This window comes from Nomascus leucogenys, chromosome X, assembly GCF_006542625.1.
Source record: "Nomascus leucogenys isolate Asia chromosome X, Asia_NLE_v1, whole genome shotgun sequence".
NCBI classification, from domain to species: Eukaryota; Metazoa; Chordata; class Mammalia; order Primates; family Hylobatidae; genus Nomascus; species Nomascus leucogenys.
The window spans coordinates 122,378,899-122,450,987 of NC_044406.1; the positions used below are offsets into that span (position 1 = coordinate 122,378,899).

General features: G+C 42.1%; 1 protein-coding gene, 1 non-coding gene and 2 pseudogenes across 3 annotated transcripts in view; 1 reads left to right on the forward strand and 3 right to left on the reverse strand.

Annotated features, from left to right (window-relative positions):
• Nucleotides 1–1,033: 1,033 nt before the first annotated feature.
• On the reverse strand, nt 1,034–43,447 carry LOC115833246 (annotated as a pseudogene).
• LOC100581398 lies at nt 42,964–43,952 on the forward strand (annotated as a pseudogene). Its single transcript, XR_122393.3, has one exon. The product of XR_122393.3 is annotated as a ras-related protein Rab-28 pseudogene (transcript).
• Nucleotides 43,953–60,878: 16,926 nt separating this feature from the next.
• The window catches only part of RBMX (RNA binding motif protein X-linked), an 11,558-nt gene continuing 347 nt past the window's right edge, over nt 60,879–72,089 (reverse strand). The window contains exons 2-11 of the mRNA XM_030806628.1: nt 70,949–71,089; nt 70,648–70,754; nt 69,548–69,719; nt 68,165–68,317; nt 67,157–67,271; nt 66,944–67,069; nt 66,772–66,854; nt 64,930–66,136; nt 63,954–64,033; nt 60,879–62,114 (exon numbers count right to left, since the gene is read on the reverse strand). Of these exons, the coding sequence (XP_030662488.1) occupies nt 65,826–66,136; nt 66,772–66,854; nt 66,944–67,069; nt 67,157–67,271; nt 68,165–68,317; nt 69,548–69,719; nt 70,648–70,754; nt 70,949–71,057 (1,176 nt within the window). The 5' untranslated portion in view covers nt 71,058–71,089 and the 3' untranslated portion in view covers nt 60,879–62,114; nt 63,954–64,033; nt 64,930–65,825. The remainder of the gene's footprint in view (nt 62,115–63,953; nt 64,034–64,929; nt 66,137–66,771; nt 66,855–66,943; nt 67,070–67,156; nt 67,272–68,164; nt 68,318–69,547; nt 69,720–70,647; nt 70,755–70,948; nt 71,090–72,089) is intronic.
• Nucleotides 70,830–70,901, reverse strand: LOC115833441. Its single transcript, XR_004028872.1, has one exon. It is a non-coding gene; the product is annotated as a small nucleolar RNA SNORD61 (small nucleolar RNA).

Consider the following 72,089-nt stretch of genomic DNA (forward strand, 5'->3'; position numbering starts at 1 on the left):
AACATGTAAGAGAATATGTTTTTCACCTTGAGGTAAGGAATAGCTCTCTAAAAAGAACCAAAACAAACAAACAAAAAAGCAACCAAAATCATAAACAGTAGCCTTCCTTAAATTGCATCCCAGAATTAGGCAGATTTACTAAAGTGAACACTGCCAACCCTTTAATGATGAGTGCACCCACACTCCAGTTCCTGAGAGTGCTGCTGCTAACAGCTTATAACTGCAATCTTCTCCATAGAATTGCACTGAGCTGTTGGGAAATACCTTGTTCTATTAGTTTTCTATTGATGCAGTAACAAATTGCTACAATCTTAGTGACTTAAAAAAAAAAAACACACGTATTATCTTACAGTTCTGTAGAAGTCCAACATGGGTCTTTCTGGGCTAAAATTAAGACAGAGGATACAGCAACTAGGTGCCATCTTGGAAGCAGAGATCAAGCCCTCACCATGTCAGAGGCGTTTGAACCAGAGCAACTCCATCTTGAATAGGAGTAGGGTAAAATAAGGCTGAGACCTACTGGGCTGCATTCCCAAGAGGTTAAGGCATTCTTAGTCACAGGATGAGATAAGCGGTTGGCACAAGATACAGGTCATAAAGACCTTCCTGATAAAACAGTTTGCAGTAAAGAAGCTGGCTAAAACCCACCACAACCAAGATGGCAATGAAACTGACCTCCGGTCATCCTCACTGCTACACACCCACCAACACCATGACAGTTTACAAATGCCAAAGCAACAACGGGAAGTTACCCTTTATGGTCTAAAAAGGGGAGGCATGAATAATTTACCCCTTGTTTAGCATATAATCAAGAAATAACCATAAAAATGGGCAGTGCCCTCGGGGCTGCCCTGCCTATGGAGCAGCCATTCTTTTATTCCTTTACTTTCTTCATAAACTTGCTTTCACTTTGCTCTATGGACTCGCCTCGAATTCTTTCTTGCACGAGATCCAAGAACCCTCTCTTGGGGTCTGGATCGGGACTCATTTCCAGTAACAACCAGACACCAAACCTGTCCATTCCTTGATCTTGGATTTTCCAGATTCTGGAACCATGAGAAATAAATCTCTGTTGTTTATAAATTACCTAGTCTGTGGTATTTCATTATAACAGCACAGACTAAGACACCAGGTTACCATTACCATTGTGTTAGCTAATTGGCTTTATCCAAGGGAAAAATAAACTTCTCATATCTTTACGACAGGAGGTGATTCTGACACTTGGAGTAAGATGGCGACCAAAGTTAGGCTGCTACCCTCCCACAGGAACTGGGAAATGAGGGTGCTTTCTCCCTTGATATTTACATTTCAAAGAGATGACTTTTAGGTCCATTGTTGAGAAAGACATTTGTGCGTCACAAAGATGGCAAAAGACCTACTTAGTCTGCAAAAGGATTTATGTACATTTAAAAGAGAGGAGAAAGTACTTACAATTATAAGTTTTCTCAAGTAAATGTTCTGGAAAAAAAGGAGGGGAGAGAAATCTCATACCTTATTTTCAATGGGGGTAATTAAGCCTCTCATTGTTAATTTGTATCTGTCCTTACAATCTCCTGCCTGTGTTACTACAAAATAGTAACGTGCACATTTTTTTAGTTATCTTTATTCTGGTTTTTTTCCCTTTCTCTGGGCAGTTGTAGCCATCTAAAATCAGCAAATCTGTAGTAAAATACAAAGCAAAGCAATTATTAGAAGCATGATAGAACATCAGAATTACTAAATTTGTAGAAAGTGAATTTTTTAGAAATTTTTATCTGCCTTGGGGAAATAACCTTTGAATATATTATACTAATGCTGAATAGTTAAATCAGATTTTTAAAAGATATTTGAAATACACTTTTATTCTGATTCTAAACAAAAAGGAATGGCAATGATAGTAACAAACAAAATTTCCCCACTGAACAACACAAGGTTGTTTTACATACTCATACCAAATCTCTATGCCAGTTAGGCACAACTGAATATTGTGATGTGACAGTAGCAGCCTTACATTTGAAACTCAAGAAGAAATCAATTGCATTCCCAAACAGCTAAATATGCAGGTCCAAACAATGAAGGTATTTTTTAAACTGTCACATTCACTCCAAAGCCCATTCATCTCCTTCAGCATCCCACAGATGGAGCACATGTTGCCTTTAGCTAGATAATAAAGTGGCACACACAGTGCACCACTTGACATCACAGAACTGCTGCCTATAAAACTAAACTTTTGACACTGGGCTCCAGCTTCATTCTCACAGGTCATCATCCTCATCTGGGACAGCAGTTGTCTAAGCAACCTCTAAATCACGCTCATACTACCCTGCCAAATTTGGGTCCATGACAACCTCTGGTGAGGCAAGAGCAGGCATGGCAACACATTCCAAGTTAGGGTCTCCAATGAGCCGTCTAGCAAGCCAGAGGAAGGGCTTTTCAAAGTTGTAGTTACTTTTTGGCATTTATGGCAGAAATGTCATAATACTGAAGATTCTTCTTTCAGTAGAAGACAGTAGATTTTTCCTTCACTTTCCCATCCTTAATATCCATTCTGTTGCCATACAACATGAGGATGTTTTCACATATTCATACCAGATCTCTATGCCAGTTAGGCACATTCTTGTAAATAACTCAAGATGTTACATCAAACGTTATAATGGCACACTGGGCTTGAATATAATAGCCATTTCTCAGTATACCAAATTTCTCCTGGCCAGCTGTATCTCATACAGTGAACTTAATAAATCCTCTGTTGGTGTGGAATACAAGGTGATAAACCTCAACACCTAAGGTGGCTACACACTTCTCAAATTCACTGGTCAAATGACATTTCATGAATGCAGTTTTTCCAGTACCACCATCACCAACCAATACCAATTTGAACTGGACTTGGGGCTCTCCTTGGGCAGCCACCACCATTATGTTCCTTCCAGAAGTGTCTCTGTTTTTATCCAGCTGAGGCTGAAAAGATGGCAGAAGCCCAGAGTCTTGATTAGCAATGAAAAAATGTTTTAGTCATACATTAATTTTATAAATTGTTGTGATGTCTTTATTACTTGCACTTTCAAATAATTAACTATGGAGCATTATTTTGTAGTTCCTCATGAAGTCTTGCCCAATCCAGGCCTATAGAGTAGCTTAACTCAGGACCCTGCTAATTTCAAATTTTAATTAACAGTTTTTCTTTGATGCCCCAATAAATTTCTCCTGAGTTTCCATCAATTACATGAGTAACATCACATTTACATGGTAATTTAGGCCGTTCAGTGATTGCCTCATCTTCCTAAATAACTTTGTTTTAAGATGAGAAGTAGAAAGAAATCCATGGCTATCAACTAGTTAAAAGTCTTACGAGGCACTGACTTTAGAGTACGGATTGAACTCCTAGTGTTTAATGTGCACAACTTTAATTTGCTTTGTGTTTGGTTTTTGGTTTTTTGTTCGTTTTTTTTTTTTTGAGACAAGGTCTCACTCTGTCGCCCAGGCTGGAGTGCAGTGGCATGATCATAGCTCACTGAAACCTCAAACTCCTGGGTTCAAGCAATTCTCCCACCTCAACCTCCCAAGTAGCTGGGACTATAGGCACACACCACCACACCCAGCTAATTTTTGTATTTTTGTAGGGATGAGGCCTCGCTGTGTTGCCCAGGCTGGTCTTAAACTCCTGGGCTCAAGTGATCCACCTGCCTTGGCCTCCCAAAGGGCTGGCATTACAGGTTTGAGCCACCATGTCCAGCCAACTTTAGTGTTTTAAGCCTTAAGGAAAAATCCATCTTATGGGCCATTTTTTCCATTGGTCTAAATAGTTATATAATTAAAACAGTCAGCTAAATCTCTATAAATAACAGGCATCCACCTTTGTTTATCCACCCATACTGGAGAAAACCTGCCTCCCAATGTTAGTAGTGACACTATATCTGTCTTTTGTAGTTGCTAGTAATCTGTAGGTGCCAGATTTCTGTTCATCTGTTAATTAGATATTTTTCTTTTCTATGTCATTCTCTCAATCAAGCCAGTTAATAAAATACTGTTGTGTTAAAGTTAGAACTTGAGTACCTGGATGCATACTAATTACTTTAACTTTGTTATTATCAAAAATTACTAATGAGGATGATCTCAGTTGTACTCGGCCAGTAATCCAGAGCATATCCACAACGGGAGTACAATTTAGAGCTCATTGGAAATATGTGGTTGGAGGAACCATTACTGGGAATGCAGAAATTTGGTGTAATAATAATGTTTGCTTTCCGATAAATGTGATTCTTTATTGTGGTGATTCAAATAACCTCTGCCTGAGTAGTACTATGAAAATAGCAATCATTTTTTTAGAATACATCTTTTTGAGGCAAGAGAATCATTAGAATCTGGGAGGCGGAGGTTGCAGTGACCGAGATCATGCCATTGCACTCCAACACTCCAGTCTGGGGGACAGAGTGATACCGAGTCTCAAAAAAAATTTTTTAAAAATAAAGAATACCTCTTTTCAGTTGAGTTCAGTACCAATATCCATTACTCTAGCGAAGTTCTTTGTGGGAACAACTGTCTAGTCCTCCTGCGGTGCTGGCTTCACATAGAAAGCATGAATCCAGCTATGGTTCTCCTTCACTTTGATAGCAGTATGAGTGATCAGCAGCACCTGAAAGGGTCTCTCCCAATGGAGTGACAACCTGTCTTTCCTTTGAAATACCTTTATGTGGATGAAGTCTCCTATTCTATAAGGGTGGCAGACTGACTCAGGCAAGTCCTTATGACTGTAAGTCTCAGGGTTTCTAGGGAAAAGAGAAGGCCTTTTAACTATTGAACATGTTTATGAGAGGATTCAGTTAAATTGGGAACAGAACATGGTCTCAGACCCAAGTTCATAGGCCTGCCAACCATAAATTCAAAGGGAGAGATACTATGCTTGCCTGCTTGCAGGGGTCACTCTAATTTTTGATAAGGTTAGTGGCAAAGCTCTAAGCCATTTTAACATGTTAGATTACTAAATCTTGGCCAAGCAGTTTTTTAAGAGTTTGATTCATTCACTCTACTTGTCCAAAGGACTCAGGCTTATAGGAATCTGCATACATTTGGCATAATTCCTGGGCAACAGTAGAAGTAAAATGACTTCCTCCGTCCTACTCAATGTGCTCTGGTATCCCAGAAGTGGAAATTGTGAGTTTTTTTTTTTTTTTTTGAGACGGAGTCTCACTCTGTCGCCCAGGCTGGAGTGCAGTGGCGCAATCTCGGCTCACTGCAAGCTCCGCCTCCCGGGTTCACGCCATTCTCCTGCCTCAGCCTCTCCGAGTAGCTGGGACTACAGGCGCCCGCCACCACGCCCGGCTAATTTTTTGCATTTTTAGTAGAGACGGGGTTTCACCGTGGTCTCGATCTCCTGACCTCGTGATCCGCCCGCCTCGGCCTCCCAAAGTGCTGGGATTACAAGCGTGAGCCACCGAGCCCGGCCGAAATTGTGAGTTTTAAGAGAACCTTTACCACTGCCTGAACATCAGCTTTTTATTTTTATTTTATTTTAAGTTCTAGGATACATATGCAGAACGTGCATGTTTGTTACATAGGTATACACATGCCATGGTGGTTTGCTGTACCTATCAACCCATCATCTAGGTTTTAAGCCCTGAATGCATTAGGTATTTGTCCTAATGCTCTCTCTCCCCTTGCCCCCCACCCCCCAACAGATCCCACTGTGTGATGTTCCCCTCCCTGTGTCCACGTGTTCTCATTGTTCAACTCCCATTTACGAGTGAGAACATGTGGTGTTTGGTTTTCTGTTCCAAACATCGGCTTTTTAAATTTTATTTGATTGTGGTAAGAACATTTAACAAGAGATCTACCCTCTTAACAAATTTTTGAGAGTACAATATAGTATTACTGGTTATAGGCACAATGTTGTACAGTAGACTTTTAGAGTTTATTCATCTTGCTTAACTGAAGATCAGCTTTTGAAGACAGAAAGATTTCAGGCCATCCAAATGTCACACATACCAAAACTAGACAATATCTCTTACCGAAATCTAACTGCCACCACGTTCCTGGTAAAGCTGGTTAGAGATAACTTCCTGTGCTTATATTTGGAGTGGCCCGTAAAGAATAGCACATCAATAGCATACATTACATAGCATATCTCTTTAATATGTTGTGAATAACTTTATCTTTTTGGTAGGCCTAGTAGGGGTCTAATGCCTTTAAAATTCGTCTTTTGTTCAGATCATTTTGTCGATGACACAACACCACTAACCAAGCAAATTGGGACTGAAGTATAGGAATTACTGTTAGGTAATTCCCACAGTCCAATCAAATTTCTTTTAGCTCCTTTTTCAATTCATTTGCTCATTTATTTTTGTGAAGCACATTTTAAAAAATGAACAAAAGCTTCTTGTTGTATTAAAAATAGAGCTTCTAAGTTTGGAGCCAGCCATGTTTTAGAAGCAGCTTTTGGCAGGGCGCAGTGGCTCACGTCTATAATCCCAGCACTTTGGGAGGCTGAGGCAGGCGGATCACCTGAGGTCAGGAGTTCGAGACCAGCCTGGCCAACATGGCGAAACCCTGTCTCTACTAAAAGTACAAAAATTAGCTGGGTGTGATGGCACATGCCTGTAGTCCCAGCTACTCAGAAGGCTGAGGCGGAAGAATCGCTTGAACCCAGGAGGCGGAGGTTGCAGTGAGCCAAGATCGTGCCATTGCACTCCAGCCTGGGTGACACAGAAAGACTTCATCTAAAAAATAAAAATAAAAAATAAATAAAAGCAGCTTTTACAGCTCTATCAGCAAAATGAATTACTAGTATCTGAGAAAGCAGATGTAAAGTCCCTAACAAATCAGCTATCAATTTTCCGTGTGATTTTTTTAGTTGTTACTGAAGTCAAAAATCCTCTATTTAAAAAAATGTTCTCTGTTGCATGACAGACATCAAACATATGTTTATTATGTATATAGTTTTATGTTTATTTTTAGTCCAGAACTAATAATTGCAGTTCTACTAACTGGTATTAACTCATCTGCTTATGCAGACTTAATTGCAGATAAAGCATAAGCTTCCAAAGCTGCATGATAAGTCACTGCAGCTAGGAAGCTTTTTGAGTGGCCACTTTTAGCCATACTACATTACCAATTGATAAACATTATTATATCATCATTTTGAACAGGAATATTACATAAATCACATCAGATTTTTCAAACTTTGGACATTTCAAAGCTAAGAGAGAGGCTATCCCCAATTTCCGTTGTTCAAAAGCCTCTTCAGATTCTAGGGACCAAACCAGAAGATCTGAAGGATTATCATGTAGTTGCTCCGTCAGAGGTTTTGCCCACTCTGCAAAACCTGGAATCTACTCTCTTTAATACTGCATTAGTACCAAAACTGTGTCTAAGTCCATTTGGGCTGTTATAACAAAATGCCATAAACTGGGTAGCTTACAAACAACAGGCATTTATTAATCACTTTTTGGGAGGCTAGAAAGTACAAGATCAAGATGCTGGCAAATTCAGTGTCTGGTAAGGATTCACTTCCTCATGGACGGTGTCTTCTGGTTGCACCCTCACATGGTGGAAAGAGCCAGGAAGCTCTCTGAGGCCTCTTTTATAATGGCATTCATCCCATTCATTAGGGCAACACCCTAATCACCTCCAAAGGCCCCATTTCTAATACCATCACATTGGAGGTTAGAGTTCAACATACGAATTGGGGAGAGAATAAGACATAAACATTCTAACCATAGCACTACATTCGGCTGTTAGATCTGCAAAATGAGATGACTCCTAGATTGTACCACTCTAAGGCCCACAGCTGAACACAGATGCCTTAAATAGTTTACTCAGAAAAGCAATGTTGCAATTTATCTAGTGAGGCCTTATGCCCTTGTGAAGCAAAGAATTGTAACAAATCCAAAGTGTTAGTTTTGCATTGCTCTTTAGTTTCTGAGGCTACCAGCAAAATCATCCATATTTTGAAAAATTATAGATCCTTCTGGTAAAACAAATTTATCTGTTTCTGTAAATGACTAGAGAAAACATTAGGGGAGTCTCAAAACCCTTGAGGAATTGTCTGCCATAAGTATCAGACTGCTTTATGAGCAAGTAAGAATTTAGACTTGTCTACTTATAAGAAAAGAAAGAGGGGGAAGGAAAAAAATAAGGAAGGAAAAAAGGGAAGTGGGGAAGGAGGGAAGGAAGGAAAGAAGGGAGGAAGGGAGGAAGGGAGGAAGAGAGGAAGACAGGAAGGGAGGAAGGGAATGAGGGAGGGAGGGAGGGAGAGAGAGAGGAAGGGAGGGCAGAACATAGAACATAGAACAATAAAAAAATTTTTTTCAGACGATGATACTGAGATCAGAATAGTTGCAGGATTAGGAACTACAGGTGTTAATGGGACAACAAATTAATTTACTTCTCTAAAATCAGTACAAATCTATATAGAGCTTATCCATCTTTATGAAATTTACCTTTCTTCTTTACTGGAAATGTGTGGGATTACTACAGGGTAAGTGCCCCTTTTTAATTATCCTTTTTCCTTTTTTTTTTTTTTTTTTTAGAGACAGGGTCTCACTCTGTTACCCAGGCTTGAGTGCAGTGGTGTGATCACGGCTCACTGTAACCTCAAACTCCAGGGTTCAGGTGATCCTCCCATCTCAGCCTCCCAAGTAGCTAGGACCACAGGCACCTGCCATCACGCCCGGCTAATTTTTTTTAATTTTTTGTAGAGACGAGGTCTCACCATGTTGGCCAGACTGGTCTCAAACTCCTAACCTCAACTGATCCTCCTAACTTGGCCTTCCAAAGCATGGGGATTACATGTTTTTCTAATTCTTTTATAACTGGTTTTATTATGTTTAATTGAGCTCTCAAAAAAGGATATTGTTGACACATGGCCATGGCTCATCTTTTTGGTAAGCTATTTTTTATATCTCAAATTAATCCAGTATTGTCATTCCCTTTGATTAAATGCTCCTTCAAGTCTTTTGCTTACTTTTAAATTCAGTTGTCTGATTATTATTATCATTATTATGATTGAGTTGTAAGAGTTCTTAATGTATTCTGGATACAAGTCCTTTATCAGATATATGATTTGCAAATATTTTCTCCCAGTCTGTGGCTTGTCTTCTCATTTCCTCAATGGAATAATTTGAAATGCAAATTTTTTTTCATTTTTTATTAAGTTCAGTTTATTCATTTTTTCTATTATGGGTCATGCTTTTGGTGTTGTATCTAAGAATCTTTGCCTAACCCAAGGTCATGAATATTTTCTCCCATGTTTTATTCTAAAAGATTTATAGTTTTTTACTTCACATTTAAGTGACTTGTTTCAACTTGTGGGGACTTTTCCAGCACAGTGTGAGACCGCCACTCTCTGCAATACCCCTTTTCTTTCAGAAGTATATAGTATCCAAATCAGGTGCCTTTTCCCAAAAGGCTCCACAGACACTTCATCCACAGTACAGAATATAGTAGCTATTAAGTTGCACAGCAGGTCTCTCACCAGTAGGTTTATAGGAGATTCAGGAGAAATGAAGAACACATGTTCCTCAGTCAAAGGACCTATCTCTATGGGAATTACAGAGGAAAGGGGACAAGTAGAAGGCTGACCCAAAATATCCATAACCTGTATTAACCTGTCACCAGATGGGAAAAGTTACTGACACATTACAGTCCACTAGTTCTCACCTTTGTGATTCCCTCAATTTGTCAATTTTGAACCACTTGCCAAGTATTTCCTAGCTGAAAGTTTTGTTCTAGGCTCTCCTAATTCTCTTATCTTTGCAGTTTCTGCATCATCTAGAGTGTCCTTCTGCATTCCCTCTTCCAACACCCCGGCTTCTTGCAATAACAACATACAGCCTCCCATATTTCTTTCTTCCCTTTCTGGATTGGTCATTGTAGGATTATTCCCTTCAGTAAAGAGTTCTAACTAAGCAGAGAACACAGCAAACTTTAATCTCTTCTTTTCTTTTTTTGTTCTTAGATTATCCCAAAACTGAGTAGCTGCTGCTAAGATTTGAGTAATAGTTTGCCTTTGCCATCCTACTACCTTTTCCTTAGCTTGGGTTTGGATAGTCAGTGAGAGAGCTAAAATAAAGGTGGTTAGAGCCAGAGGGTAATTTTTATATGACCTTGGATCCATGCCAATAAACTTTTAGAATGCCTGAACAAGTCACTGATGGAAATCAATGAGGTACTCACCTGTCTTATGAGTAAACAGCTGCAATATCTTCCAGTTCCTCTTTACAAGAAAGGTTTCAAGGAACCTCTATCCTCAGATTATCCATATTTGTGAGGGATGGTGGATAGTCAGCTTCTCTTGACCACCATACCCCTGATGTGGTAATCTTCTGGACACCAACATCCTTGCTCCATCAAAGGATCAAAGTCTGCTCATTGCAAAATTCCATGCAGTAGCTGGTGCACATCTCCACACATGGGGCTGTAAACTGAAAACATGCTGCATAGTAGTACTGCAAATTTCTGGGGCACAGGGAAGAGAAGCCTTTAAATGAGTGAGAAAAGAATCTGAACCACCCAAGAGTCCTGGGTAGCTACTCAATGGCATCAGTTTTGCTGGCTATCCAAATAGGAAGGTCTGGTTTTCCTCACACTGAGACAATAAAAATGTAAATTACACAACACTTCAGTTCCAGTTTTGACATTCATAAGTTTTATACCTTGGTTGCCTGTCTTTTTCCAAGTGACAAGTGCAGCTACTCTCCATTCTGTTGCCTCATGGGAACACAGTCTGTCTTAGCCAATTTTTTGTTGCTATAATTGAATACCACAGACTGAGTAATCTATAAAGAACAGAGGTTTATTTCTGGAGTCTAGGAAGTACAATATCGAGGTGCCAGCATCTGGTGAGGGCCTTCTTGCTGTGACATAACGTGCTGGAAGGTATCACATGGCAAGAGAGTAAGAGCATGTCAGCTCAGGTCTCTCTTCCTCTTCTTATAAAGCCACCAGTCCCATCATGGGGGCCCCACCCTAATGAAATTATCTAATCCTAACTACCTCCCAAAGGCCCCACCTCCAAATACTATCAAACATGAATTTGGGGATTAAGTTTCCAACACATGAAATTTGGAGGACACATTCAAACCAAAGCACAGTCTTTTATCCAAGTTCTCAATCATCCCATGATCCTGTCTCTTTATTATTTCTGCCTTTCTAGTTGTGTGTTGTGTGGTGTGTAGATGATAAGACCTCCTGGAGGTGGAATCTGGTCTAAAACATAAAGTAGACTCAGGGCTAGGCCACCAGGCACACAAACTTGTATCCTCAAATAGAGCAGGTAGTTGTAGAAAGTTGTACCTTCATCTCCCTTTACAGGGAAATCTATTCATGAAGGGAGCCACCTCTAAAAGATCATCACTTCCCCCTTGCCTGGGAGCCACTACAGTCAGTTAGAAGCAAAGAAGGATAAGGACATGCAGGGGAAGCAGAGGGAGCAGGAACAGCAGAGAAAGGAGGAGAAGCTTTCCATGAAAGAGAAAGTGCCTTTAATTTTTGCATTTCCCCTCTTTTTTCTTTTCATCTGGCTATCCGAATCTTTTTTTTTTTTTTTTTTTTTTGGACGGAGTTTCGCTCTTGTTGCCCAGGCTGGAGTGCAATGGCACTATCTCGGCTCACCACAAGCTACAGGCATGCGCCACCATGCCTGGCTAATTTTGTATTTTTAGTAGAGACAGGGTTTCTCCATGTTGGTCAGGCTGGTCTCAAACTCTCACCCTCAGGTGAACTGCCTGCCTGGGCCTCACAAAATGCTGGGATTATAGGCGTGAGCCACCATGCCCAGCCTGTCTGAATCTTTTAGGCTAGTCAAGTAAAACAGTGGGAGTGGAGAAGACACAAAGAAATAGCCAGTTGTGATCAATTAGTTGTAAACACCACTGTACTTTGACCAGCCCTAAATCATTTTTAAGTCTCCTCTTAGAACAATATTTATCCCATAAATACCAGGAACTCATTCATTCAGGATGAAACCACTCCAAGGATGTGTTACTCTATCCAAATCAAAAGACCCATCCTCCCACCACTACAGAACTGGATTTTCATGTGCATAACCATCACAAACGTGACAGATATTAACTATTTAAGAGAGAGACTTGAAGGCAACATTCCTGTCTTCCCATATTTTCCAACCATATGATGACCCTGATTTAATTTTAGAGTCTACATTACCCATGTTTATTTAATAGTAACATATTGAATTTGGACAGGTTGGATTGTCTAGGTAGTAGTCCCAAAAAAGAGAGCACTAGAGGGAAGACTTTTTATAATTCCAGGTCTCCTACCTGATTGTTTTATGGTTACAGACTGTCAGTTGTCTGCTCATGTCAGGAGCTACCATGTATTTCCATGTTCTCATCACCAAAATTGTTGGGGAAATATAATTAAAAACAAAATCTTCTCCTAACCCAGAATTCCTCTCCACAATGGTAGTAGAGAAAGAACGTTTTATTATTGAGTCAGCATTAAACCAGAGCATGATGCACATTCCAAGTAACTCACTAAGAGATTGCAAAAACAGAAAGGAATCTCACCCCCTAATATAGCCAAGCAGATACCATTATTTACATGTTTTCAAGTAAATAAATAATGACTAGTCCTCAAGTAAGAAGACTTGGCAGCATTGTTTGTCACACATATTTCACCCAAACTTTACCTAGTAATTGAAGTGACCATCTGTGCTAGTTAATTGGTTTTATCTAGAGGAAAAAATTATCATATCTTTATAACAGGAAATAGTTTTGCAATTTGGAGCAACGTGCCCACCAAAGTTAGGTTTCTACACTCCCACAAAAACTGGGAAATGGGGTGCTACCTCACTTGATGTTTACATTTTTAAAAAATGGCTCCCAGGTCCTTGAGAAAGACATTTCTGGGTCATGAAGCTGATAAAAGGTCTATGTAGTCTTCAAAAGTCTTCATTGAAATTTTGATGAAATATATATACATATATGAAGAAAATATAGTTGACCCTTGAACAATGTGGGGGCTAGAGGCGCTCCCTGTGCAGTTGAAAATCTGCATATAACTTTTGACTCTTCAAAAACATAATCACTAGTAGCCTACTGTTGACCAGAAGCCTTACTGATAACTCAGTCGATTAACACATATTTTGTATGTTAAATGGTATTATATACTGTATTCTTACAACAAAGTAAGCTGGAGAAAAGAAAATGTTATGAAGAAAATCAAGATAAAAAATGTATTTGCTATTGATTAAGTGGATCATCATAAAAGTCTTTGGCCAGGCACGGTGGCTCATGCCTGTAATCCTAGCACTTTGGGAGGCCGAGGCAGGTGGATCACCTGAGGTCAAGAGTTCAAGACTAGCCTGGCCAACATGGCGAAACCCCGTCTCTACTAAAAATACAAAAATTAGCTGGGCATAGTGGCACGTGCCTGTAATCCCAGCTACTCGGGAGGCTGAGGAAAGAGAATCACTTGAACCAGGTGGTGGAGGTTGCAGTGAGCCGAGATCGTGCCTCTGCACTCCAGCCTGTGCAACGGGAACGAGACTCCATCTCCAAAACAAACAAACAAATAAATAAATAAATAAATGAAATAAAATAAAAGTCTGTCCTCGTCTTCAGGTTGAGTAGGCTAAAGAGGAGAGGTTGGTCTTGCTGTCTCGGGGTGGCTGAGGTGGAAGAGGTGGAAGAGTAGTCAGGAGACACAGGCACACTTAGTGTAACTTTATGGAGATTAAATACATGATAATTTCTGTCTTTTTTGCTATTTAATTTCTCTAAAAATGTGCCTATACAGTACCAATTCTTCCACAGTTTGCTTTAGTTTCAGTGCATGCATCTTAGAAGGGTACATGTCATAAAAGAAGTCAAAAGCAATCTCGAATAATCAGAACCCTTCTGCTAAATTGCCTAATGCCAATTTGTTTTCTCGCACCGCTTCCTCTACATCTTCTTCTTCATTGTCTGGCACAGGTTCAGAAACGCTCATCTCTATCAGGTTGTCTTCTGTTCATTCCTCTGGTGTGGTGCTGATTAGCTCTTTAATTTCTCCAAGATCCATATCTTGAAACCCTTCCCCCCCCACCACCACCATCTTTTTTTTCCACCTCCAAAATCTCTTTCATCATTTCCTTGATTGGCTCTGTTGTAAATCCTGTGAAGTCATGCACACCTGGACACAGTTTTCTCCAGCAGGAATTTATTGTTTTGGGCTTGAGGGTTTTCATGGCTTTTTCCATAACAACAATGGCTTCTTCAATGATGTAATCCTTCCAGACTTTCATGACATTCTGTCTATCAGAGTTCTCTTCCATAGCACTGACAATCTTTTCCACAGTGTACCATGTGTAATGAGCCTTAAAGGTCCTTATGGCTACCTGATCTAGAGGCTGGATTAGAGACATTGTGTTTGAGAACAAGGAGACCAATTCAAGGCCTTTGGTGTTGAACTCATAGGGATCTGGATGGCCAGGGGCATCATTCAATAAAAGGCAGTCCCTTACTGGCAAGGTACTTCCTGACTTCAGGGACAGAGCATCTATGGAACCAATCCAGAAACAGGGTTCTTGTTGTCCAAGCCTTCTAGTTATACAACCGGAAGACTGACAGCTGGTGTTTATGTTTTCTCTTCAAGGCTCAGGGGTTAGCTGTTTTATAGATAAGAGCAGTTCTTATCATAAAACCAACTGCATTTGCACAAAACAGTAGAATTAGCCTGTCCCTTCCTGCTTAAAATCTTGGTGCTTGCTTCTCTTCCTTACTAACAAATGTCCTTTCTGGCATTCTTTTCCAGAATAGGGCACTTTAATCTGCATTAAAAACCTGTTCAGGCAGATATCTTTTCTCCACAATGATTGTCTTAATGACATCTAGAAACTTGTCTGCTGCCTCTTGATCAGCGGAAGCTGCTTCACCTGTTATCTTGACTTTTTTTTTTTTTTTTTGAGATGGAGTCTTGCTCTGTCGCCCAAGCTGGAGTGCAGTGGCGTGATGTCAGCTCACTGCAACCTCCACCTCCTGGGTTCAAGCAATTCTCCTGTCTCAGCCTCCTGAGTAGCTGGGATTACAGGCATACACCACCAGGCCCAGATAATTTTTGTATCTGTAGTAGAGATGGGGTTTCACCATGTTGGCCAGGCTGGTCTCAAACTCCTGGCCTCAAGTGATCCGCCTGCCTCAGCCTCCCAAAATGCTGGGATTACAGGCATGAGCCACCGTGCCTGGCCTATCTTGGCTTTTTTTTTTTTTTGGGATGGAGTCTCGCTCTGTTACCCAGGCTGGAATGCAGTGACGAGATCTCGGCTCACTGCAACCTCCACCTCCCAAGTTCAACTTCAGCCTCCTGACTAACTAGGAGTACAGGCATGCACCATCACGCCTAGCTAATTTTTGTATTTTTAGTAAAGACAGGGTTTCGCCATGTTGGCCAGGCTGGTCTCAAACTCCTGACCTCAAGTGATCCACCCGCCTCAGCCTCCCAAAGTGCTGTGAGCCACTGCACCTGGCCAAAAGCTGCATTTTCAATACAACATAAAAAGGTATTTTGCAAAATGTTCAAGGTTTTCATACCTACTGGCACAGCTGCAGCAACAACTTCATTAATTTAATTTCCTTTTCTTTTTTATAATAGTCCTTACACTGGATTTATTTATCTTGAAATGGTGGGCAACTAAATGTCGGGCGTGGTGGCTCACACCTGTAATCCCAGCACTTTGGGAGGCCAAGGCAGGCAGATCATGAGGTCAGGAGATCGAGACCATCCTGGCTAACACGGTGAAATCCCATCTCTACTAAAAACACAAAAAATTAGCCAGGCGCAGTGGTGGGCACCTGTTGTCCCAGCTACTTGGGAGGCTGAAGCAGGAGACTGGCATGAACCTGGGAGGCGGAGCTTTCAGTGAGCCGAGATTGCACCACTGCACTCCAGCCTGGGCGACAGAGCGAGACTCCATCTCAAAAAAGAGAAAGAAAAAGAAAAAGAAATAGTGGGAAACCACAGGTGCAAATCTCAATCTATGGTACATATCAAGCAATTCACCTTTTTTCTTCTAATGTCATGATTTTTATCTGCTTCTTAGGAGCACTTCCAGCATCACCAGTGGCACTTCATCCCATGGCGTTATTCAAGGTTTGTCCCACCATAGGTCCCATGGTGTTATTCAAGGTTGATGGTATTGCACTGAACACAATGAAAAACACATGAAAATTATAAGAGATCACTTTTTATTGTGATATGCAATTTACTGGAGAGACAAACTACTCATGCAGAGATGATTAGTGTCCCATGCAGTTCTAAGCAGATGCCCACAACACCTGGGCTCACAACAATAGCAACAGAAGGTGGCTACAAAATTGTTACAGTAGTACAGTATATACTACAGTTAATTTCGTGCAGTTATGACTTAACATTGCATCTCTACTGTTGTTTATATTTATTTTGGACTGCAAATGTTGCTATATATGGTATATGTTTGTGTGTACATGTGAGATGCCACACTTTTAAACAACCAGATCTTGAGAGCACTCATTCGCTATTGTGAGAACAGTACCAGGGGGATGGTACTAAACCATTCATGAGAAATTCAACTCCATAATCTAGTCCCCTGCCACAGGGCCCCATCTCCAACATTGGGGATAACAACTGAACATGAGATTTGGTTGGGGACACAAATACAAACCATATCACCAGGCTCAGGAGCAAATCATAAGATAAGCTAAAATTCAGAGAAGGTTGAATTCTTCAGTTCCAGTGAGTCTCCTACACCAAAATCAGGGTCCCAGTAAAGAGTGGGACCCTAAGACTTGGAAGAAAGATTACTGAGTAGATGCATTTGGGAACCTTGAACCCCAAGATCCTCCCGAAACTTCTGGACATGCAGAAGTGCTGCAATCCTCCTTTTATAGGACAGCAGTCCCCCCGCCACCCCGCCCCAATTGAAGATCATGAAAGGAATTCAAATGAGGCATTGTCTGGGACAATGCCTGCCCTTCTCAGGATCTGCCCCCCTCCCTTCCCAGCAATTAGAACATAACTATGGTCAAATTTCAACATAGGATAACGGGAGAAGTGCTGGACCTGCTGAGGGAGGAGAGGAATTATACACAAAAAGAGAGTCATTATATACACAAAAGGAGCTGCAGAACTTGGCTGACGTTTACCAGCAAAAGCTGGAAGAGTATATCTGAGGATGCTGGATCTACAGGACAGATTACAAAACTGAATAGAGAAAAGTGTGTTAATATGGAGGTACTCTCCTGTGACACAGGATTCAGCACACTGGCAAGGGCCCCAGAGGCCAGTTTTGAAATGGTTTTAGGAAGGTAGAATAAAGCAGTGGTCCACACTAAATGAAGCAGCAATACTAGAACTTAGTGGTAGACTATAGAGGAATAGATCAAAAAGCTTAGAGAAGTGAACATGTTAGGATGGATTTATTACATGAGAGAAGAAGACCGACCAGTTGACTATGTTCATTGGAGGGGCCCAGAGTATAGTTCACTTACCAAAACAATAAGGAATGTGATAGTGAGGGGACACCAGCATTATGAAAAGCTTCAGCCGGGCGCGGTGGCTCAAGCCTGTAATCCCAGCACTTTAGAAGGCCAAGGAAGGCAGATTATTTGAAGTCAGGAGTTCGAGACCAGCCTGGCCAACATGGTGAAACCCTGTCTCTACAACAAATACAAAAATTAGCCAGGCATGGTGGCACATGCCTATAGTCCCAGCTACTTGTGAGGCTGAGGCAGGAGAATCACTTGAACCTGGGAGGCAGAGGTTGCAGGGAGCCGAGATTGCACCACTGCACTCCAGCCTGGGCAACAGTGAGACGCCGTCATAAATAAATAAATAAAAGCTTCATAGTCGGCTGGGAATGTTGACTCATGCTTGTAATCCCAGCACTTTGAGAGGCCAAGATGGGTGGATCCTTTGAGCCCAGGAGTTCAAGACCAGCCTGGGAAACATAGGGAGATCCCATCTCTACAAAAAGAAGAAAAAAAGAAAAAAGAAAAAAAAAGAAAAGCTCCATAGTAGTAGCTGTCCTCTGTAAACCAGGGCTGATGATAGGAGATGCTCGTACAGAACTGGGCTCCCTAGTGCTAATGGAGGTGACAGGATTCTGAAATAGGGGAAACTAGGTGACAACACTTAGCCATCAAAAGTGAATTGGTTATAAGCATATGCAGCAAGGTTGGAATGACACCAAGGGATGCCTCCTGACTCACAGGGATTTAATGAGATGGCCCATAGAACATTGTGTTCCTAGGGGCAATTCAGAAAAACAGCCAGCAAGGGTATTACTATATATAAATATATAGATAAGCAGAAGTCTGAAGTCAGTTGCCCCAATGGAAAGTCACAGCTCTTTTTCTAACTTCCAGACCTAAGCCAGTTCTCAGACCCCAAGCCCATAAAATGAAGAAGAGGTCAGGTTCCCATGAGAAAGGGCCCTATAACAACATGGTAAGTATATTTAGCAGTGTTCTCCAGGCCTTCTCCAAAAGTGTCTATGACCATTTACTCAGATAGCTGGGGAAAGGGGAATACAGAGACTCTTTCAAGTCTACTGGACCCAGGAAATAAATAGACACTGATACCCAGGAGCCAAAGTGTTACTGTGGCCCACTTGTTAGGGAGAGGCTTATGGGGGTCAGGAAATAATTGGGATTTTGGCCCAGGTTTGTCTCACAGTGAGTCCAATAGTCATCTCCATGACTCCCAAATGAATCATCGGAATGAATACATTAGCAGTTCGCAGAATCCTTACCTCAGTTCTTTGCTCTATAGAGTGAGAGCTACTGTAATAGGAAAAGGCCTACGAAAGCCCCTGAAAGTCACCACCACCCCCAAAGAAAAACCTTTCAACGGCCAAAACAGTAAATAAAAACCAGTATTACATCTGGGGGAAGGGAGAAATAGCAAAGATTAGTGTCACCCTCAAAATATTAAATAATGCAGGAGGCATGGTCCTCATCATATCTTTCTTTAATTAATCAGTCTGGGGGCCGGGCACAGTGGCTCACACCTGTAATCCCAGCATTTTGGCAGCCCAAGGTGGGCCAATCACTTGAGGCCAAGAGTTTGAGACCAGTCTGGCCAACATGATGAAATCCTGCCTCTACTAAAAATACAAAAATTAGCTGGGCATGGTGGTGCACGCCTGTAGTTCCAGCTAGTCAGGAGGCTGAGGCAGTAGAATCACTTGAACTTGGGAGGTGGAGGTTGCAGCAAGCCAAGATCACACCGCTGCACTCCAGCCTAGGCAACAGAGCAAGACTCTGTCTCAAAAAAAAAAAAAAAAAATCAGTCTGCCACCTGCCCAGTAAACATAATAGTCCCAATTGTATCTACTGAACATGAGTAGTATCTTTACTAAAGCAAATTAACACACCTCTGGTAGATGGTATATGGCTATTGATTTGGACCAATCCATTTCTTTCATACGTGTCAGGAAGGAAAATCAGAAACTGGTTCTATTCACATGGAACAGACAGAAGTATATATTCCCTGTCTTACCCCAAGGCTGTTATTTTTCCTGCTCTCTCTTATAACTTAACGGGACCTGAAGCAACTAAATACTTTAGAGAATATCATATCGGTCCACTCTATTGATGGTATCATGTTAGCCGGACCTGATGAGCAAGAAGCAGAAGTACCCTGGGTGTCCTAATAAGATGTACATTCTAGAAAGTAAAAGATAAACACTGCAAAGATTCAGGGATGAGCTACATGAGTGAAGTTTTTAGGGATCCAGTGGTCTAGGGTCTAGGGAATGCTGAGACATTCACTCCAAAGTGATGGACAAATTATTGCACCTTTAACCTCCCACCTTTAAGAAAGAGTCCAAAGGTGGGACTCTGGATAGGTAAGCAATATGTTCTATACTTAGAAATACTGTAAAAACCCATTTATTGAATGACATAGAAGGCTACTAGTTGTGAGTGGAGCCCTGGACAAGAAAGGCCTCTGTACCAAGTCCAAGCTGCAGTAAATGCAATCGCACCACTTGGGTTATATGCTCCAAAAGATTCCTTGATATGAGTCGTATCTGTGGTAGAAGAAAAATGTGGACTCCCTAAGAAGCCCAAATAGGAACTGTGCAGTGCAGACCCTTAAGGTTCTGGAGCAAGGCCATGCCATCTAGATGCAGAAAGCTATATACCATTTGAAAGGAGCTCCTGGTATGCTCCTGGGCCCTGGTAGAGATTGAGCACTTGCTCTTCAGATTTTTTTTTTTTTTTTTGAACCTGAGTCTCACTCTGTCACCCAGGCTGAAGTGCAATGGTACGATCTCGGCTCACTGCAACCTCCGCCTCCCGGGTTCCAGTGATTCTCCTGCTTCAGCCTCCCCAGTAGCTGGGATTACAGGCATGGGCCACCACACCCGGCTAATTTTTGTATTTTTAGTAGAGACGGGGTTTTGCCATGTTGGCCAGGCTGTTCTCAAACTCCTGACCTCAGGTGATACCCCCACCTCAGCCTCCCAAAGTGCTAGGGTTGCAGGCGTGAGCCACTGCACCTGGCCCAGATTTTTTTTTTTTTTTTTGAGTACTTGCCCTTTGGATATCAAGTAACCGTGTTCCCAGTATTGCTCATCATAAGCTTGGGTCTGTCAGACCCACCCCGTCATAAGGTTGGGCAGGCCCCAGCAGCAACTTATTGTAAGATAAAGTGGTACATCCAGCAGGATTGGGTGCTAGCAGGCCAAAAGACCCAAGTAAGCTACAGAAACAGGTGGTCCAGACACCTATGTCACCCACAACTGATGCACTGGTGCTTCTTCCTTAACTGACACCAATGGGCACATGGAAGGGGAAGTATTCCTTATGATCAGCTGGCATAAAAGGAAAAATCTCAAATTTAGCTCATGGATAGATCGGCTCAGTATTTGTGTACCAGCTGAAAATATATAGCTACTGCCCTACAACCCCACTCAAGGGTGTCTCTGAAAGACAGTGAGCAGAGCTTTTGGTGGTACACTTGGTCATTCACTTTGTGTGGAAGAAGTGGCCCAAACTTATTATATTGATTCATGGGAAACAGTGAATGGTTTGGCTGGTTGGTCAGGGGATTGGAAGGGAAAGACGGAAAGATTGGGATCAAGGAGGTCTGGGCAAAATGCATATGGATGGAACTATGGGAATGGGTACAAAGTGTGAAGGGTTTTGTCTCTTCATTTTAACATTAATCAGAAGGCATTCGCTGCAGAAGAAGCACTAAATGACCAAGAGGACAGGATGATCTGGCCAGTAGATGTCAGCCAGTCTGTCCTCTGCCATCCCAGTGCTTGCACAACAGAGTAGCTACAGTGGCAAAGATGGAGGTTACACACACCCAACAACATTGGCTTCCTCTCACCAAGACTAATGTAGAGATGGCTGTGGCTGAATGTCTAATCTTCTAGCAACAAAAACCACACCAAGTCCCCAATATGGCACCATCCCTTGAGGATATCAACCAGTCATGTGGTGTCAAAATGATTACATTCAACCCCTTCCCTCTAAAAAGGTCAGTGGTTCATTATGACAGAGATTACCACATATGCTACATACAAATTTTGCCTTCACTGCCTGCAAGGACTCAGTCAGCACCACTACCTGAGATCATGATGTATCTGATCTACCAACATAGGATCTCTCCTAATGTCACCTCAGACCAAGAGATCCACTTTATGAAAACTGTGATGCAGCAGTGAACACACGACAATGAAATTCATTGGCCCTACAACATTGAGCACCACTCAGAGGCTGCTGGTGTAATAGAGTGATAGGCACTTTAAGGCCGGTTGTGGTGGCTCACACCTGTAATCAATCCCAGCACCTTGGGAGGCCGAGGCCGGCGGATCACATGAGGTCAGGAGTTCGAGACCAGCCTGGCCAACATGGTGAAACCCTGTCTCCACTAAAAATATAAAAATTAGCCGGGCATGGTGGCGGGCGTCTGTATTCCCAGCTACTCAGGAGGTTGAGGGAGGAGAATCTCTTGAACCCAGGAGGTGGAGGTTGCAGTGAGCCAAGATCGTGCCATTACACTCCAGCCTGGGCTACAAGAGCAAAACTCTGTCTCAAAAAAAAAAGGCACTTTAATGGCACAGATGAAACACCAGCTTTGAAACTATCCCTGTGAGGATGGGGCACTATCCTTCAAGATGCAGTATATGCAGACAGTCCCTGACTTGTGATGGCTCCACTTAGAATTTTTTGACTTTATAATGGTGCAAAAGTGATACACATTCAGTAGAAACTACATTTTGAATATTGAATTTTGATCTTTTCCTGGGGAAGTGATATGTAATATGATACTCTCTTGTGATGTTGGGCAGGGGCAGCAAGCTGCAGCTCCCACTCAGCCAGGCAATCACGAGGGTAAACAACCAATCCTCTACGGTGTACAATGTTGCCAGATGAGTTTGCACAACTGTAAGCTAATATAAGTGTTCTGAGCATGCTTAAGATAGGCTAGGCTGCCGGGCGCGGTGGCTCACGCCTATAATCCCAGCACTTTGGGAGGCTGAGGTGGGCGGATCACGAGGTCAGGAGATCAAGACCATCCTGGCTAACATGGTGAAACCCCGTCTCTACTAAAAATACAAAAAAATTAGCCGGGTGTGATGGCACATGCCTGTAATCCCAGCTACTCGGGAGGCTGAGGCAGGAGAATCGCTTGAACCCAGGAGGCGGAGGTTGTGGTGAGCCGAGATCGTGCCATTGCACTCCAGCCTGAGCAACAAGAGTGAAACTCCATCTCAAAAAAAAAAAAAAAAAAAAAAAAAAAGATAGGCTAGGCTAAGCGATAATGTTCACTAGGCTAGGTGTATTTAATGCATTTTTCACTAACAAAGTTGAGGAGCATCTGTACTCTAAAACCAGGGATCAGCAAATTATGGACAACGTGCCAAATCCAGCCCACTGCCTGTTTTGATAAATATGATTTTATTGGAACATAGCCATGCTCATTTGTTTACATACTGTCTTTGGCTGCTTTCATGTTACAACATCAGAGTTGAGTAGTAGCAACAGAGACCATATGGACTGCAAAGTCTAAAATATTTACTGTCTGGCCCTTTATAGAAAAAGCTTACTGACTCTAGCTCTAACTCAGAGATCATTATATAGTGCTCTGGCCCCAACAGGCAAAAATACATGGGTGTAAGAACCAAGACATGGAAGTAAGAGTGACCCTCTCATCATCACTCCTAATGAACTACTTGAGGGATTTATGCTTCCTGTCTCTACAATCTTAGGATCTATGCATCTAGAAGACCCAGTTCCCAGATGGGGATCACTTCCACAAAGAGACATAGTAAGAGTCCGACTAACACCTAAAGCTACACCTATTGGCTGGTCACTTGAGCTCCTTCTGCCAATAGATCAGCAGGTATGAAAAAGAGTTACCATATTGACAGTGGGAATTGGCCCTAGATTATCATGAGGACGTAAAGTTGCTGCTATATAATATGAGCAGGGAAGAGTATGTTTGGCATTCATGTGACCAACTGGGGCATCTCTTGCTACTGTAATGCCCAGTTTTAGCCATGAATGGGCAAGTGAAGCAACCACAGACTTGATAAGGGCATGAAAATGGGCTCAGACCCATGGCGATGAGGGTATAGGTCACCCCATCAGGAAAGCCACCTAGACCAGCAGAAGAACCAAACAAGTTAGGGAAATCTAGAATGGATGATGAAAGAAGGAAAAAAGAATATCAGTTAAAGTCTCAGGACCAATCAGAGCAGTCAAGGCTGTGGTTTGTTTAAATCTCCTCTTGCAAGTTTCCCAAAGGAATTCTCACCAACTAGAATTCTGGAAAAACCATGCCCAAATAGAGTGAATTTAATAGGAAGTAGCAAGTGGATCTGATTGGTCCAAGGAATGAACTATAGTAGACACTGTTGGTGCCTTACATTGATCACCTTCATTAACTGGTGCATCCATCCCCCAGCTACATTGAGTGCTGTGGCTAACAGTTTACACCTTTAAACATCTCCAAATAATTACCCTTTCTAAGGGGAGCCACCTCTTCTGAAGACAACTGGGAAATCCAAACACCTCCCACCCCCACCCCACACCACCACCGCCAGTAATGACCAATGACTGACTGATAGGCCTAACTCCCTTGCCTCCTAATGGAAGAACTCCTCAAGTTCCTCATTGCTACATGAAACAACTCCTGACACATGTTACAGGGCATGACCACACCCATTCCTCCCCCGTATCTTCCTACTCTCATTCTTTTACAGGTTTTTCCTAAAGAGCCCTCCCTCAATAAATCACATACACCTAAATGCCTGCCTCAGGCTCTGCTTCTGGGCCTTTCATGCAAAGGCAGAGCCATTTTCCTTAAGCTTACTGACCAGAGCACATGCTCCCTGCAGGCAGGAATGCCCCAAAGAAAGGGGATAAGTCACAGATGCCAAATTCTTAGTCCCAAATCACAATTTAGCATGTCACTCCTCCTCCCATGAGGAGCAGCGAAGGGCATAGAAAAGCCTGGAGTGTTACCTGAATATGTGTCCCTTCACCTGAAAACTGGGTAAATTAGGAATAAGTAATCCCCCTTATCTTGGGTTGGCTCCCCAGAAGCAGGCTCTGAGATGAGAATTCAAGTACATGCAGTTAATTTAAGGAAGTGCTCCCAGGAGACCTCGATAAGGAAATGGAGGAAGCAGGACAGGAAAGCAGAAGTAGCTAAGCAAATGTGTAATTTCAGGCAACATCCTATGGAGGGTTGCTTCCACATGACCCCACAGGAGAATGCCGAGTGTAAATTATGTCACAGGGTTTGTCCCTACTCAAGACAGAGGAATTAAACTTTCATACTTTCCCTCAATAACCTTCACTTGGTAAAGACTATCTAGAACTTGCAAGTGGAAAGGGATGGGGTTGCAAAAAGATGAATGTAAATTCTCAGGCATTGTCAGTTCTCTGCATATACAAGCAAAGCAGCTCCTTAAAACAGGCTTCCAAGAGAGCCAGAGAGGCAAAGGTGCAGGCCTTTAGAAGTAAATATACACAGCCGGGTGTGGGGGCTCATGCCTGTAATCCCAGCGCTTTGAGAGGCTAAGGCGTCCAGATCACCTGAGGTCAGGAGTTTGAGACCAGCCTGGCCAGCACAGAGTGAAAACCTGTCTCTACTAAAAACACAATAATTAGCCAGGCGTGGTGGCTTGTGCCTGTAATCCCAGCTACTTGAGAGGCTGAGGCAGGAGAATCACTTGAACCTGGAAGGCAGAGGTTGCAGTGAGCTGAGATTGTGTCACGGCACTCCAGCCTGGGTGACAAAGCAAGACTTTGTCTAAAAAAAAAAGGAAGTAAATAAACACAAAAGCCAGGGAAGGAGTTCAAGAAATTGTTAAAGGAATCTGAGAGGATCTGGGCAGCACAACAGTAATCAGTACAACCTCCTAACATTTAACAGTAGTTATTTTTTTTCAACTGTCTTTATACATATTTTACATATAATTCACCCATTTCAAGTGTACAATTCACTGATTTTTAGTAAATTTACCAGGTTGTGTAACTATAATCATAAATCCACTTTAGAATATTTTTATAACCCAAATAAAATCCCATTTATTGTTACTCCTTTTCCCCATCATGAGGACCAAGCAACTACTTTCTTGTCTCTACAGAATCATACCATTTGTAGAATTTTGTGACTGGCTTCTTTCACTTAATATTATGTTTTCAAGGTCCATCTAGGTTGAAGCATGTATCAGTACTTCCTTGCTTGTTATGGCTGAATAATATTCCATTGTTTGAATATACCACATTTTGTTTATCCAGCCCTTAGTTGATGGACATTTGGGTTGTTTCCACTTTTTGGCTATCATGAATAATTCTGCTCTGAAAATTCTTGCACTAGTCTTTGTGTGTACAAGTGCTTTCATTCCCTTTGGGTATACACCTTGAAGAGGAATTGCTGGGTCATATGGTAAATTTATATTTAACTTTTTAAGAAATTGCCAAACTGTTTTCCAAAGTGAGTATACCATGTACGTGCCCATCAGGAATTTATGAGGATTACCATTTCTCTGTATCTTTGTCAATAATTCTTTACTGTGTGCTTTTTTTTAATTTCTGCAATTCTAGTGGGTATGCAATGATATGTCATTGTAGTTTTAATTGCATTTCCATGATAACTAATGATATTGATCATAGTTTCATGTTCAATGTTTTAAAAACAGCTTTCTTGAGGCATAATTTACATACCTTAAAATTCACTGGTGTAATTGCTCAAATCAACAATTTTTAGTAAATTTCCAGGGTTGTACAACCATCACCACAATCCACCACAAAGTTTCTGTCAACCAGAGGAGATCCCTAATGTTCATTTGCAGTTAATCTCCACTCCCTTAAGCCTAAGGAACAACTAATCTATTTTCTATCTATACACATTTGTCTGTTCTGGACATTTAATATAATACTGGCCAGGCGTGGTGGCTCATGCCTATAATCCCAGCACTTTGGGAGGCCGAGGAGGGTGGATCACTTGCAGTCAGGAGTTCAAGACCAGCCTGGCCAACATGGTTAAACCCCATCTCTACTAAAAATACAAAAATTAGCCAGGCACGGTGGCGTGCACCTGTAGTCTCAGCTACTCGGGTGGCTAAAACAGGAGAATCGCTTGAGCTCGGGAAGTGGAGATTGCAGTGAGCTGAGATTGTGCCACTATACTCCAGCCTGGGTGACAAAGTGAGACTCTGAAAAAAAAACAAACAAAACAAAAACAAAATGTCAGTATATAGCATTGTTCAAGTCTTCAGAATGTTTGTTCTATCCATTACTGAGAGCAATAATGAAGTCTTGAACTGTTTCATTTCTGTCTTCAATTCTGTTTTTCTTCTTGTATTCTGGGGCCCTGTGGTGAGTATGTGTACATGTTTATAATTATCGTTACAATTCATGTCTCTAATGAATTGACCTTTAGTCATTATATAATGTTCTAATTGCTCTCTAGTTACATTTCCTTGTGTATTAGAGTCTACTTTATCTGATATTAATATAACCACACCAGTAGTCTTATGTTTACTGTTTGCATGGTACATCTTTTTTCTTGTTTTTTGTTGTTTGTTTGTTTTTTGAGACAGTCTCACTCTGTCACCCAGGCTGGAGTGCAACAGCGTGATCTTGGCTCACTGCAAGTTCTGCCTCCTGGGTTCAACTGATTCTCCTGCCTCAGCCTCCTGAGTAGCTGGTATTACAGGCACCTGCCACCACACCTGGCTAATTTTTGTATTTTTAGACGGGGTTTCACCATGTTGGTCAGGCTGGGCTCGAACTCCTGACCTCAAGTGATCTGCCTTCCTCCGCCTCCCAAAGTGCTGGGATTACAAGTATGAGCCAACAAGCCTGGCTATCATTTTTCATCCTCTTAATTTCAACCTACTTGTGTCTTTGAAATTAAAGTACATCTCATGTAGACAGCATATAGTTGGATCTTGGGATACTTTTCCTACTCTGACAATATCTTCCTTTGATTCAGTTGTTTAATCCATTCACATTTATTATTGGTATGATTGGATTTATGTTGGCCATTTTGATAATTGTTTCTATATGTCTCATCTTTTATGTTCATTTGTTCCTCTTTTACTTTCTTCTTTTGTATTAAACATATATTTTCTACTGTACCTTTTTAATTCCTTTGTTGAATGATTTCTCTATTTTGAGGGTTTTTTTTTTAGTGGTTACTCAATTCTTTTGTACTAATGTACATATTTACCATTTGTGGTACTCTTCAATTTTTTCTGTAATTTCAGATTCTTTTTGGTGTCATTTACTTACTGTAATGTAGTTTCATCCCTATCTCCTTCTTTATGCTATCATCATCATATACATCACATCTTGGCTGGGCACAGTGGCTCATGCATGTAATCCCAGTATTTTGGGAGGCCGAGGCAGGTGTCACTTGAGGTCAGGAGTTTGAGACCAGCCTGACCAACATGGTGAAACCCACCTCTACTAAAAATACAAAAATCAGCCGGGCATGATGGTGCACACCTGTAATCCCAGCTACTCAGCTACTCAGGAGGCTGAGGCAGGAGGATTGCTTGAATTCGGGAGGCAGAGGTTGCAGTCAGCTGAGATCATGCCACTGCACTCCAGCCTGGGCAACAGATTGAGACTCTGTCTCAAAAAGTAAAAAATTAAAAAATTTTAAAAATCGTATATATCACATCTTTATATGTTAAAAGTCTAAGAATATTTTATAATTGCAGTTTTATGGAATTATTTTAAACATATTAAGAGAAGATTAATTGTACACATACACATATAAGGGACTTCGAAAAGTTTGTGGGAAAAATGGAATTAAAAACAAAAATGTAAGGTCAGGCATGGAGGCTCATGCCTGTAATCCCAGCACTGTGGGAGGCCGAGGCAGATGCATCACCTGAGGTCAGGAGTTCGAAACCAACCTGGCCAACATGGTGAAACTCCATCTCTACTAAAAATATAAAAATTAGCTGGGTGTGGTGGCGGGCACCTGTAATCCCAGCTACTTGGGAGGCTGAGGCAGGAGAATCGCTTGAACCCGGGAGGCGGAGGTTGCGGTGAGCCAAGATTGTGCCATTGCACTCCAGCCTGGGCAGTAAGAGCGAAACTCCATCTCAAAAAAAAAAAAGAAGTAAATATAAACTTTATTTCTCAACATAAGCTCCATCAAGTTCAAGACACTTTGGTAAGGGATGATACCAGTCATTTAGTCCATCCCTAAAGAACTGAGGGTTCTGGGAATTTAACCATGTCTATGCTGTCTTTTTTATATTACTAGCTGAAGAAAAATGGGTGCCCTTTACAGATTCTTAAGATTAGGAAACAAAAAGAAGTCAGAAGGAACCAAATCAGGACTATAAGGCAGATGCCTAATTATTTTTCATCAAAATTCTCACAAAATTGTCCTTATTTGATGACAATGATGAGCAGGAACATTGTTATTGTAAAGAAGGACTCTCTGGTGAAGCTTTCCCAGGTGTTTTTCTGCTAAAACTTTGGCTAACATTCTCAAGACATTCTCATAATACGCAAATTTTATTGTTCTTTGGCCTTCCAGAAAGTCAACAAGCAAAATGCCTTGAGCATCTGTAAACACTGTTGCCATGACCTTTGTTCTTGACTACTGTGCTTTTGCTTTGACTGAACCACTCCAACTGTTGGTAGCCATTGCTTTGTGCTTTGCCTTCAGGATTGTACTGGTAAGGCAACGTTTCATATCCTGTTACAAGTCTTCAAAGAAGTGCTTCAAAATCTTGATCCCACTTAAGATTTCCTTTGAAGGCTCTGTTCTTGTCTGAAGCTGATCTGGCTACAATGGTTTTGGCATCCATCAAGTAGAAAATTTGCTCAACTTTAGTCTATTTTCAGTCAGAATTGGGTGAGCTGAACCAACTGAAGGCTCTATGATGTTGGCTATTGGTTCTGTCGTTGATCATTGGTGATTATTAGGTACTCCTTCAATTAGGGCATGAGCAAGATGAACTCATGCCTTAATTGAAAGAGCACCAACTGAAGGAGCAACTTTTCTCCTCACAAATTGATGCGGATGGTCTGCCACTGTGGGCTTCATCTTCAACATTGTCTCATCCCTTCTTAAAATGAGTTATCCATGCTGGGCACAGTGGCTGACGCCTGTAATCTCAACACTTTGGGAGGCCGAGGCGGGCAGATCATTGCAGAAGTTCAAGACCAGCCTGGGCATTATGGTGAAACCCTATCTCTACAAAAAATACAAAAATTAGCTGGGCATGGTGGTGCACACCTGTAGTCCCAGCTAATAGGGAGGCTGAGGTAGGATGATCACTTGAGCCTGGGAGGTTGAGGCTGCAGTGAGCCATGAACATGCCACTGTACTCCAGTCTAGGTGACAGAACAAGACCCTGTCCCAAAAAATGAAAAGGAAATGAGTTATCCATTTGTAAACTGCTGATTTCTTTGGAGCTTTGTCCCCATAAACTTTTCATAATGCATCAATGATTTCACCATTCTTCCACCCAAGCTTCACCATAAATTTAATGTTTGTTCTAACTTCAAATTTAGCATAAGTCACGTTGCTCTGATAGAGGCTATTTCCAAACTGATGTCTTATCCTTTTCATACCTCAAACTAGAGGTTAAGGTATGCTATAACAAGTTAGTACAAGTTTATTTGGATGCCAAAATTTTTGGAATCCATGTATAGTTTTTTCATAATATTACATTTCCATGAACTTTTAGAAAACTCCTTGTGTGTGTGTATCTGTGTGTGTGGAGAGACATACACCTTACACTGTTTATAATTGCCTACATAATTACTTTTACTTGTGGTTTTCATTTGTTTCTGTGGATTAGATTTAATCTCTAGTGTTAATTATTTTCTCCCTAAAGAACTTCTTTTGGCATTTCTTTTGGGTTTATTCTTCTAATTTCTTGTAAGGCAGTTATGCTAGCAATATATTTTATCATTCGTTTGGGAATTTATTTTGCCTTCAGTTTTAAAGAATACTTTTGCTGCATATAGATTCTTGCTTGAAAGATTTTTCTTTAAGCACTTGGAATATATCATCTTACTGTCTGCTGGCATCCATTGTTTCTGATGAGAGGCCAGGTGTTAATCTACATGTTTCTTACATGTGTAGATTCATGGAATCATCACCACAATCAAAATGTAGAATTGTTCCATCATGATAATGCTCCTTCATTCAGTCTCTATAGCCACATTCAGCCCCTCCATGCCCCACTCTTTGGCAACTATTGATCTGTTCCCCATCTCTATAATCTTGTTATTTTAAGAATGTTATTTAAATGAAATCATACATTATGCAACCTTTTGAGGTTGACTTTTTCACTCAGCATAATTCTCTGGAGATTTATCTAGGTATTTGCATGTATTGATAATACATTCTTTTTTGCTGTGTAGTATTTCATGATATGGATATGGCACATTTTGTTTAACCACTCATTGAAGTATGTTGGGGTTATTTGCAGTTTGGGCTAGTATAAAGAAAGCTGCTTTCAACCAGGCACAGAGGCTCATGCCTGTACTCCCAGCACTTTTGAAAGCCAAGGTGGGCAGATCGATTTGAGGTCAGGAGTGAGACCAGCCTGGCCAATATGGCAAAACTCTGTCTCTACAAAAAATACAAAAATTAGCCAGGGGTGGTGGCGGCAGAGGTTGCAGTGAGTCGAGATAGCGCCACTGCACTCCAGCCTCCTGGGTGACAGAGCTACGCTCTGTCAAGGGAAGGAGGGAAGGAGGGAGGGAGGGAGGGAGGGAGGGAGGGATGGAGGGAGGGAGGGAGGGAGGAAGGAAGGAAGAAAGGAAGGAAGGAAGGAAGGAAGGAAGGAAGCTGCTTGAGGGAGGGAGGGAGGGAGGGAGGAAGGAAGGAAGGAAGGAAGGAAGGAAGGAAGGAAGGAAGGAAGGAAGCTGCTTTCAACATTCACATACAGGTTTATGAACCTAAGTTTTCATTTCTCTAGGATAAGTGCCCAAGAGTGCACTTGCTGCATCATACAGTGAGGTATAATTTTTTAAGAAACTACAAAAATATTCTCCAGAGTGGCTATATCATTTTTACATTGTTATCAGCAATGTATGAGTGATCCAGCTTGGTAAGTCCTTACCAGCATATGGTGTTGATATGGTTTGGCTCTGTGTCCCACCCAAATCTCATCTCGAATTGTAATCCACATAATCCCCACGTGTTGAGGGAGGGACCTGGTGGGAGGTGATTGGATCATGGGGGCATTTCCCCCATGCTGTTCTCACAATAGTGAGCGAGTTCTCATGAGATCTGATGGTTTTATAAGTGTTTGACAGTTCCTCTTCACATACTGTCTCACCTGCCACCATGTAAAACGTGCCTGCTTCCCCTTACACCATGATTGTAAGTTTCCTGAGGCCTCTGGAGCCATGCAGAACTGTGAGTCAACTAAACCCTTTTCCTTTATAAATTACCCAGTCTCAGATAGCATCTTTATAGCAGTGTGAGAATGGAGTAATACAGGTTGTCACTATTTTTTTTAATGTTAGCCAACCTGATAGTTATATAGTGATATCTCACTACAGTTTTAATTTTCATTTCTGTAATGGCTAATGATTTTGACCATCTTATTATGTGCTTACTTACCATCCGTTGTCCTTTTCAGTGAATGTCTGTTCATATCTTTAGCTCAATTTCTTTTCTTTTCTCTTTCTTTTTTTTGAGACTAAGTCTCGCTCTGTCGCCTAGGCTGGAATGCAGTGGCAAGATCTTGGCTCACTGCAACCTCCACCTCCCAGGTTCAAGTGATTCTCCTGCCTCAGACTCCCGAGTAGCTGAGATTACAGGCACCTGCCACCATGTCCGGCTGATTTTTGTATTTTTAATAGAGACGGGGTTTCACCATGTTGGCCAGACTGGTCTTGAACTCCTGACCTCAGGTGATCCACCCACCTCGGCCTCCCAAAGTACTGGGATTACACGTGTGAGCCACCACACCTGGCCCTCTTTAGCTCAATTTCTAATTGAAATGCTTGTTTTTTTAACTGTTGAATTTTGAGAGCTCTTTATATATTATAGATTCAGGGCTTTTGTCAGATATGTGGTTTGCAAATATTTTCTCAGTCTTTGCCTAGTCTTTTTATTCTCTTAATGGGGTCTTTTGCAGATCAAAAGCTTTTTATTTTGATGAAGTTCAATTTATCCATTTTGTTTCCTTTGTGGATTGCACTTTGGTGTCAAATCCAAAAACTCTTCACCTGTCTTTAGGTCCAACAGATTTTGTCATACTTTTTTTCCTAAAAGTTTTATAATTCTACACTTAATATTTAAATATGAGATCCATTTGGAATTGATTTTGTATAAGTCATGAGGTTTAGGTTAAGATTAGCTTTTTTTATTTTTAACCTAGATGTCCAATTGTTCTAGCACTGTTTGTTAAAAATGCTACTCTTCCTCCCTTGAGTTATTTTTATGCCATTGTCAAAAATCTTTTAGGCAGCTAGGCGTGGTGGCTCACGCCTGTAATCCCAGCACTTTGGGAGGCTGAGGCAGGCAGATCCCTTGAGGTCAGGAGTCCAAGACCAGCCTGGCCCACATGGCAAAACCCCATCTCTACTAAAATACAAAAATTAGCCAGGTGTGGTGGTGCATGCCTGTAGTCCCAGCTACTCGGGAGGCTGAGGCAGAAGAATCACTTGAACCCGGGAGGTGGAGGTTGCAGTGAGCCAAGATCACGCCATTGCACTCCAGCCTAGGCAACAAGAGCGAAACTCTGCCTCAAAAACAAAAAACAACAAAAATGTCTTGGGCATATTTGTGTGGGTCTATTTCTGGGTTTTCTATTCTGTCCTGTTAATCTTTATGGCTACCCCTCAACAAATACCACATTGTACAGATTATAGGATTTATGTGTCAGGCTTTAACATCAAGTTGAGTAATTTCTCCTATTCTTTCTCAAATTTAAGTATTTTAGAGACTGTTCCTTTTCATGAAAATTTTTGAATAATCTTGTATATGCTTTCTGCATCAATCAATATAATATTTTCTTTTTTGGGGGGGTTGGGGGAGGGCTTGGGGAACAGGATCTCACTCTGTTGCCCAGGTTGGAGTGCAGTGGTGCAATCTTGGCTCACTGCAACCTCTGCCTCCTAGGCTCAAGCAATCCTCCCACGTCAGCCTCCAAAGTAGCTGGGTGGGACTATAGGTGTGTGCCACCATGCCCGGCTAATTTTTGTGTTTTTGGTAGAGACAGGGTTTCACCATGTTGGCCAGGCTGGTCTCAAACTCCTGACCTCAAATGATCTGCCCACCTTGGCCTCCCAAAGTGCTGGGATTACAGGTGTAAGCCATCGCATCCAGCCTATTTTCTTCCTTAGTCTATTGATATGGTGGACTACATTAATTGATCTTCGAATATTGAACCAGTCTTGCATTACTGGTTTAAATCTCTTAATCTGTTTTAGTCAAGGTTCCTCAGAAAGAACCAATGGAATATATATAGAAAGAGATATATGAGAAGGGATTTATTAGGGGAATTGGCTCACTCAATTATGGAAGCTGAGAAGTCCTACAATGGGCCATCTGTAAGTCTGAGAACCAGGAAAGCCAGTGGCATGGCTCAGTTCCAGTTCAAAGACCTCCAACCCAGGGAAGCTGATGGTGTAATGCTCAGTTTGAGGCTCAAGGCCCCAGAGCCCAGGGGGCTGCTGGTGTGAGTCCCAAAGGCCAGAGAAACAACTGGATTTCTTATATCTAAGGGCAAGAGAAGAAGGGTGTCCTGGCTCCAGAAGAAAGAGCAAGAATTTTTCCTTCCCCCAACCTTGTGTTACACCCAGGCTCCCAGCTGATTGAACGGTGCTCACCAACATGAGGGCAAATCTTGTCCATTCAGTTCACCAACTCAAATGCCAATCTTCTCTGGAAACACCGTCACAGACACACCTGGAGCAGCCAAATCATTCTAGTCAAATGCCAAACTACCTGAGTTTCCCTTTAAGCAGAAGAGGGATGGGCTCAGTGCTTAATGAAACATTAAGAATAATGAATTATTTACCAGTTTTCCAGAATTCTTAACCAGTCGACACCCAAAATCAATCATCACAGTTGTGGTGTATAATTTGTGTGTTGCTGCATTTGATACACACACACACACACACACACACACATATTTGAGACAGTCTGGCTTTGTCACCCAGGCTGGAGTACAGTGGCACAATCACGGCTCACTGTAACCTCCATCTCCCAGGTTTAAGCGATTCTCCTGCCTCAGCCTACTAAGTAGCTGGGATTACAGGCGTGCACCACCACTCCCAGCTAACTTGTATTTTTAGTACAGAGTTTCACCATGTTGGCCAGGCTGGTCTCGAACTCCCAGCCTCAAGCAATTTGGCTGCCTCGGCCTCCCAAAGTGCTGGGGTTACAGGCGTGAGCCACTGCACCCAGCCTGATTTGCTAATATTTTATTAAGGATTTTTGTTTCTACATTTATTATGAGAGACATTATAGTTTTTGCTTTTGTGCTCTCTTCAGTTTTGGGATCACAGTAATAGTGGCCTCATAAAATGAGCTAGGAAGTGTTCCATCCTCTTCTGTTTCTGGGGGGAGACTGTGTAATACTGATGTTAATTCTTTAAATGGGATGATTCTTCAGTGAACAAAGTGATAAGCATGGAGATTTCTTTTTTAGAAGCCTTTTAGTTATGAATTCATTTTCTTTAATGGTTAAAGGACTATTCTGATGATTTGGGTTTTTTTGTTGTTGTTTTTTTTTTTTTTTGAGACGGAGTTTCACTCTTGTTGCCCAGGCTGGAGTGCAATGGCGCCATCTCGGCTCACTGCAACCTCCGCCTCCCGGGTTCAAGCGATTCTCCTGCCTCAGCCTCCCGAGTAGCTGGGATTACAGGCATGCACCACCACGCCCGGCTAATTTTGTATTTCAGGTAGGTAGAGATGGGGTTTCTCCATGTTGGTCATGGCTGGTCTCAAACTCCCAACCTCAGATGATCTGCCCGCCTCAGCCTCCCAAAGTGCTGGGATTACAGGCACGAGCCACCGCACCCGACTGTTGTTGTTTTCAAACTACTGTGCTCAAGTGATCCTCCCCTCAGCCTCCTCAAGTGTTGGAATTACAGGCATGAGCCACTGCGCCTGGCCCAATTTGTTTTATCTTGATGTAGTTTGGGTATCTGCATGGTTTTGGAAAAACTGACCAGTTTCTTCTAAGTTGTCAAATTTATGAGTGTCAAGGTGGTCCTAATATTTTCTTTTTCATTTTTTTAACAACTATAGGCTCTGTAGTGATATTCACTGTTTGAATCCTGATAGTGGTACTTATGTTGTCTCTCATCTTTGTCAGTCTTGCTACAGGTTTATCAATTTTATTTTCATTTTTAAAGAATGGGGAGGCGGAGGTTGTAGTGAGCCGAGATTGCACCACGGCACTCCAGCCTGATGACAGAGCAAGACTCTGTCTCCAAAAAAAAAAAAAAAAAAAAAAAGAATAACCAGGTTTTTTGCAACATAGATTTTAACATTTTTCATTTTAATTGTTGATACATAATAGTTGTACTTATTTATCGGATACATGTGATATTTTGATATAAGTGTACAATGTGTGATAATCATATCAGGGTAATTGAGGTATCCATCAGCTCAAGCTTTTGAACATTCCAATTCCACTCTTTCAGTTATTCCAAAATATACAATAAATTAGAGATAACTACAGTTGCCCTATCATGCTACTGAACATTAGATCTTATTCCTTGTATCTAACTGTATTTCTACCATTAACCATCACTTTTTATCCTCTCTTCCCACTACCCTTTCCAGCCTCTGGTAACCATCATTCTACTCTCTATCTTCATGAGTTCAATTTTTTTTTTTAGCTCTCATATATGAGTAATAACATGCAATATTTGTCTTTCTGTACCTGGCTTATTTTGCTTAACATAGTATCTTCCAGCTCCATCCATGCTGTTACAAATGACAAGATTTTCTTCTTTTTTTATGGATGAATTTCATTGTGTATATGTACCACATTTTAGAAGAACAAATTTTTGTTTTATTGATTTCTCTATTGTTTTCCTGTTTTCAAGTGATTTTGCTTTTTTTGTTGTTTGTTTTTTTGAGATGGAGTCTCACTCTGTGGCCCAGGCTGGAATGCAGTGGCGCAATCTTGGCACACTGCAATCTCCGGCTCCCGGGTTCGAGCTATTCTCCCTCCTCGGCCTCCCAAATAGCTGGGATTACAGGCATGTGCCACCACGCCCAGCTAATTTTTGTATTTTTAGTAGAGACGGTGTTTCACCATGTAGGCCAGGCTAGTCTCAAACTCCTGACCTCAAGTGATCCTCCCACCTCGGCCTCCCAAAGTGCTGGGATTACAGGCATGAGCCACCACGCTCGGCCTCAGTGATTTCTGTTCTTGCGTTGTTTCCTCTGCTTTCTTTGGTTTATTTTTTAACATTTTTTTAGTAGAGATAGGGTCCCACTATGTTGTCTGGGCTGGTCTTGAACTCCTGGGATCAAGCAATCCTCCCGCCTCAGCCTCCCCAAGTGCTGGGATTACAGGCATAAGCCATTGCGTCCAGCCCTTTGGTTTCATTTGCTTTTCTTTTTCTAGTTGCTTGAATCAGGAACTTAGATTATTAATTTAGATTATTAATTTGAGATCTTTCCTTTTTTCTAATATAAGCATTTAGTATTATAAATTTCTCTTTCATGAAATTGTAAAATGGTATAGCCACTTTGGAAAATAGCTTTGTATTTCCTCAAAATGGTAAACAATGAGTTAGTTACCTTAGGACCCAGCAATTCTACTTTGAGGTATATACCCCGAACAACTGAAAACACAGGGGTTCTTACCAAAACCTGCTCAGGAATGTTCACAGCAGCATTATTCATCATAGACAAAAACTATAACTCCCAAATATCTATCAACTGATGAATGGACAAACCAAATGTGATACATTCATACAATGTAATATTATTTGACCAAGAGATGAAGTGCTGATGTATACCTCAATGTGCAGGAACTTCGAAAACATTCTAAGAAGCCAGTCATGAAAGACTAAATATTGTATGATTCAATTGATATGCAAGTACAGAATAGGAAAATTCATAGAAACAGAAAGTAGTTATTTCTGGGCCCAGGGACAGAAAGGAATAGAAAGTGACTAAGAGTAAGTATGGGGTTTCTTTTTAGGGTGATGGAAATTTTTTTTTTTTTTTTTTTTGAAACAAGGTCTCACTCTGTCACGCAGACTGACGTACAGCGGGTGTGATCATAGCTCACTGCAGCCTTAACCTCCTGGGCTCAAGCAATCCTCTTGCCTCAGCCTCCCAAGTAGTATGGACTACAGGCACGTGCTACCTACCATGCCTAGCTAAAATATTCTTAAGTTAGATAGTGGTGACGGTTGCACAACTCTGTAAATATGCTTTAAAAAGAAAAAAAACCCAAAACATTGAATTGTACACTATAAAAGGTAAATTAGGCCGGGTGCAGTGGTTCATGCCTACAATCCCACCACTTTGGGATGCCAAGGCAGGAGGATCACATGAGCCCAGGAGCTCCAGACTGGCCTGAGCAGCGAGACCCCATCTCTACAAAAATAAAATTAGCCAGGCGTGGTGGCATGTATTTCTATTACTGATTTCTAGTTTGGCTCCATTACAGTTAGAGGACATATTGTGTGTGGTAGGCAGAATGGCCACCCAAAGATGTCTACATCTTAATCTTTGGAACCTGTATATATCTTATGATACATGGCAAAGAGGAATTAAGATTGCAGATGAAATTAAAGATGCTAATCAGTTTACTAAAAATAGGAGATTACTCTAGTTTATCCACATGGGCCCAATCTAATCATAAAAGTGGAAGAGGGGCCAGGCAAGGTGGCTCACACCTGTAATCCCAGCACTTTGGGAGGCCAAGGTGGATGGATCACCTGAGGTCAGAAGTTCGAGACCAGCCTGACCAACATGGCAAAACCCCATCTCCACTAAATATACAAAATTAGCAGGGCGTGGTGGCGCATGCCTGTAATCAGAGCTACTTGAGAGGCTGAGACAGGAGAATCGCTTGAACCTGGGAGGCAGAAGTTGCAATGAGCCAAGATCACGCCACTGCACCCCAGCCTGGGCAACAAGAGCGAAACTGGGTCTAAAAAAAAAAGTGGAAGAGGGTAGCAAAAAAAGGAGATGCAGCATGACAAGGATTTAATCTGCCACTGCAGACTTTGAAGATGAAGGAAGCGAGACACAAGCCAAGGAATCTGTTAGCCTCTAAAAGCTGGGAACATCTTCAGCTTATAGTCTGCAAGTAAACATGGACTTCATTCCTATAACCACAAGGAATTGAAGTATGTCAACAACTGAGTAAGGAATGGATTCTCCCTTAGAGCCTATAGAAAGTAATGCAGCCGGCCAGGCACGGTAGCTCATGCCTGTAATCCCAGCACTTTGGGAGGCTGAGGCAGGTGGATCACCTGAGGTCAGGAGTTCGAGACCAGCCTGACCAACATGGAGAAACCCCGTCTCTACTAAAAATACAAAATTAGCCAGGCATGGTGGGGCATGCCTGTAATCCCAGCTACTCCGGAGGCTGAGGCAAGAGAATCGCTTGAACCCAGGAGGCAGAGGTTGCGGTGAGCCGAGATCGCACCATTGCACTCCAGTCTGGGCAAGAAGAGTGAAACTCCATCTCAAAAAAAAAAGAAAGGAATGCAGCTCTTCTGGTGCCTTGATTTTAACCTGAGACCCATGTCAGACACCTGACTTACAGAAATGTAAGATATTTGTAATTATCTAAACCACTAAATATGTGGTAATTTGTTATAGCAGCAACAGAAAATGAATATGCTCTGAGTTGAATTTTTCTTTGAGTTTTATGACCCAGGATATGGTTCTATCTTGGTGAATAGTTTATGGGCACTTGAAAGTAATGTGTATTCTGTTGTTGGGTAGAGTGTTCTATAAATGTCAATTGGATCCTCTTAGTTGATGACATTCTTCAGTTCGTCTATATCTTTGCTGATTATATTTACAGTAGTCAATACTGGGTGTGGATACTGAAATCTCCATCTACAATTGTGGATTTGTAAATTGCTTCTTAATTCGATCAGTTTTTATTTATGTAGCTTAAGCTTTGTTGTTTGGTGCATACAAAAGTAAGGATCATTATGTCTTCTTCAGATTGATCCTTTCATCAATAAATAATGCCCCTCTTTATCCCTAGTAATTTTCTTTGCTTTGAAGTCTACTGTATCTGATATTAATACACTCCTGATTATTTCATTAGTATATTAATACTTCTATGACACATCTTTTTCCATCCTTTTACTTTCAACTTACCTATGTCAATCATGTTTTGAAGTCAGCTTACTATACATAGCACATAGTTGGATTACATTCTGTATCTACTCTTCCAATTTGTATTATAATTAGTGTATTCAGATCATTAACATTCATAATAATTATTGATGTGTTAGGGCTTACGTTTGCCATTTATTTTTTTTCTGTCCCTTCTGTTTCTCAGTTTCTCATTCCTGTTTCTTTACTTTCTTTCATGTTGTTTTTTTTTTTTTTTTTTTTTTTTGAGACAGTCTTGTTGTGTTCCCCAGACTGGAGTGCAATGGCGCCATCTCGGCTCACTGCAACCTCTGCCTCCCAGGTTCAACTGATTCTCCTGCCTTGGCCTCCCGAGTAGCTGGGATTACAGGCATGAGCTACCATGCCCGGCTAATTTTTGTAGTTTTAGTACAGATGGGGTTTCACCATACTGGCCAGGCTGGTCTCGAACTCCTGACCTCAGGTGATTCACCCGCCTCAGCCTCCCAAAGTGCTGGGATTACAGGTGTGAGCCACCGCGCCTGGCCTCATGTGAGTTTCTTAAACATTCTGTAGAATTATACCTTGAATTAGCTATAGTATTTTTGAACATATCACTTTGTATAGGCTTAGTGGTCACTCTAATTATCACAATATAAATACATAACTAGTCACAGTCTAGTGATATCAACAATTTATACAATTTATATTTTGAGTGAAGTGCAGAAACTTTGCTTCTATTTAGGTCTCTTTACCCTCCCCACTCTTAAAACATATTTACGTATTACATCTATTTAAAAATATAATTATATGCAAAGTGTATGTAGTGACAATGTACATTTCCTCTACATACACTAAGCACCATATCAGATGATATGACTTTGGTTCAACCACCACATATTTCTAAAACTGTTGAAGATAGTCTATTATTCTTATTCCTACTTTTACCTATTCCATTGTTCTTCTTTCTTTTTGAAGTTCCACGTCTTCTGTTATAATTTCCTTTCTGTTTGGAGAACTTCCATCAGCCATTCTTTGAGGGTAGGTCTGCTAGCATCAAACTCTGTTTTCTTTGTGTAAAAATGTCTTTATTTCCCCTTCATTCCTCAAGGATATTGTCACCAGAGATAGAATTTGTAATTGATAGTTATCTTCTTGAGATAACTTGAAAAATATTGTGCCACTGCCTTCTGACCTCCATTGTTTCAGGTGAAAAATTTGCTGTCATTCAAATTGGTGTTCCCCTATATACAACACATCATTTCTCTGTAGCCACTTTCAAGAATTTTCCTTTTAGTTTTCGAAAGTTTCATTAAGATGTGTCTTAGAGGGTCAGGCACGGTGGCTCATGCCTGTAATCTCAGCACTTTGGGAGGCTGAGGCGGGGGGATCACCCGAGGTCAGGAGTTCAAGACCAGCCTGGCCAACAATCCCCGTCTCTACTAAAAATACAAAAATTAGCTGGGTGTGGTGGTAGGTGCCTGTAATCCCAGCTACCCGGCAGGCTAAGGCAGGAGAATCACTTGAAACCGGGAGGTGGAGGTTGCAGTGAGCCAAGATTACGCCACTGCACTCCAGCCTGGGCAACAGAGTGAGACTCCTCTAAAAAAAAAAAAAAAGTATCTTAGCATGTATTTCTTTGAGTTTATCCTCTTTGGCATTCATTCGCAACTTCTTGAATCTGTAAGTTTATACCTTTCACAAAATTTAGGAAAATTTCAGCCTTACTTCATCCAATATATTTTCAACCCCATATTTTCTCTTACTTCTTATTCTGTAACTCTTACAATATGTGTTATTTACTTCTTTTGTTATTGTCCAACAGGTCTCTGGGGCTCTATTCAGTGGCGTGATCTCAGCTCACTGCATGCTCTGCCTCCCGGGTTCATGCCATTCTCCTGCCTCAGCCTCCCTAGTAGCTGGGACTACAGGTGCCCACCACCACGCCTGGCTAATTTTTTTGTATTTTTAGTAGAGATGGGGTTTCACCATGTTAACCAGGATGGTCTCGATCTCCTGACCTCATGATCCCCCCATCTCAGCCTCCCAAAGTGCTGGGATTACAGATGGGAGCCACCACGCCCAGCCCCATCATCTTTTTTTTTTCTGTGCACCTCTTCCCTTTCTTTCCTTTCTCTACCTATTTCCTTTCATTGGCCTCCCCTTCTCCAATTTTCCATCTGTTCTCATCTTTTTTTCTTTCTTTCTTTTTTTTTTTTTTTTTTGAGATGGAGTCTCACTGTCACCCAGGCTGGAGTGCAGTGGTGTGATCTCGGCTCACTGCAACCTCTGCCTCCCAGGTTCAAGCAATTCTCCTGCCTCAGCCTCCTGACTGGGACTACAGGCACCCGCCACCACACCCGGCTAATTTTTATATTTTTGGTAGAGACGGGGTTTCACCATATTGGCCAGGCTGGTCTCAAACTCCTAACCTTGTGATCCGCCCATCTTGGCCTCCCAGAGTTCTGGGATTACAGGTGTGAGCCACCATACCCCGCCTAGAGTAGTCTTTACTCTAGGAGGTGGTTCTTTCCCCTAAGGTGTGGTTTTTCAATTGAATGCCTATGATGTTAAAAAGTTATCTCCACTCTGGCTAGGTCAGAACCTCGTATTTCTCAGCACTGTGCAACCTCTAGTATCTCCATTCTTTTTTTTTTTTTTTTTTTTTTTTTTTTGAGACAGTCTTGCTGTCACCCAGGCTGGAGTGCAATGGCGCAATGTTGGCTCACTGCAACCTCTACCTCCTGGGTTCAAACCATTCTCCTGCCTCAGCCTCTCAAGTAGCTTGTACTACAGGCATGTGCCACCATACCCAGCTAATTTCTGTATTTTCAGTAGAGATGGGGTTTCACCATGTTGGCCAGGCTGGTCTCAAACTCCTGACTTTAACTGATCCGCCCACCTTGGCCTCCCAAAATGCTGGGATTACAGGCATGAGCCACTGCACCCAGCCTTCTCCATTCTTCTTTCAACCCCATAGCAGCTGCTCTTCTGGGCCTCACAGAATCTCATACTATGCATGTACAGCCCAGCCCTCAACAAAAGACCCACAGAGGGCAGAGGGAGAAGAGATTGGCAAGATGGCACCTGGCAAGAGATTCTCCAGCCGCTGCTGACATTGAGCAGACAAGTAAGTGAGGTACTGTCCCCACTACCTCCCTTCTTCCTCCCTCACCCCTGGAGACCTTCTCCTTCCCCTCCTCCCTCCACCTGGGGGAGGGGGGCGGGCATGGTTCCTGGGACATCATGTAGGACTCTAAGGAAGAGAGCCAGGACCAGCACTGAAAATCATTCTGCTAGGGAACAGCATCTCCCAGAAGACCTCCTTAGCTACAGATTTTGCTCAAAAAACTTTCGGGAACCAGTACAAACTATAGGACTGGATTTCTTTTGAGAAGGATAACATTGCCAGGAAACTTGAATGTTACTCTCTAGTTTGGGATACAGGAGGCCAGACAATAGGAAGCAAAATGTTGGACAGATGCATCTATGGAGCACAGGAAATCATCTTGGTATATGATATTACAAGTTATCAAAGCTTTGAGAATTCTTAGATTAGTGAAGAAAGTGAGTGAAGAGTCAGAAACTCAGCCACTGGTTGCCTTAGTGGGCAATAAAATTGATTTGGAGCATAATCAAACAGTAAAACCTGAAAAACACTTACGGTTTTGCCAGGAAAATGGTTTTAATAGCCACTTTGTTTCAGCCAAGGCAAGAGGCTCTGTCTTCCTGTGTTTTCAAAAAGTTGTTGCTGAAATCCTTGGAATCAAATTAAACAAAGCAGAAATAGAACAGTCACAGAGGGTGGTAAAGGCAGATATTGTAAACTACAACCAGGAACCTATGGCAAGAGCTATTAACCCTTCTAGAAGCTCTGTGTGTGCAGCTGGGTGAGCTCATTTTTCCATTGTGTTGATAGTTTTGGCTGCCCTTCACCTCTGGGTGTGTCTGAGAACTTCTAAGAACTTGTTTTATCAGTGACCATCTCTGTAGTTCAGTTAACACTTTCCTCCGAACTTGCTTCATCCTTAAGTGTTCCTCCCAACCGCAGGCATGTACTTGGATTCAAAAGAATTCAACTTTGCCACCACACACTTTGCATTCAAACTGGAAGGCTCATTCTCTGGAATTAGACTGTTTCATTGAAAAAGAATGGTGTCCGGCCGGGCGCGGTGGCTCATGCCTGTAATCCCAGCACTTTGGGACGCCGAGGTGGGTGGATCACCTGAGGTCAGGAGTTTGAGACCAGCCTGACCAGTATGGTGAAACCCCGTCTCTACTAAAAATACAAAAAATTAGCCGGGCATGGTAGTGCACACCTGTAATCCCAGCTACTCGGGAGGCTGAGGCAGGAGAAACGCTTGAACCCGGGAGGTGAAGGTTGCAGCCAGCCAAGATCGCGCCATTGCACTCCAGCCTGGGCAACAAGAGCAAAACTCCATCTGGAAAAAAAAAAAAAAAAAAAAGAAAAAAAATGGTGTTGCTTCTCTGTATGTTCTTGCTTTTTTCCCTGATGTAAATTTTTTTCTTTTTTTTTTTTTGAGACAGAGTCTCGCTCTGTCACCCAGGCTAGAGTGCAGTGGCGCGATCTCCACTCACTGCAGGCTCCGCCTCCCGGGTTCATGCCATTCTCCTGCCTCAGCCTCCCGAGTAGCTGGGCTACAGGTGCCCACCACCACGCCTGGCTAATTTTTGTACTTTTAGTAGAGACGGGGTTTCACCGTGTTAGCCAGGCTGGTCTCGATCTCCTGATCTTGTGATCCGCCCACCTCGGCCTCCCAAAGTGCTGGGATTACAGGCGTGAGCCACCACGCCTGGCTCCCTGCTGTAAATGTTTTAAATATGAAAAGTATCCAAGTCTTGATCATCGGCCAGGATCTTGTCACAGTGGTTTCATTATCTCATGTGAACTCATATACGTCGAAGTACACTTCAGGATGCAAACATCACACAAGTAACATTATTTTGCCTATAGATACTTAAGAAGGTATTCTGTTGCTATCAATTGCGAGTAAAAACAAAGCTATCATCCAACTGAAAATGCTCAAAATAAGCCTGTAAAAGAAATTTTTTTTCATTTTTAAAAAGGAGCCTGGCCGGGCGCGGTGGCTCACGTCTGTAATCCCAGCATATTGGGAGGCCGAGGCAGGTGGATCATCTGAGTTCAGAAGTTCGAGACCAGTCTGGCCAACATGGTGAAACCCTGTCTCTACTAAAAATACAAAAAAATCAGCCAGGCATGGTGGGAGACGCTTGTAATCCCAGCTATTCAGGAGGCTGAGGCAGGAGAATGGCTGGAACCCGGGAGGTGGAGGTTGCAGTGAGCTGAGATTGCACCATTGCATTCTAGTCTGGGTGACGAGCGAAATTCCGCCTCAAAATAAATAAACGGATAAATAAAAAGGGGCCTAAATTGCCTATTTTGTAGTTTGTAGTCATAATGTATTGTGTAATACTCAGGTTAGATGACTTTATGAATTTAGATAAATGTTCAGCTGATGCTCCACCTGGAATTTCTCCTGCAAACTGCTAAGATAGTCCAGGAATGAGTTATGACAGGTTTTTTTGTTTGTTTTGGGGGTCTGTTTTTTTATTTTTTCAGGTTTTTTGTTTTTGAGACAGGGTCTCCCTCTTTGTCACCCAGGCTGGAGTGCAGAGCCACAACCACAGTCACTGCAGCCTCGAACTCCCAGGCTCAAGCAATCCTCCCACCTCAGCCTCCCAAGTAGCTGGAACTACAGGCATGTACCTCCACACCGGCTAATTTTTAAATTTTTTGCAGAGACGGGATCTCACTGTTTCAAGGGCTGGTCTCAAACTCTTGGCCTCAAGTGATCCTTCTGCCTCGGCCTCCCAAAGTGCTGGTAGCATAGATGTGAGCTACCACACCTGGGCAGTGACATACTGTTGAATCTTTGTGGATCAGACTGTACCTGATGCTCAGATGTTTTTCTCTCACAAATTTAAATTTTCCTAAAAGACCCACAGGGGCCGGGCATGGTGGCTCACACCTGTAATCTCAATACTTTGGGAGGCCGAGGTGGGTGGATCACCTGAGGTCAGGAGTTCAAGACCAGCCTGGCCAACATGGCAAAACCCCATCTCTACTAAAAATACAAAAATTAGCCGGGCATGGTGGCGGACGCCTATAGTCCCAGCTACTCGAAAGGCTGACGCAGGAGAATCACTTGAACCTGGGAGGTGGAGGTTGCAATGAGCCGAGATCACACCACTGCACTCCAGCCTGGACAACAGAGTGAGACTCCCATCTCAAAAATTAAAAAAAAAACTTTTAAAAAGACCCACAGGGAACCCCCACACCAACATCCGGGGGACACTATGTCCTTCCTCTTCAAAACCCGAACTGTGATCTTTGCTTCCTTTGTCCAGTGAGAACAGTGTGCTGTTTGAACTTCACCTTCTTCTGCTACAATCCGAAAACTGCCCCTAGTCAGAGAACTGAGTGAACATGGGCCTCTCCTCGTGTGACTTTCTTTTCTCAGGGATTGTTCTCCTAGAGTACTTATTGTGCAATGTCTCAAAATAGTTGCCTCATTATATGCTGGTTAGTTTTACAGTTGTTTATGGGGAGAGAGTAGGTGCAGTATCAATTACTCCATCATTTCCAGAAGTGGAAGTTACTTTGTTTACTTTTCTGTGTGTTACACTTCAATTTTTAAAATCTTTTTCATGCTCATTTTTGTGGTGGAATAAAAATGGTTTTATTTATTTGTTTTATGAGACAGGGTCTCGCTCTGTCACCCAGGCTGGAGTACAGTGGTGTGATCATAGCTTACTGCAGGCTTAATAGGCTCAAGCAATCCTCCGGCCTCAGTCTCCTGAGTAGCTAGGACTATAGGCAAGTGCCATCATGACCAGCTAATTTTATTTTTCATAGAAACAGGGTCTCACTATGTTGCCTAGGCCTCAAGCTACCCTCCCAAAGTGCTGAGACTGGCCTCCGAAAGTGCTGAGATTACAGGTGTGAGCCATCACATCCAGCCAAAATGTTTTTTAAAAGCTAAAGGAAGATTATTACATCACACAGGCTTAGACCCCTCAGGATTGAAGGTTTAGTAAACCAAGTAAAATACCACCATTAACTGAGATAAAATATAAATATATATATACAAAATGGATATTTTAGGAAAAATATTATAATTACCAATTATTGCCTTGTGACTAGTTACCTAAGCAAGAGTCATAGTTTCTACCTGAATTTCTCCTTTTACTGTATCATACTCTTGTTTTCTCTTCTCCCAATATTTTATATAGAATGTTTAGGGATACATTTTAACATTTTCAGTTTTATGTATTGGAAAAATAAGATTGCTGACATTCTGCACTTGGAGTTGAATGCGACTATTCACAAAACTTTAGGTTGTCTTTCTTTGGGGTAGCCATAAAGCAGTACACTTGAAGATGTATGCCAAATAGTTAAAGTATGTTAGGCAGTGGTATTTTTAGAAGAACAAATGAGAAGTGAAGCATATTCATTCAATTAACACATACTTGCTGAACTACTACTATGTTCTAGGCATCATCTCAGGCTTTGAGGATACAGGAATAAACAAAACAGGCAAAGATCCCTGATCTTATGGAGATTATAATTCTATCAAGAGAAGACAAAAACAATGGGTTTTTAAAAATTGGTACATCAGCCCAGCACAGTGGCTCACGCCCGTAATCACAACAGTTTGGGAGGCCGAGTCGGGCAGATCATTTGAGGCCAGGAGTTCGAAACCAGCCTGGACAACATGATGAAACCCCGTCTCTACTAAAAATACAAAAATTGGCCAGCCATGGTGGTGGGCACCTGTAATCCCAGCTACTCAGGAGGCTGAGGGAAGAGAATCCCTCAAGTCCGGGAGGCGGAGGTTGCCGTGAGCAGAGATCATACCACCATTGCACTTCAGCCTGGGTGACACAGTGAGACCCTGTCTCAAAAAAAAAAAAAAAAAAAAAAAAAAAAAGGCCGGGCATGGTGGCTCATGCCTGTAATCCCAGCACTTTGGAGGCCAAGGCGGGCAGATCACGAGATCAGGAGTTCCAGACCAGCCTGACCAACATGGTGAAACCCTGTCTCTACTAAAAATACAAAAATTAGCTGGGCGTGGTGGTGTACGCCTGTAATCTTAGCTACTTGGGAGGCTGAGGCAGGAGCATTGCTTGAACCCGGGAGGCGGAGGTTGTGGTGAGCTGAGATCTTGCCATTGCACTCCAGCCTGGGCAATAAGAGCAAAACTCCGTCTCAAAAAAAAAAAAAAGTTTAGGGAAGAGGACCAGCAAAGGACTGGAAGTAGTGATCAATGGGGTAAAAGAAAAAGTGTAGTATCCTAAAATTAGGATACTATCAGGGAAGGAGTGACTAATGGAGTCAAATATGGAAGAGGAAAATTTGGATTGAATCTAACAACGTGCAGGTCACTGGTGACCTTGAAAAGAGCAGTTTCAGTGGAATGATGAGAGTGAAAACTTGACTGAAATGAATTAAACAGAATGTGGGAAGAGGAATTGCAGACAGCAGGCATAAGTGACTCTTTTAAGACATTTGGCCACAAAGGAGAATAAGGAACTGGGGTAGTATGTGGACAGCATAGTGCAGTGCATAGTTATTGTTGATTTTACTGTCCCATATCCATTCTACCTTCTCATGGTACATCAATTTACCTTCCAGGAGTTACTTCTCCCTCATTGTATACTTGCTTTGTGGGATGAACACCTGCACTCAAGTTGTAAGTGTTGCTAGAGAAAAATATGTAAGCATGCTTAACTAGTTTCTCTATAAATTCATGATACAAATCTCAAATGGGACTCAAAACTACCAAATACTTCTCCAGTTTGTTCACTTTCCAACTTTTCAGATGACTGTCTCATTTATTATCTCTTCTCAAACCTCCACTTCTCACTCCTCCTCACTTTCAGCAGATAACATTGCCTCTAAATAACTAGAAAAAAGAAACAATATTAAAAGTTTCCTGGAAGGGTGCAGTGGCTCACGCCTGTAATCTCAGCACTTTGGGAGGCCGAGGCGGGTGGATCACATGAGGTCAGGAGTTCAAGACCAGCTTGGCCAACATGCTGAAACCCTGTCTCTACTAAAAATACAAAAATTTGCTAAGCGTGGTGGCAGGCGCCTGTAATCCCATCTACTCGGGAGGCTAAGGCAGGAGAATCCCTTGAACCCGAGAGACAGAGATTGCAGTGAGCTGAGATCGCACCACTGCACTCCAGCCTGGGGAACAGAAGGTGATCCATCTCATTAATAAATAAATACATAAATAAGTAAATTTCCTTATTTTCCCACAACCTAATCTACTAATCTCCTGCTTGTCCACCCTCATTCTTTGCCTTCCTTCCCTCATAGCGTGGTGAAATACTTCTGCTCTTAACGTCGCCCTGTGACTTTTTTGGCTTCCATCTTCCCTTATCCGAAGACTTCATTAATACTGTCATCCCCTCATTCTCATGTGTCAATTTCTCCCCCTTTATTGGAACAGTCCCACAAACCTATATTCTAGTGCCGGGCGTGGTGGCTCACGCCTGTAATCCCTGCACTTTGGGAGGCCGAGGTGGGCAGATCACCTGAGGTCAGGAGTTCGAGACCAGCCTGATCAACACGGAGAAACACTGGCTGTACTAAAAATACAAAATTAGCTGGGCGTGGTGGCGTGCGCCTGTAATTCCAGCTACGGCAGGCTGAGACAGGAGACTCACTTGAACCCGGGAGGCAGAGATTGCAGTGAGCCGAGATCACGCCATTGCACTCCAGCCTGGGCAACAAGATCGAAACTCCATCTCAAAATAAATAAATAAATAAATAAATAAAAAGACATTCTAGTATCTACCATTTTTAAAAAATACCTCCCTTGACCCCACATCCTCCTACTTTTCTGTCCTTCACCACAGCAACATTTCTCAAAATAGCTCACTCTAGTTCTTGTCTTTCCTTGTTTCTGTGCCATCCTCGCCTCAACTCAAATAGGGTTGTGTGCCCTCCATCCCCCTGAAATGGCTTTTGTTAACTGCATGTTAGTATGCCCAACGCATGTAGCATGTTGTGTCGAATGCTCACTCCTTTTTCTTCACCTCTGAGCAGCATTCAACACAACACAGTCATTCTTGCGACTTTCTCTTGGCTTCCTAGAAACCACACTATCCTGATTTTCCTTCTACCTCTGAGCCCACTTCTTTTCAGATTTCTTGCTACATTCTCACCTCCTTGGCCTCTAAAATGTTGGAGCATGCCAGCATTCAGTCCTTGGACTTCTCTAGTTACACTCTTCCTGAGTGATCTCATCCACTTCGATATTCATACCTTACAGTGCCATCCACATGCTCATGACTCCCCAATTTACCTCCAACCCATACAACTCCAGCAACCTCATTACTTACACCTAATTCTACATGTGACATTTCTGTTTGGATGACAAGTAGTCATCTCAAATTTAATGATTCATAAAGTATTACATGTATTAATATACATGACAGGCAGTGTAGCATACTAGTTAGAAACATGATTTCTGGAACAACATGACTTGAAATCTAAGTCTATCAGTATATAGGTATGTAACTTGGGTAATTTATTTAATCTATGTAACTGAATTTCCTTACACCTTCAGTGAGGAAAATAATAGTATTTACCTTATAGGTTCTTGTGAGGAGCAAATTTTTTTTTTTTTTTTTTTTTTTTTTTGAGACAGAGGCTTGCTCTTGTCGCCCAGGCTGGAGTGCAGTGGCGCGATCTCAGCGCACTGCAACCACCACCTCCAAGGTTCAAGCAATTCTTGTGCCTCAGCCTCCCTGAGTAGCTGGGATGAGAGGCACCCACCACCACGTCCGGCTAATTTTTATACTTTTAGTAGAGACGGGGTCTCGCCATGTTGGCCAGGCTGGTCTTGAACACCTGACCTCCAGTGATCCGCCAGCCTTGGCCTCCCAAAGTGCTGGGATCACAGGTATGAGCCACCGCGCCCAGCAATGAGGAACAAATACGTTAATGAAAAGTACACAGAACAAAGTCTGGGCCTGGCACATGGATCATGCCTGTAATCAAAACACTTTGGGAGGCCAAGGCAGCTGGATCACCTGAGGTCAGGAGTTAGAGACCAGCCTGGCCAACATGGCGAAACCCCGTCTGTACTAAAAATACAAAAATTAGCCGGGCGTGGTGGTGGATGCCTGTAATCCCATCTACTCAGGAGGCTAAGGCAGGAGAATCACTTGAACCTTGGAGGCAGAGGTTGCAGTAAGCCAAGATCGCACCACTGCACTCTGCCCTGAGGGACAGAGGGAGACTCCGTCTCAAAAAAAAAAAAAACAAAAAAAAACCATAAAAGCTAAAGGAAGAGTATTACATCACACAGGCTTAGAACCCTCAGGATTGAAGGTTTAATAAACCAAGTAAAATGTCACCATTAACTAAGGTAAAAAAAAAATACAAAATGGATATTTTAGGAAGAATATTATAATTACCAGTTACTGCCTTGTGACCAGTTACCTAAGCAAGAGTTATAGTCTCTACTTGAATTTCTCCTTTAACTGTATCATACTCTTGTTTTCTCTTCTCCCAATATTTTATATAGAATGTTTCGGGATACATTTTAACATTTTCAGTTTATATATTAGAAAATTTAGAGATAAGATTGCAGACATTCTGCTCTTGGAGTTGAATGCAACTATTCACAAAACTGTAGGTTGCCTTTCTTTGGGGTGGCCATAAAGCAGTACACTTGAAGATGTATGCAAAACAGTTCACGTGTGTTAGAGATATCTTTGGAAGAACAACTATGAGAAGTGAAGCATATTCATTTAACACATACTTGTCGAACTCCTACTATGTTCTAGGCATCACTTCAGGCTTTGGGGAGACAGGAATAAACAAAACAGGCAAAGATCCCTCATCTTAGGGAGATTATATTCTATCAAGGGAAGACAAAAAGAAACAATGGGTATTTAAAAATCAGTACCCCGGCAGGTCGCGGTGGCTCACGCCTGTAATCCCAGCTCTTTGGGAGGCTGAGACAGGCAGATCATTTGAAGTCAGGAATTCGAAACCAGCCTGGCCAACATGGTGAAACCTGTCTCTACTAAAACTAGAAAAATTAGCCAAGCGTGGTGGTGAGCGCCTCTAATAACAGCTACTCAGGAGGCTGAGGCAGGAGAATCACTTCAGCCCGGGAGGCGAAGGTTGCTGTGAGCAGAGATCATACCACTGCACTCCTGCCTGGGCGACAGAGTGAGACTCTGTCTCAAAGAAAAAGGAAAAAAAAAAAAAAAAAAGTAGATTCGGGAAGAGGATCAGCAAGAGACTAGGAGTGATCAGTGGGGTAAAAGAAAAAGAAAGTGGGCTGGGCACAGTGTCTCTTGCCTATAATCCCAGCACTCTGGGAGGCCGAGGTTACTGGATCACCTGAGGTCAGGTCGTCGAGACCAGCCGGGCCAACGTGACAAAACCACGTCTCTACCAAAATTACAAAAAATTAGCTGGGGGTAGTGGTGGGCGCCTGTAGTCCCAGCTACTTGGGAGGCTGAGGCAGGAGAATCACTTGAACCCAGTAGGTGGAGGCTGCAGTGAGCCGAGATCATGCCACTGCACTCCAGCCTGGGAAATAAGAGTTAAGACTTCGTCTCAAAAAAAAAAAAAAAAAAAGTGTAGTATCCTAAAATTCAAATAAAGATATTCTATCAGGGAAAAAGTGACTAATGGAATCGAATATGGAAGAGGAAAATTTGGATTGAATCTAACAACGTGCAGGTCACTGGTGACCTTGAAAAGAGCAGTTTCAGTGGAATGATGAGAGTGAAAACTTGACTGAAACGAATTAAACAGAATGTGGGAAGAGGAATTGCAGACAGCAGGCATAAGTGACTCTTTTAAGACATTTGGCCACAAAGGAGAATAAGGAACTGGGGTAGTATGTGGACAGCATAGTGTAGTGCATAGTTATTGTTGATTTTACTGTCCCATATCCATTCTACCTTCTCATGGTACATCAATTTACCTTCCAGCATTTACTTCCCCCTCACTGTATACTTGCTTTGTGGGATGAACACCTGCATTCAAGCTGTAAGTATTGCTAGAGAAAAAATACATAAGCATGCTTAACTGGTTTCTCTATAAATTCATGATATAAATCTCAAATGGGACTCAAAACTACCAAATACTTCTCTAGTTTGTTCACTTTCCAACTTTTCAAATGACTGTCTCATTTATTATTTCTCCTCAAACCTCTACTTTTCACTCCTCCTCACTTTCAGCTGGTAACTTTGCCTCTAAATAGGAAAAAGAAACAATATTAAAAGTTTCCTGGCAGGATGCAGTGGCTCACGCCTGTAATCTCAGCACTTTGCGAGGCTGAGGCGGGCGGATCGCTTGTGTTAAGGAGTACAAGACCAGCCTGGCCAACATGGTGAAACCCCGTCTGTGCTAAAAATACAAAAATTAGCCGGGTGTGGTGGCAGGCGCCTGTAATCCTATCTACTTGCGAGGCTGAGGCAGGAGAATTGCTTGAACCTTGGAGACGGAGGTTGTAGTGAATCGAGATGGTGCCACTGCACTACAGCCTGGGCAACAAGAGCAAGACTCAGTCTCAAAAAAAAAAACAGGACATACATTAAATGCATTAAAGTGATTGCCAGTGGTAGGTGAATGTATGGGAGTGGGGATGGGGAAGTAAAGTAAAAACAAAATGAGGAGGGCTCTGTGTGTACTAATCAGAATATACCAAAATACTTGAGTATGATGAACTCAGGAGACAAAGGAAAAAACTCAGCTTATCTTGTCTTTGACAAGATGCTGATCTAACAAAGTGCTGGTTCCTTCCCCTCATTCCAGCCCTAAAGATGACACACAAGAAGAAAACTGATGAAAATAATAAAATCTAACACTTATGCAGCATTTACCATATGCCAGGAACTATTATCTCATTTATCTTAGCAGCCAATGCTATGAGATGATTATTATTCCCATTTTATAGATGAGAAAACTAGTGAGGTTAAGCGACTTGCCCAAGGTCACACAGCTGGTAATGCTGAAACTGGGATTTGAACTCAGTCTAGATAGAACAGAGAAACACCAAGAGAAGGGAGAGGGTGAGTTTGGGGTAGGAATGGAAGTCAGGGAAGGGTAGCCTAAAACGGAGGAAGAGGGGGCTCCATGGACAGAGGGGAAGCTAAGGGTGAAATATGTCATTGTGCCCTTTCTCCTCCAACATTGCACCAGAAAGATCATCTCCCACCTCATCACCACAGCGAGACAAAGAACATCTGTGCCAAGCCAGCTGGAGGTGGGTTCCGTTTAGGCAGCACTGGAGCCCAGTTGGACGGGGCAGCATATTACATGTGCAGGCACACAGGCCACCCGGAAAACTACACCTTCAGCTAGTCAATACAACCTATACTTTCAAGGCAAGGATTTGGCCATATGTTCCTTGAGGAATTCTTTCCCAAAAAAAAAAAAAAAAAACAAAAAAAAACAAAAAAAAAAAAACAAAAAAAACAAAACCTGAAGAAACTGACATCAGGGTATCTTATTCTGTTTTCTGTTGTTATAACTGAGTACCTGTGACTGGGTAATTTATAAAGAATTGATTTTGGTTCTGCTTGCTGAGAAGTCCAAGGTCAAGGGGCCACATCCGGTGAGAGCCTCCCTGCTGGTGGGGACTCTTGCAGAGTCCCAAAGCAGTGCAGGGTATCACATGGTGAAGAAGCCGAGTGTGCTAGCTCAGGTCTCTTCCTCTTCTCATGAAGCCACCAGTCCCAGTCCCATGATAATCCATTAATCCATTAATCCACGAATCACTGAGAATTGAGTTTCAACATGGGCGGGGCATGGTGGCTCATGCCTATAATCCCAGCACTTTGGGTGGCCGAGGCAGGCAGATCACTTGAGGTCATGAGTTCGAGATCAGCCTGGCCAACATGGTGAAACCCCATCTCTACTAAAAATATAAAAATTAGCTGGGCGTGGTGGCACCCACCTATAATCCCAGCTACTTGGGAGGCTGCAGCAGAACTGCTTGAACCTGAGAGGCGGAGGTTGCAGTGAGCCGAGATAGCGCCACTGCACTCCAGCCTGGGCCACAAGAGTGAAACTCCATCTCAAAAAAAAAAAAAAAAACAAAAACAAAAACAAAGTTTCAACATGGTTTTCGGAGGGAACATTCAAACCACAGCACAGGGGTTCACCAACAAACAGCACCCACAGTGAAGCACAGTAAAAAAGCCCTCAGAGCTTACAAACATGTTAATCCCCTCTTCTTATAATCGTGAACACAGAGCCAAAACTTTCCAATTATTTGAGGAAAGCCCCTAATAAGAAGTTTGAAGTAGAAAAAAACAGCAATAGTAGCTTCAAAGGAAAAAAATCCACTCTGCAGGAAAAAAACTTCAGGACTTTAAAAAATTAATATCCTTAGAGAGCTTACTATAAAACTACAGTAATCAGGCCGGGCGCAGTGGCTCACGCCTGTAATCCCAGTACTTTAGGAAGCCAAGGCTGGTGGATCACCTGAGGTCAGGAGTTCGAGACCACTCTGGCCAACATGGCAAAATCTCGTCTCTACTAAAAATACAAAAACTAGCCAGGCGTGGTGGTGGATGCCTGTAATCCCAGCTACTCGGGAGGCTGAGGCAGGAGAATCGCTTGAATCAGAGAGATGGAGGTTGCAGTGAGCCGAGATCATGCCATTGCACTCCAGCCTGGGGTGACAAGAGCAAAACTGTGTCTAAAAAAAAAAAACACCCTACAGTAATCATGGTAAGGATAGACATAGACATTACCAATCGATTTTTTAAGTACAGTAATGGACCCAGGTATGTATGTTTCCTATTAAGATACTGAAGTACTGGAGGCTAGTCTTTTCAAAAAAAGATGCTCAAAGGCCTATCTGTATTTGAAAAAATCAATTTCAACACCTACCTCATACCCAAAAAAATTCAAAATGGATTACAGACATAATATAAAAGTTAAAACCACAAAACTTGTCCAGGCATGGTGTCTCATGTATATAATCTCAGCACTTTGGGAGGCCTAGGCACATGGATCCCTTGAGCTCAGGAGTTGAAGGCCAGCCTGAGCAACATGGTGAAATCTTGTCATGAGGTTTTGAGACCCAGTCACAAAAAAAAACTTACAAAACTTCTAGAAGACAGGAAAAAATATTTATGACCAGGCAGTAGGCAATTTTGTTAGGTCACAGAAACCAAGAACCATTTTTGTTAAATTAGATTACATTTCCTCATTGAAAAAAATAAAACATAGGCAACACAGACTGGGAGAAGATATTCTTAACACATCTGACAATTTGTATTCAGAACACATAAAGAAATTCTGTAACATTTAAAAAGCAGGCAACCCAATTTTTAAGATGGACAAAAATCTTAGACTTTTGTGAAAGTAGTTATACACACGGCTAATTAAGCACATGAGAAACTGCCCATCAGCCTGGCTGACATGGTGAAACCCCATCTCTACTAAAAATACAAAAATTGCCGGGCGAGGTGTCTCACGCCTGTAATTCCAACACTTTGGGAGGCTGAGGTGGGTGGATCACGAGGTCAGGAGTTCAAGACCATCCTGACCAACATGGTGAAACCCCATCTCTACTAAAAATACAAAAATTAGCTGAGCATGGTGGTGCATACCTGTAATCCCAATCCCAGCACTCAGTAGGCTGAGACAGGAGAATCGCTTGAACCCGGGAGGCAGAGGTTGCAGTGAGCTGAGAGCACGCCACTGCACTCCAGCCTGGATGACAGAGCAAGACTCCATCTCAAAAAAAAAAAAAAAAAAAGCAAAAATACAAAAATTAGCCCAGCATATGGGCCGGGCACGGTGTAATCCCAGCACTTTGGGAGGCCGAGGCGGGTGGATCACGAGGTCAGGAGATCAAGACCATCCTGGCTAACAAGGTGAAACCCCGTCTCTACTAAAACTACAAAAAATTAGCCGAGTGTGGTGGCAGGCGCCTGTAGTCCCAGCTACTCAGGAGGCTGAGGTAGGAGAATGGCGTGAACCCGGGAGGTGGAGCTTGCAGTGAGCGGAGACTGTGCCACTGCACTCCAGCCTGGGCGACAGAGCTAGACTCAGTCTCTAAATAAATAAATTAGTTGAATTAAATTAGTCCGGCATGGTGGTGGACGTCTGTAATCCCAGCTACGAGGGAGGTTGCAGCAGAACTGCTTGAACCCAGGAGGTGAAGGTTGCAGTGAGCCGAGATTGCGCCACTGCACTCCAGCCTGGGTGACAGAGCGAGACCCCCGTTTCAAAAAAAACAAACAAAAAAAAAAAACAAAACTCCCAGTATGAAGTGCAATATGAGATACTGGAGTAGATCCTGGAATGGAGAGAAAACAGTAGAAAATATGTGAAATCTAAACTCTGTTTTTTGAGACATGGTCTCACTGTCACCCAAGCTGGAGTGCAGTGGTGCCATCACGGCTCACTGCAGCCTCAACTTCCTATGCTCAGGCCATCCTCCCATCTCAGCCTCCTGACACCACACCCAGCTAATTTTTGTATTCTTTTGTAGAGGTGGGTCTTGCTATGTTCTCCAGGCTGGTCACCTGGGCTCAAGTGATCTCCTACCTTGGCGTCCCAAAATGTTGGGATGACAAACATGAGACATCACACCCAGCCTAGTCTGGAGTTTAGTTAATGGTAATATACCAATGTTAATCTCTTAGTTGATAAATACCACAGTAATGTAAGATACTAAAATTAGGGGAAATTGGGTAATACGTATGAGAACTCTCTACTTTGCAACTTCTGAAAATTTAAAATTATCCCCAAATAAAGCCTTTTTAAAAAAGTGCTCAGCATCATTAGTCATCAGGGAAATGTGAATTAAAATCACAATACTACCCCACCCACCAGAATGGTTAAAATGAAACTGATCAACAGCAGCACATGTTGTTAAGGATGTTGTGGAGGAACCAGAATTCTCATAAATTGCTAGTGAGGCCGGGCACGGTGGCTCATGCCTGTAATCCTAGCACTTTGGGAGGCCAAGGAGGGTGTATCACCTGTCAGTTTGAGACCAACCTGGCCAACATGGCAAAACCTCGTCTCTACTAAAAATACAAAAATTTGCTGGGCGTGGTGGTGGGTGCCTGTAATCCCAGCCACTTGGGAGACTGAGGCAGGAGAATCGTTTGAATCCAGGAGGCAGAGGTTGCAGTGAGCCAAGATCGTGCCACTGCACTCCAGCCTGGGCGACAGAGACGCCATATCAAATAAGAAAAAAAAAAAAAGCTACTGAGGGCATAAAATGGTACAACCACTCTGGGAAAACTTTGGTAGTTTCTTAAAAGTTAAACATACAGCAGATCCTTAAAAAACGTCATTTTGGTGAACATCATTTTGTTGAGGAAAAAAAAAAGGAGCACTGTGCGGAGTTAACACATCCTTCCCGTGTCTGCATGGGCTTTCTCTCTGGGTACTCCTGTTTCCTCCCATATCCCAAAGGTAAACTTTCAAGTCTGAATGGTTCCAATCTAAGTGAAATGTGGGTGTGAACATGCCCTGCAATGGGATGGTCTCCTGGCCATGATCGGTTGCCACCTTGGCCTTGAGCTGGCTAGACAGGTTCTAGTTTCCTGAGACTCCAAACTCAAAAAACTGGGTAAATAACTAGATAGCTTTTCAACTCTTCTTAAATAACTGGGTAAATAACTATATAGCTTTTCAACTTTTCTTAAACGTATGCACAGCTCACGTTTATTTCAATGTTTAGTATTAGATGTGTTTTGGCTTTTATTTGGCGCCAGGTGCAGTGGCTCACACCTGTAATCTCAGAACTTTGGGAGGCGGAGGAAGGATTGCAAAGTTCAAGACCAGCCTGGGCAGCAAAGGGAGACCCCCGTCTTTTTAAAAAAAAAAAAAAAAAAAAAAAAAAGCCAGGCATGCTGGCACACGCCTGTAGTCCCAGCTACTTGGGAGGCTGAGGTGGGAGGATTGCTCGAGTCCAGGAGGTCAAGGCTGCAGTGAATCATAATAGCACTACACTGCAGCCTGGGCCACAGAGTACGATGTCTCAAAAAAAGTTTGACATTTTTAACTACAAGTATGTTGTAGGAACTTAATTCTTTTGTCAATTCGCCTATGGTAAAATTGGTTTCATTATAAAAGTTTCCAAGAACCCTTCAAGAAATCTTCAACAATGTTGAAGATTTACTGTATTATCTACCCTGTCACTTCATGAATTCCACTCGACATTTATCCAAAAGAAACTGTTACGTCCAAGACTTGTACAAGAATACTCATAGCAGTATTTGTAATAGCCAAAAATTGGAACTAGCCCAGATGTCCATCAATAGTTACTTCACACACTGCAATTCTACTCTGCAATAAAAGGAATATATATGCAACTATGTAGATGAATCTCAAAACATTCTGTAAGCAGCTAGACATAAATTACATCAACAGAATTTACATAATCAAAATATGCAAAAAATACCTTATGATAGAAATCAGGTCAGTGTTTGTTGCTGGTGTTGGGAGGTCTATTTACTGAGAAGGGGCACACACAACTTTCCGGAGCTAAGTTCTGTGTCTTGATGTGCTAAGCATTTCTCAAGACTGATCAAACTGTACACGAGATCAGTGCATTTCACCATATACTTTTTTTCAAGTACTACTCAATCCTGAGAGGATAAGCCACAAATTCACCATAAGGGCTAAACTTTAACACCAGATACTGACAAGGCATGGAATAACTCACATGGCTAACTCATTGGCTAAGTGTTTCCACAATAGTACTTTGGAAAAAATGCGTAGCCATCTCTCAAAAATGTACATCTATCCTGGTTCAGCAATTCACAGCCGTTTTCATCTCAGTAATTACAAAAACAAAAACCAGTGTGAGAACATTTATAGCAACTTTATGCATGAAAGCCAAAAACTAGAAAAGGCCCAGGTTTCCATGAATGGGAAAGCATACTACACTCGGCAACACAGAACTACTGATGTATACGTGGCTGAAACTCAGGTACTTTGAGATGATGGTAATTATCCATCGATAGAGTACACATTTCTCACAGTTCATTTAAAACGGTACACTTAATACTTGAATATTTCAGATTTAAATGTTATCTTAAAAAATGATTAAAGAACTAATTGATACAAAAGTTCGAGTTATTTTTCAGGAAGTATACTGACATGTGCAACATAAAGTATTGACGGGATGAGTAGAGTGATGTCTTCCTGGAATAGGTATAGAGCTGGCTGGGCATTGTGGCTCACACCTGTAATCCCAGCACTTTGGGAGGCCAAGGTGGGCAAATCACTTGAGGTCAGGAGGTTCAAGACCAGGCTGGCCAACATGACAAAAACCCCGTCTCTACTAAAATACAAAAATTAGCTGGGTATGGTGGCGCACGCCCATAATCCCAGCTACTTGGGAGGCTGAGGTAGGACAATCGCTTGAACCCGGGAGGCAGAGGTTGCAGTGATCCGAGATGGCGCCACTGCACTCCAGCCTGGGGGACAGAGTGAGACGCCATCTCATGAATAAACTCCCGAAAAACAACACGTGTAGAGCTGAGACTATTTACAGAATGACAATACTTGGGGCTTTCTCTGCCATCTTAATGCTTAGCTGCATTCTTTCTCCATGTGCTGAGTTCTGTTCAACTGACTACATAACCCAAATGCAATGCCCAGTTTTAGACACAAATGAACATCAACTAGTCAGATATATACAGGACACTAGGTAAAGCAGAGAAACTGAAAACTGCAAATTCAGAAGCATATTATCATATGCATCGCTTGACCCAAAGTATTTGGAATCCACAGCCACAACTGAGTTGTTGCTGACCTGTTTTTCCCCAAGAGGTAAGCAGGAATTAAATAAAAGCACTACAGTTGATTCCTGGTTTATTTAGCCTCTGCTTCTTAGGTGTGTGATTGTGCTTCCATTTAACTTTTAGAGTGAGGACTGAATGAAGTCATCTACATTCCCCCCAAAGCTCACTCTCAAAAAAGGTGGCCTAGTCACATGAACAGCCTCAATGACTCTGGACATTCCCATGCAAAACTGATTAAGTGCCATCAATGCAACAGAGGTAGTGTTTGGGGGAGGGGGACATAGGAAAAAACACAAAAACATAAATTTCTAATTTCTAAAAAGTAAAAAAGAGCCCCTTGCCACAAAAAAAGATGCCACGTTAAAGTTTTATTAAGTTTCAATACAAAACATTCCAAAAAGTGAAAAGTGATCTATAATACCCAAGTTCTATGTTCAACTACCAGTTAAACAAGGAAAACATTTTCTGTATCATTATGTTTTACAACCAGTATAAACCCAGAAGAATCAAGATCTGATTCCTTTTCCACACATCTGCTAGGTCAGTAAACTATCAAACAGGTATCTGGTCATTTTAACATACTCCTTATATTCCTATTTGGTACAATCTCTATATCCTATACTATCTTCAAGATATCTAAATATCTTAAATATTTAGGGTATCTCAAGAGCCAAAAGGTCCTCACAGAAGCGTTAACCCAAGTAATCATAAGAGTATAGAAGGATTGGGCTAAGACAACTATGGAGTGCAAAAACCACATAAATTTGGTCATTACCCTTGTGGTCTGTGATTAGTAGTAGGTTGTCAAATCAGAGTTAAAAATGTTGTACTATCTCTAGTTGCAAATGTTCCAAACAAGACAGTGCCATAACTACACGACAAAACAAAAAACAAAAAACAAAAATCATAGAAGTTGGGTTAGTTCCTGTAATCCAACAACTCAAGTCTGTTTCCTTTGAGAACATTATACTATTGGCTCTAGTCTCCAAACCAATAAAAAACTAAAACTTGTTCCCAAGACTGGGAGGTAAAGTAGGCTTATAAAACAATACAGCAAAAGAAAGCCAAGTGGCCTAATTGTTTCCAGTGTGCTTGCCATCTTAGCATGGTTACTTTCCAGATGTCACTCATAAGTTGTATTCTACAACTAAACTGTTTGTGGATAAGCCACCACCAAAAAATGTTTCACTTACTGACAGACACTTCACTAGATAGAGCTACCACTTATATCCATCATTTTTATAATTCAACTTAAATTCTAAATTGAAGAGTTGTCCCCATGACTTTAGCTAAACAAAATGAAAAGCCAAAGCTGTAAAATCTATGTAAAGAACCACAAGAACTTCCTGACTACCTCCACTTACCAATTTCCTTAATTACTTCCCCTTTTCCATTTGGTCAATTACTTGCTTTAAGTAACAACCAGTCACTCCCTAGTTATGAGTGTTAATCAACACTGATGCCTTCCCTCAGATCCACAGGAACCCCTGAAGGCAAAATCTATTGCCTGCACCAAACCAATTCTGACAGCACTGCTTATGCAACTGTAGTGACTTATTGACAATCAGCCGCCTTCTGCTTCAACAACTCTGTAAAATGAAAAACATGGGATCCTGTTACATAGTATTTGTTTTACTGTAAAGTACTTCCCCCCAAACTATCATTTAAATATATACTTTCTTGTTGCTTTAGCTGAAAATAAAAGTAACTGCTTTAAAAAGCAAGCAGGCGCAGTGGCTCACGCTTGTAATCCCAACACTAGGAGGCCGAGACAGGCAGATCACTCAAGGTCAGGAGTTCGAGACCAGCCTGGCCAACATAGTGAAACCCTGTCTCTACAAAAAGTACAAAAATTAGCCGGGCACGGTGATGCACACCTGTAGTCCCAGCTACTTGGGAGTCTGAGGCAGGAGAATCGCTTGAACCTGAGAGGCAGTGAGTTGAGAAGCCATCTCAAAAAAAAAAAACAAAAAACAAAAAAAGAAAGCCGGATGCAGTGGCTCACGCCTATAATCTCAGCACATTGGGAGGCCGAGGCGGGCGGATCACCTGAGGTTAGGGGTTCAAGACCAGCCTGGCCAACAGTGAAACACTGTCTCTACTAAAAATACAAAAAAATAAAAAATAAAAATAACCAGCATAGTGGCAGGCACCTGTAATCCCAGCTACTTGGAAGGCTGAGGCAGGAAAATCGCTTGAACCTGGGAAGCAGAGATTGCAGTGAGCTGAGATCACGCCATTGCACTCTAGCCTGTGCAACAAGTGCAAAACTGTCTCAGAACAGAAAAGAAAAAAAAAAAAAACACGCAAACTTGAAAAAATCAACCATAGGAGGCCGGGCGCGGTGGCTCATGCCTGTAATCCCAGCACTTTGGGAGGCGAGGCAGGCGGATCACAAGGTCAGGAGATGGAGACCATCCTAACACAGTAAAACCCCTACTAAAAATACAAAAAATCAGCCGGGCGTGGCAGCGTGCACCTGTAGTCCCAGCTGCTGGGGGAGGCTGAGGCACAGGAGAATGGTGTGAACCCCGGAGGCGGAGCTCGCAGTGAGCCGAGATCGCGCCACTGCACTCCAGCCTGGGCAACAGAGCAAGACTCTGTCTCAAAAAAAAAAAAAAAAAAAAAAAAAAGGTAGTTATTAAAATTACATATTATGTCATCATTATGTCAATAAAATTATGTTAATCAAACAGGGAACTTGCAGCCATAGTTGCATCAACTCCAATTTGTATTGTGGCTATGCAAATGAGCAGGCACTAACTAGTAACAGTGAAAGTATATCCATTTACAAAATACACTGAGCAAATCTTTTCTTCTTCTTGAGACAGGGTCTTGCTGTCGCCCAGGCTAGAGTGCAATGGCGTGATCTCGGCTCACTGCAACTTCCGCCTCCTGGGTTCAAGCAATTCTCCTGCCTCAGCCTCCCGAGTAGCTGGGATTACAGGCGCACGCCACCACACCCGGCTTTTGGGTTTTTTTTTGTTTTTTTTTTAAAGTACAGATGAGGTTTCACCATGTTTGCCAGACTGGTCTTGAACTCCTGACCTCGTAGTCTGCCCGCCTTGGCCTCCCAAAGTCCTGGGATTAAAGGCATGAGCCATGGTGCCTGGCTGAGCAAACTTCTTACGTGTGTACTTCCCGTTGAGAATGCTTGCATATGAAGAGCTATCAGCAAGCTTTATGGGTTCAAAAATAGCTAAGAATAATCTCATGAATGAGCCAGACTCACGGAAATGTACCCTCACTCTATATTCACAATGAATGTGTCAGGCACTACACATTAAAGCACTTAACTTCATCAATTCCAAGCAGCATTTTCTTTTACAGATGAAGTGAGACCACAATAACTTGCCAATGTCACAGCTAAACTAAGTGGTAGTTACACAACATTTAAACCTTCAAAGGCCACTGCTTTCAACACTTACCTTAGCATTTCTCTTACTGCCAGCTTTATCTACTGTGAATCAATCAGCACTCCACGACCATAATGAGCAAAATCATCAACCTGCAAAAGTTAAATAAATGAAAACTAGTTACCTCTCTTAAGGAAATTCTTTTAAAACTTGCCTATTACTGCCCTCTTTTCCAGAAAGAAAAGGCAAGTTCAGACTTGCAGCTTAATATATTTCATGTTCTACTATTTCTCTTAAGTGGTGGAAGATTCACTGGCTCGGGATGGACTGGAATGGCTTAAATGGTAAAGTTGCATGGCTTATGGATTGTCATTCTGTTCCAATGGTGCACTGCCACGTTAAATCCATAAGTTGAACGAACAAAACTTATTTGAAGGAATAAGTGCAGTATAAGGATTTTTAGTTGGAGGTCTTCAAGTTTACTATATTCAAGAGCATCTTTTTCAACTTCATGGCTGGACCTGGGTCATGCTGCCTCAGGTTTTGCTTTTTAAAGACCACTTGCAATAGATTTTCTCCATACAGTGTAGTTTCATAGAACTAAAAACATGTCAGGCATCCAACTAAATGTCAAGTTTGCAATGGCTTACAGGGGTAAAAAGGCGGACCCCAAACTTAAGCCATTTCCCATATTGAGTAAAAGACTAATTTGAAAAAAATGTTAAAACATATGAAGCATGTTTAAAGGTCTTCATCAAAAATGAACTTTGAAAAAAATACCCCCTCCCAAGCCCCAGATCGCCATTGGTAAACAACAGCTCTATTAATAAAGCCTTTAAGTGTCACACATGCTTAAAAAAAAAAAAATCCAAGTGTTGAATTTGGAGGACTTCTAATATGCTATTGAATATTTCTTTTCTCCAAAAGTTTTTTTTTTTAATCTAGAAGGCATTTCCATTGCCTTGAGGTACAGTATGTTTCACTGTACTATGAGGAAGGTAAGTGTTCAATTTCGACTTAGACGGAAAAACTAGTTTGCTTTGCTTACCATCTTTGCTGTTTCACAGGCATTTGATGCTTTAAATCTGATGTGGAATGCTGATAGATTCACTTTTTAGAAGTCATAAGCCTTTAGGAAGTTGGAGATAACTTCATTGCTTATCTATTTTCTCCTTTGCAATCAAGCTGTTCCTTTAAAAGTGAGACACTACAGAGTTGCAAAAATTTGAAACAGTAAGAGCAAGCACCTTTGCAGCTTCATGGTTGGTTTTGGCCAAACTTTTTATTTAGTATTCTGTAGTTGTTTAACACACACTTAAATGGTCTTATTGGGGGAGGGGAAAGGGGAGGTTCTTGCAGATTCCCAAGGAAATGTCAGAAAGGCAAAATGGCCAGCATTATCCATTTGTTTTTTTGGGTTTACTGGGTGAATAGCACTTTCCTTACATAGGCATGTGATTTCAGGTTTTTCATACTGAGAACATTGAGATTTCAGTTGGAAGACACCCTGAAATCTTATGAGTAGCATACCCCAACCACCCTCTAATAGCTAGCTTGTTTGTATAGGTAGAATGATTCATCTCTCCATTTTAGATGGCTAGATGCTTTGTGGAAGATCTTAGAATTGCCTGCCTCATTTACTGGGAAAAATCAGATAGGAAGTGGCCTTTAGGGATACTTTTACTTGGAAAGTTACACCACTAGTACAAGTCTTAACACATTTAACACCTTGCTTGTTGAAAAGCAATGCAAAAATCAAATAAAATTAAACATGTTTTACTTTTTTCCTCACAAGAACATAAAAATTATGGAGGGGAACTTAACAGGGAATTTAAAAAAAGTAACACAATTTTTCCTTTTAGTAGTCCTTGGGTAGTTATGATAGAATAGTTTCCACTTTTTGTTTCTTTGAACTGGGATTTTGGTCCAAAGTTTTGTTTGTTTCTAGTATCTGCTTCTGCCTCCCCCTCTATCAGATCGGCTTCCTCCACGGCCACCACCTCTTGGTGCTCCGCGGCTTGAACTGCTGTAGGAATCACGTGGAGGAGGGTACCCCCTTTCCATAGAAGGGGGAAGCCCTCTTTCTTGTCTGCCAACCCGATCACGACCACTTGAGTAGAGATCACTTCGGCTGCTTGAGTAACTGTCTCGACTTCCACCATATCCGTCACGTGAGCTGCTGTAATCATCATAGCGACTGCTTCCACCATAAGATGGCGGGGGCCCTCGTGTAGGTGGAGCACTACGTGAGTTACCTGCAGGGTCAATGGTCAGGTAATATGGCAACACTATAAATTGTATATATACAACATTTTAAATCTGAATTTACAAGAATTCTTGTATTAAAAGTTTACTTTCTCAACTGGGTGGGAGGTTTTAAACTCTGCCATTGCTGGCCATAACAGGGATTTGCTCATCTGCTGAGATATGGAATTGGATTCATTTTAATGTTTGTTTGAAAAGACTGAAGACGGTGTGTATTTCAAGAGGATATTCCAGAGAGCTTGTTATTTTATAGTAGACACTCAGCCACTTTCCAGTGATAAGTTGCAATTTTGAACTGTAGAACTTGCCTTCATATTGCAATGGTAAATATTTGATCTTGTTAATAAAATTTTTAAATTGTATTTTCACTGTTGGGGGAAAACACATAAGGCTGCCAATTTAAGCAAGCAAAATCCCCTCCAAAGCAAGCAAACAGCCTCAAAAGAAACTTAGAAAAACAAAAAAAAGCCCCTCACAAAACTAGGAAAAGCCCAGCTGATAAAGTTACCCCTTTAAAAGCAAGCAAACATCCCTTTAAAAGCAAGCACCACGCAGCCTAATAAACTGGCTCACGAACCTAAAAACTCAAGCTGGTGATACTCAAGACCCTTAACCAGTATCTTACCATAACTCTCATATGAATCTCTGTAGGAACCTCCACTTGGATGATCTGAATAGTCACGATCACGACCATATCCATCTCTATCGCTAAATTAAAGAGAAACTTTTAAGTCCCAGAGAATCAACTTTTACAGCAACTTTTCTTACACGCAAGCCACAGAAGCAAAGTCACTTACCTATAGCCTCTTGATGGATAGTCATCACGTGAACTGGAATGACCATAATCACGGTAAGTATAATCTCGTGGTGGTGGTGCATAATCTCTAGTATCACGAGAACTTGGGTAATCTCTGCTTGAATAGCTACAAAGCAAAAGTTTTGGTTTATGCTTTTGATAAGCTTTCCTTCCACCTTAATTATTAATTTAAAAAGCTGCACTTTTCTATTACCTGTCTTTAGTAGAATACCCATCATCTCTTGGGGACAAATAAACATCTCTACGAGAGGGCAGCGGTTCCCTTCGAGGTGGACCTCCGTAACTATCTCTTCCACGTGATACAGGAGCTTAAGGAAAAATACCATTTTTTTAAACATAGCCAGAGAAAAAAGTTAAAAGGTGAACTTACATTCAGGCTATGAAAAGTAATGAGACTGACTTCAAAGATGACATTACGGAGGCTAGACCATCTAATTTTATTTTCTAGAATTTCCCATTCACATTTTAAATTTTTTTTCAGTGCTAATTCCATTTATCTAATCACCTAGAACACGACTAAAAGTTTTTTGAGATGGGAGTCTCGCTCTATCACCCAGGCTGGAGTGCAGTCACGCAATCTTGGCTCACTGCTACCTCCACCTTCTGGGTTCAAGTGATTCTCCTGCCTCAGCCTCCCGAGTAGCTGGGATTACAGGCGCACACCACCACACCCGGCTAACTTTTTGTATCTTTAGTAGAGACAGGGTTTCACCATGTTGGCCAGACTGGCCTCGAACTCCGGGCCTCATGATCCGCCCACCTCAGCCTCCCAAAGTGTCAAGATTACAGGCGTGAGCCACCATGCCCAGACTCCATGAATAAGGTTTTTTTTTTTTTTTTTGAGACGGAATCTCACTCTGTTGCCAGGCTGGAGTGCAGTGGCATGATCTCGGTTCCCTGCAACCTCCGCCTCCCAGGTTCAAACAATTCTCCTGCCTCAGCCTCCCAAGTAACAGGGATTACAGGAACCCGCCCTACACCCAGCTAATTTTTTTATTTTTTAGTAGAGATGGGGTTTCACCACATTGGCCAGGATGGTCTCCATCTCTTGACCCTGTGATCCGTCTGCCTCGGCCTTCCAAAGTGCTAGGATTACGGGCGTGAGCCACCACGCCTGGCCAATCAAAATTTTAAGCATCATTCACCTCTTGATTCTTTGTGTTATGGTAGTAGCATAGATTTTCATACATGGAACATTTACCTCTTCCTCCCATTCCACTGCTACTGCGAACTGGTCCTGAAGGTGCAGATCTCTTAGGAGGAGGACCCCCACTTCTTGGTGGTGGTCCTCTTTTTACTGGGAGTGGTCCCCTGGAGGAACTCATGTTAAAATTCATGGAATATCCACCATCATCTACATCAAAAATAGAAAAGAAAAATATTACTACTCACAAGAATCAAGAAAGATATAAAAGTTTTTTTTTTTTTTAGGGAGTCTGTCACCCAGGCTGGAGTGCAGTGGCTCCTGCCTCTGCCTCCTGAGTAGCTGGGATTACAGGTGTGCGCCACCATGCCCAGCTAATTTTGGGGTTTTAGTAGAGACACGACTTCACCATGCTGGCCAGGCTGGTCTCGAACTCCTGACCTTGTGATCTGCCTGCCTCAGCCTCCCAAAGAGCTGGGATTGCAGGTGTGAGCCACCAGGCTCGGCCACTATAAAAGTTTTCTTTGCTTCATCAAGAATATGACCATTATTGGGCTGGGCACGATGGCTCACGCCTGTAATCCCAGCACTTTGGGAGGCCAAGGCGGGCAGATCACCTGAGGTCAGGAGTTCAAGACCAGTGTGACAGTGAAATCCTGTCTCTACTAAAAATACAAAAATCCAGGTGTGGTGGTGCATGCCCGTAATCCCAGCTACTTGGGAGGCTGAGGCACGACAATCGCTTGAACCTGGGAGGCAGAGGTTGCGGTGAGCCAAGATCGTGCCACTGCACTTCAGCCTGGGCAACAAGTGCTAAACTCTCCCAAAAAAAAAAAAAAAAAAAAAAAAAAAAAAAAAAAAATTATTGATCTGGGTAGTCTAGTTTCACTTGTACTTGATGCATGCAGTGCAGTCATACAGACTGGGGAAATACGAACTGAAGGACTGGGGAAATAAGAACTGAAGATAGTCTTAAACTTTTTTTTTTTTTTTTGAGAGGGAGCCTCACTCTGTTCCCCCAGGCTGGAGTACAGTGGCACTATCTCGGCTCACTGCAACCTCTGCCTCCCGAGTTCAAGTGATTCTTCTGCCTCAGCCTCCCGAGTAGCTGGGAATACAGGCACCCGCCACCACGCCCAGCTAACTTTAAAACATAAAAATGATTTCATTTTCATGTCCAACACCTTGGCCTATCAATTTTTAAATGCCTTTCCTACAGAATGAACTACATGGACAAAAAGTAACACTGTTCACGGCTTAACACTATAATTTAACATGCTTCCCATGCTTTCAATTGGCAATCACTTTGGTAGATGAACAAGCGTTGCCAATTTCAAAAGTTGGCGCCTTTCCTCAAGGACTTAACCAAAGCAACCACTTGGTGTGAGCTTGCAGTCCCCAACTTATTACACCAAACCCGAGGTCCACGCAAGTTATTACCCATGTGTCCTCCCCGTGAGGGAGGTCCCCTGGTTCCTCCACTTCCTCCTCTTCCACCTCTAAGACCTCTTGGAGGGCCTCTACTTCTTGGAGGTGGAGGCGGTCCACGTCTACCACTTTCAAATGATGGTTTGGTGGCTTGTTCCACCTTGATGGCTTTTCCATCTAATGACTAAAAAAAAAAAGATATGGTTAAATCAAGATTTAAAAATAATTTGCACTTCTACTATGCACTAAGACACTAACAGGTCCTTCAAAATGCAGTTATGGGTAAGTGTTGCTCATTAGTCTAAGAAAAAACACTGCAAATACAGTCAGTTTATATAAATGGGGCTTTTCCACTTAAAATTCTTAATACTTAAAAACGATACTGATGATCTGGATTGAAACATAAGGTGAATCCACTGCATTATTGTATGGTAAAATTTAAAACAAGGCCAAGTAGATATCAGCTTGTTACCAAAACTAATAGCCAAAACTAAAAGCCAAGTTATCAAAATATGGCTTATGGATCTCAAGATAAAATATATCATGTTGGCTGGGCGCAGTGGCTCGCAGTGGTTCACGCCTGTAAATCCCAGTACTTTGGGAGGCTGAGGCAGCTGGATCACCTGACGTCAGGAGTTTGAGACCAGCCTGGCCAACATGGTGAAACCCTGTCTCTACTAAAAATACAAAGTTAGCCGGGCGTGGTCGCGCATGCCTGTAATCCCAGCTACTCAAGGGGGCTGAGGCAGGAAAATCGCTTAGAACTCGGGAGACAGAGGTTGCAGTGGGCATTGCACCATTGCACTCCAGCCTAGGCAACAGAGGGAGACTATCAAAAAAAAAAAAGTATCATGTAATGTTATCATGTAATGCCATAATTATTCTGAACTGAGAGAATGTTAAGAGCATAAGATATAACTCACTACTAGATTTGTTTCTGCAATTACAGAATACTCTTTGGAACAGGATCACAAACAGGATGAGTGGGTCCCAGACAGGTATATACTGAAAAACAACGAAAACTCAAAAGCTGTCCTAGACCAGACTTGGGCAACTACATATTATTTTATGCACTAGTAACAGGTTATCATCCATTGTGAAGACAATCTCACCTTTCCATTCATGTCTCTGGCTGCATCCTTAGCGTCTGCTGGGCTTTCAAAGGTGACAAAAGCAAATCCTCTTGATTTGTTGGTTTCACGGTCTTTCATCAAGAGTACTAAAAAGTAGTTTTCAGAAAAATAAAGTGTTACCCTAGTTCAAATGAAATAACCAAAGTAAATGTGTAAACAGAAAGCTCAGAACTTCTTAGAGGACAAAATACATTATCATGTCAGACGATCAACGCAATCAAATTCATCATAGCTTATATTTTAATTATAATAGCCCAGCCTGTACTGCCAGACAACTCACCTTCCACTATTCGTCCATATTTGCCAAATACTGCTTCAAGAGCTTTCTCATTTGTTTCCGTATTAAGCCCACCAATGAAGAGCTTTCCTGGGCGATCTGCTTCAACCATTTTTTTTTTTTTTTTTTTTTTTTCCGGTGACTCTGTTGAAAAGGAATAGTATTACCTCACTGCAAAAAGTTCCTCAAGTTTATTGGACACTTTTACTTTCGCACATTTTTCATATTTTCCACTAAAACCATTGTTCCTTAATAACTAAAGAAAACGATAACGAGCTAAGCCTCAGCCACAGTAGGAAGCAATTTGAATTAAGTAGTTTAGTAACAGTGCAATTTACATAAAACTGGTTAAAAGGGCCAACTTAACTTTTACCACTACCCTTGATCACCCTTAGCTGTTCTTAGGCAACAGCCGCTTAACATTCGAAAAAGCAACTTTTAGTTCCAGTCCTGTTGCCTTTGAAAGATTCAATTACTCATCACACCCTTCCTAACGATGGGGTTTTAAAAGACTCCCAAGGTCACAGGATAGACACAGGACCTTAACACCAAGCCCTCTTCCAAAGACTCCTCTTTTCCTCATTAGGATTCCCTACTAAATCCAAGGAGAAATGTGAAGTTTGAGCCAAGTTATGCCGCCTCTTCTTCACTGGCCCCCGCCCTACCGAAAATTCTACTATCCGGCCAAAAAGATAAAAACAAATTGTCAACATCGTTTCCTATTAAGTAACGGAACGCGGACGCACACACTAACACTCGACACTCCGTGACTGCAGCGGAACCTAATTAAAACTCGTCATTAAAAACCGCGTGTAAAAGACAAAATGGCGACACTTGGATTCAACCCAGAACCACCGACACTGGTCAGGGGACTAACTTTTACCACCAACATTGGCTGGAAACATTCAGAGGGCTTCTTCTCCGGGGCCGCCAATGAATACGAAGCCCGCAGCCCGCATGGAAGTCCACATGCCCATCATTAGCGCCAGCGCCATACCAATGCAGGTACCGCGGTGGTGCGATCGCTCCTCGCCCCGCTCCAGCCTACAAAGCCCCGACCTCCGCTACCAACTCCCGCAGACGGCAGCCAAACTTTCTCGAGAGGCATACAACCAAACGGGCCCCCTCATTTGTTTTCCCTCGA